Here is a 72,089-nt window from a genome sequence, read left to right on the forward strand (position 1 = left end):
TTAATTGTGTTTGTATTCTCAAGTGTTGCTACACTCGCTATTCCTCTTCACGGTCATTTTATTATTTTTTCTATCAGAAGTCTTTTTTCTGTTTACCTTTTAACTTCACACTCCCTTCACCCACCGTCACTTTTCATGATTAATAGCGGTTCACTTCCGGTTCACCACATTAACAACTACCGGTTTACGAGACGCTGATTGTAGCGTCTACGACACGAAGGATTTGAATCGTGTATGCTCATTCGCGAGCTTTTTTCACAAGTACCAATTTCCTTGTTGTTTACTGCATATTTTCTCCGGTTCATTTTAGCGCGTTTGACGTTCCGCATTAATTTTTTCCGGTACTAAAGCACATTTGAAATTTGTTATTCATTTCTTTTCCTTACAATTTTCTCTTCTATTCAGCCACTTTTGATCAACAGCACTTATCCACTGTATTCACTTCCTTTTTTATATTTCATTCCGATTACATGAACCTTTTTTCGCAGTCACCCATTTGTGATTAATAACACTCGGGTACTTCACATTAGACTTGTTATTTATTCTATTTACCTCTGAATTTCTCGAGAGAACCAAGACTCTTTTCTACTACCGGGCGATATTCATAGTGAACGTGTAGTGTGTGTTTTTTTCTTAGTGGCGGTTTTTTGAGCATGTCACGTAAACACCCAAAACTTTTACTAATCTTAGGCGCGCATTCCACTCGAGGTATACTCAGTACCTTATTTTTCTTTTTAGGGATTTCCACCTGAAGAAGGGTTGTACCCGAAATGCATCGGGGTTTTGATAATATTCCTTTGGAAAGGAAATGACATTTGAGTTCATACGTCTTTGCAATGAAGAATTGAATTACAACGATGTGTTACCACTTATTGTTTAATCTGAATACAATGGACCAATAAACCATTTTTCTAATTAATTACCAGCCGCATTTATTTGGTTAAGCGATAGGCTTATCGCATACAGGAGTGCTTATTTGAGGTGTCTCCCCAGTGGTGGGAGCCGTATGTTCTATTTGGAGTTTCACCCACACCTCTTGGTTGGGAGGTGGTTCTCTACAGCACCCTTACAATTTTAAATGGACAGTTGAAGATAATAATTTTCGAAATACATTTGGAGTGTGACCCGTGTGTTTTTCTTCAGACTAATAGCGAGTTACCCTCCATTTCACTGTTACTATTGTGAAGCTATACATTCTCATAGGCCAGATTGAGCAGGTTTAGGATTACCTTCTATAATCCTATCTGACCCCCAGAACCTGATAGGAACTTCGAGTTTGATATGTTTATGCTCATTGAGATACACTTTTAGTAAGAACCATTTATACATCCCATGTTCGAAAATGGCTCTTCTGGAAATGCAGTATTTTCTTGCCTGAGCTTTCCTGTAGGCTTTGCAAGTATGTGTATTGGCCGTCTGGTTTTGGAGCAGCAGGGCCAGCTGGGTCAGACCTGGCTGGAGAGAGAGATCGGTATTCAGAGCATGGGGAGGGGTGACTCTTTGATCTTAGCAAGGCCGTGCCTGTCAAGGTGAATGATGGGTCCACCCCTCCACTGGGCGTCTGATAGCAGACCCCCGCATTCTGAAAGGGCAGGATGTCGCCTCTTAAACCAAGTGCTTCCCGACCCCACCGAACTGGTTCTGACTGGATTTAGTGATTTGTGGCTTGAGAGAACAAAGACTTTTTAGGTATAAAACGCTGCACTGGAATAAGAGAGTGCTGCTGCCACTGAGTGCCTGCACTTTTGCCAACGTTGCCTCATCGTGATTTGTCCTGTGGGCTGTCGCAGCTTAGGGAGAGCTGTCGCCGCTGTGTGCCTGCATCTTGTTCACCATTGTTGAGGATTGTTGCTATTGTCTCGTGGTCTGCCGCAGCTAAGAGAGAGCTGCTGCTGCTGTGAGCCCACCATGGAGCTGCAAGAAGAGAGTCATCGCCACCACCAGCCCGGGCCACCGCAGCCGCGTGCTGCTGCCGCCGAGAGCCTGCCTGTCCCAGAATGCCTGAATCATTGTGGGTGCACACTGCGGACCCCTGCAGCCAAGACTTGTGGTCGCTGGGAGTCCGCCTGTCACCGTCTCCGCTTCTTCGAGAAGTTGCGTGCTGTGTCCCCTTTTAACGGCAGGTATCTGTTGCGCAACGGGTCACGTAGGCCCCGGCCTTGAACTCAGTCAGTGTCACGTTCTGGTGAATACGTTATTGCTTTTTTGAGTCCCTACTGGTTTACGTGCATTGTAACTTGTTAAAATGCTTTGAGAGTCTTGAGTTAAACCGTAGATAAAGATATTATTTTTCTATACCTACTTGAGTTGTGTCCTTTTGTGGTGTTGTTACTGCCTTATTGTGCATGGTCATAAATGCTTCACAGACTGCCTCTGAGATAGGCCTAACTGCTTGTGCTACGTTACCACAGGGTTGAGCAGGGGTTGTCAAAGGGGGTAGCTCACTTGCCCTGACTTAGGAAGAAGGGTCCCTATATGGACATTGGCGCCAGCCATTGCCAACTAGAGACCCCCATTTCTAACAGGGAGCAAGACAGCCGACTGGAAAAAGACCCTCTTAGGCAATCAGATTGCTCAATTTTTTAAAGTTGCGTGATCGTGGGACTCTTCCAAGCCTCTTAAGAACCAAAATGTCCAGATATGCGAATTGTGTGAGCCTTAATTTCTCAATACACTGCTAAACTGATTTACACCAATTCTAAAAATGCACGCTTTCCATACCAATATATAAAATATAAAATTAGATAATGCTCAGACTATTTCTATTTACAAATTCAATATGTCATGAAGTTTAATTTCACTCGTATGATAAATACAGTAAACCACTGTAAATAAAATTTGAGTCCCACAATAGGTATAGTAAACAGACTTGATAGAGTGATTTATTAATGTCACTGCACCCCCAATATGGCAATATAGAATCATATTTCACATATTACTTGTTATGTATTTTTACATTACCTGATTTATTAATTGATTTTAATACTCTTTAGAAAGATTTGAAGCATTTGAGGATCACACATTTAGTATTCATTGTTTGCTTGGACTGCGAAAATGGCTGCCAATGTTAATATATAGCATGCTATATATAACAAGGTTAATAGATATTTAATGTTTCAATATAACATTTTAATACATTCAAACTCTGATTATTGTACAGCAGATCATGTCCACCTGCGGCACTGCATTCTGCCAGGTGCAAAGTCTGTCATAAGGGCCCACAAGCTATGGCGAGTCAGATTTAATCAGGATGAGCTAGTTTTAGGGCCCACTCGCCCGGTCTGGCGAGCTGACAACAGGTGTTCTGCTTGCTCAAAAAGCGAATGAGCAATAAAAAATGCCTTTAAATCTTGTTATTTTGTCACATTTACTTAAGAAACAGAGGTCAAAACTCAGGGGTTCGATTACTATGGCGGTTGTAGGCACCTGCGCGGTGCTGGCAGAAAACGTCTATTTAGTTACTCCGGCGGCAGTACTTGCGACCGCCATATTACAATGGGCAAAGATAGCCCATTTCCCGTCCGTCACGGAGTTTCCGGATCCGCCAGATATTTGATTCCGCAACAGTGGCGGAGGAAGCCAATAGAGAAAGACCACCGTGCGAAATGATGTTCCGACCGCCGGACAATTCACTATGCCTCAACCAGCCCATCAGAACGCATCGGAGAAACCAGCCACACGGAGACGGCGGAAGCACAACTGCTGGGATAGAAACTTGAGTCCGAGACACCTCTCCATGTTCTTGGCCGCCATGGATCCTGCTCTACAAGCCCTTCCGCTGCTGTACCTCATCCACTACCAGCAGATAAGACGCTGTTGTGGGCAACACCGCAGGTAAGTCAATAACACATCCCCGCATACAACCCTAACACACAACTGTCGCGCTGAAATACGTGTCCTGTCTACATCTACCCTGGTGGAGACAGGAACATATGCCTCAATGTAGGTACACATGTCCTGCACGTCACAAATTGAAACCTCTTCATCGGGGTCACCCATCCCCACAGAAAAGATTGCAACTAGCCCAATCGCGCCGGTCATGTTACCGCAGCGATGAAGCTGCAGGAAATCCTGCCCACAATGTATTTGGAGTCCAGGACATTGTCCCAGACAAGCAAGACCAACATCACAACATCCACACCACATGTATCATAAAAGAAGCACCACTCAGCACAACATATCTGCAGCAAGAAGTCATGTGCAGCGACACTGTCTATAGTGGCATCTCATTAGGGTCATCAACAATTGTAGAGCAACATGAGTGTGGGGTGAGGCAAGAGTCCCTCCAAAATGACAATAGTCGTTATTGCACACAAATAAGGGTCAGTCCATATACAATGTGGAACAGGGGAGGGCAGACCAAGCAGGGTGTGTATGTGTATTTCACAGTAGTCCAACAAGGTGTTGGAATGAGTCAGTGATCCCAGGTAGATGACACATCATATTAGACACCACTGCCACACAATCACAGATCACCACAGCCCCCAAGCAGACATTCATAGGCCCATTACATACAATGGCAGACCATATCACACAATGACAGCCCATACCATGCAACAGAGTAATAAATTCCTGACTCAAACAGCAAATTCAAAGTAAGCACCACTGTGCATTTGACTCACAAGTGTACAGCTGCAATAAATGACACCATGTGAGTATGTCCAGTACATCAACAACAGTGACTACACTGCCAGCTCAGAGAACACCTACACACCATTACTCCACCTCAACAAAGGGAGCACCAACTACAAAGTAGTGAATGAATGCCAAAGTGTCAGGAAGTGTCCATCTAGACAGCAGGAAACGCAGACCTGAAACTCATGTCAACCCTCCTCCTCCTCACACCTGCCTTCCACTCACGTGAATCAAAGTGAGTAATTGAAGAAATGTAGACTCACTGTGCAGATTAACAACCTTTGAACTGTTCACACTGCATGTCAAGTCATTCAGACAGCTCGCACACATAATGTTAGCCACATACACATACCATAAGTCAGCAGCAATGTATGACAATAACTAAACTAGCCTAAAGAGGAGTGCACAGTGCAGGAAAAACATGGAGATATGTCAGATACCATTTGTACATGACATGCAAGAGGTGCCACATATCACACTACACCTAGGCCATCAAATCATACATGCGTGGCACAGTGATTGAAATTGAACAAAAGTAATACCCCTGTGATACAGCAATGCAAGCAATGCATTGGCCCAGGAATGATAGAAACTGTCATAAGCCTTACAGTGACTAGCCCCTCATCTGTGTCAACTATTTTGACATGTTTATGCCACCAGCACAACACTCATGGCTCATTCTGACACTCCCTCACTGTCAAACCCATGTATGACCTTCAGACATACCCCTCATCTACCCATCTCACACCTTCACTACTCCACACCTGTATGAAGCACAGATAAAGGTGAAAATAAGATCATGTGACTTTCCTGATAACCAATGCCACACCCTGGTGTGTATCTACAAATGTCAGAATCCCACTCAGGGATGTCTTAACCAATGCTGATTAGAAACCAATTGACAAACACACATATCACAAACAACATCAAAAGAAGTCCAACAAGCTCAGCCATGTGCAGGCAAACAGTGACAATGATGGTGTCTGCTCAGACACCATCATCCAAACCAATCAAAAAATACATGATCAAATGCCAATTATAAACACTAACTGTGTGCAATAGGACAAATCTGATAACACAGACATTCTCAGTTTAGTAGTAGTATAGTTAGGACTCCTAACTTTAGGACTCCTAAATGCCTTCTGTGAATACCGAAAGTCTTAAAATTAGGATGTTTCTCAGTTTAGTAGTAGTAAAGTTAGGAGTCCTAACTTTAGGACTCCTAAACTGAGAAAAATCCTAATTTTAAGACTTTCGGTATTCACAGAAGGCATTTAGGAGTCCTAAAGTTAGGACTCCTAACTTCTGTGAATACCGAAGTGAGTAAGTGTCTTCTGTGAATACCAAAATGAGTAAGTGCCTTCTGTGAATGTGAAAATGGTAGTAAGTTTAGGATTTTGTCTTAAGTTAGTTCTGTGAATCGGGCCCTTTACCAGTTACAACGTGAGCATGGTGTCAATGTGTACCTCAAGCATGCACATGCACACTCCTGACAAGTGACTGTTCAAATATAGGAGGTCATACCACAATTGTGCACTCAAAACAAGCTAATGAACAATACTCCGCATTGCTGTATGTGACATTCACTCAAGAAATGCACACTACAAATTCAACACACATCTGAATGTATTCTAATACATAAACTCCTCACACACAATGTCATGCAAAAATAACATTACACACACATGGACCTGTCAGTAAAAAAAGCCAACACAGGCCAAAGACTGCATCCCTCAACAACAAATACACAACATATGCACATACAAAATCATTACATAGCAAACTCAGCTGGACATCAGGGGGACTCACACCAGGCAATGACAAGGCAACATACACTGACAGCAGTGCATGCACAGAAAGCAGTGTGCGAACACCAACAAAACCGGTATCACACATATCTGAGTGCTCCACCATGAACTTCAACATCATAAATCATTTCAGGGCACAGATCACATCACACTCAGGATGCGTAGCATTACCTCAGTAAACAGACATACACTTAAGCTTCCGCCTACTGCTGCACAACTCTGGAAAACACAGATGCATGGAACAAGACTAGAGGACTGTGCTGGAAAAACATCTGCACTGTACATGAGCAACCATGACTGCAATCAAGTAGAAGAAAATAGCACATAACAAATAGTGAAACAGTCCTGAGTGGAACATTGGTATTGGACACAGATCATCTTCCCACAGTATAGTGTCACACTATGAAGTGGTGGGGAGGTTCACACACTGGCAAGGAATGGGGTGGAAGATATTAGACTGAAGTGGTGTGTACATTAGTATTGGACAGGTGAGGAGTGTACAGAGCAAAAACACATAGAGGAGTAACTCACAATGTGTAGGCATCAAAGGCCCCTCGTTGGGGATGGTATGACTCTTAATACCACATGGTTGTCCAAAAAAAGTGTAAAATGATGTTAATGTATGAGAAAAGTTACTTATAATGTCAGTTTGCCTGAGCAGGTCAGTACCGTGAACACAAACGTAAGCAAGAGCCATGGCTGATCATCAAACCACAAAACAGATATTGCAGTGACACTCTGCATACTCACGAATGACAGTGACAACAAGTAGGTATACCCCCGAACTGCAAGGTCTTACCGACACACTGCACAGTGCTCAACCAAAAACTCCTACATGTGCCCAAAATCTCAAGCAGGTGTCTGATAATGTAAACAAACAGACACTCATTACCTGGATCATACATGTGTGTAGGTGTCATGTTCAGGGGCACATACACATCAATACTTCATCAAATGACAGGCCAATCACACTGTATGACTACTCAAGTGCACACATTCAAATATACCCATGTGACTATGAAGACAGGCCTACACAAGATGACTACACATCTACACTGCTGTTCACACATAAAGATAGATCCCACAGATATGACGGACCCTGTCCACCCCGCAAGTTATCCAGTGAATAGGATTCCCTTCTTTTGTGGTACAGCATCCAAATATGACATGTGTACAAAATTGGAGACTTGACAATAGAATGATTAGGATAAGAGTAGATCATCACAGACAACCATCATTGCACCCTCAAGCCTCTGAGTAAAGAAGCACAAAAGTAGCTGTAACATCCGACAACCTCTGCAAAAGAAAATCAAGTATATGCCAATGTGAATGTGGCATACAGAGCATGTGTCACATGAACATATATACATACATTGAACTGCATCATAAGCAAGGGCAGTGACAAAGCTCACAACATGATTAACAGTCTTTATTACATACACTTTGTATAGGCATCAAAGTGCAAAACATCAAGGCCATTGACCAGCCCAAATTTCAAGTCTGCACATGTGTGCATAAAAACTAAGACAGTCCAATGCCATGGGAATCACCACAAGTCAAGGGCTTCGAATGGGCAGTCCAGGCACTGCTCAGGGAGAACTGGCATGGGAAGGGGGACTTGGCTTCAACGTTTGGTTGAAGTTGAACTGGGAAGGGGCTGATTGTCAGGCCAGTTGGAGGACTGGACCTGGGAGGGAGAGAACTGGCTGAGGTAGGGGGATCCATGGATGTGGGAGCCTGAGGGCCGCTTGGACCGGGTGGAGTGGTGGCACGGGGAGGTGGAGACATGCTGTATGGAGGACTCAGTTGCTGAGGGTGAATGTTGAGGGCTGGGTCTCAATTGTTTGGGGATCTGATATCCCACAAGTGTCTTGGCCGGAGTGAGAAGTAAGGTGGGAACAACAGTCTGACTCTTCCCCAAAGGTGTAGCAGGTGCTGGTGGCTCTCCCTGTGGAGATTTGGTGGACCTGGTCATATGCTGGGGGTGGGCTTGCCTTTTCCCCTGCATCCCCTGTTGTTGAGGTACACTCCCCACTTTGCTCTCTTTTCCATGCTTTACAGGGGTGTGGGTGGGAGTCGAAGTTTTGGGTGAAACTGCCTTCGGAATGTGTTTGGGCTTAGTTGTGACAGGCACTAGGTTCACTGCAGACAGGGCAAGTGTTTGTGTGTTTGTGATCAGGTGTGGGGATGGGAGTTCCCTGGGATGGTGATGATTTGGAGGAATGTAATGTGGATGCATGCTTTTTTGCCTTATGTCCCCGAGTGTCCTGTGATGGGCTTTTTATCTCGCGGTCCTGTGTGCTCTTTTTGTGCTGTGGTGATGATGTATGGTGTCAGGTACGCTTAGAGTGCTGATGTTTGCTGCGTGTGGATGACTGGGTGCCTGAGGGCTCTGGGGTTTGTGTACTCTGGTCAGGTGGTGGCACTGGCAGGGTGGTTGCCGAAGGGACAGGAGCTGGACTGGGAGCTTGGGACTGCTGAATGGCTGCTGTCACTGTGTAACACAAAGACTGGACAGTTCGGTGTAGGCCACCCACGCCCGAATAAATACCCTCCATGAACGCAACAACCTGTGACAACTTGTTGCCATGATCCTGGAGGGCATTAAGGAGAGCAGTCTGACACACACACAGCTGCCACAAAATGTCTATGGCCTCCACACTGAGGGCAGCAGGGGAGACAGGGGCAGAGGTTCCTGGGGGTAAGGAGACTCTACCCTTCTTAAGGCTGCGGGCACGGATAGCACTTGGGGGAGCATCCGGGAGGGTGGGCACTGGACAAGGTGTGGTAGAAGAAGATGCAGATCTTGAACTTCTGGTGCCTGCCAACATCGTGGAGTCACCACTGGACTGTGAAGATGTGGAGGTTGGTGTTTCTGGGTGGGAATCCTCCAGAGTACTCCTGTCCCCCTCCGAGGCGCTGGTCCCCTCAGTGTCACTGAACTCCTGTGTACCAGACATGCCAGTAGCTTCCCCAACGCTGTCGGGCCCCTGTCCTTCCCTGCCCTCGGTAGATGCTGCAAGAGACAGACATATAAGTTCAGTATAGTGCCATACTCACAAACATCATATGCAATACAAACTTGAATCCTTCGAATTAAACTCCCATGTTGAACTACTCCATGTACTTTCAGCATATGCCACATTTATGCAATTATCAGCTGATGCATGGAAACATGCTTAGTTGCTAGTCATGCTCTATGTTGCGTTGAGACAAATAGCTGGGCCTGTGCCTACCTGTAACCACACATACAATTGTCTGTAGGCACACCTATGTGCCTGTAGGTAAGATAGCTATACATCCAAACATGTTGTTTCAGTCACATATGAAGTATATTTCATGGAACACCACAGATACAAAGTCAAATATATCCTTTTGCCATGGAGATCACCTCCTGAAATCCATGTTGGGCTTTGCAGCACAACTACAGTTGTCCATTGGTGTCAGCTGTGTAGATGTTACAATTTATTTGATGTGCACAGCACACACATCTCTAAATGCACACTAAGATGATGCCCACTGCTGTTCACTGCCAGTTGATGTCTCTGACACTCACACTGCAGCATATGTCCCAAGGACACATCTTACTTGTTAATGAAGTGCTGTTGCAGGGATTCTGCTTATGCACATAACTATGCTCAGGAGACCAGGACCTCAGAGAATTGTGGTGTACCAGAAATTCCCCTCAGAACCAAGAACCCCTTATCCGACTAGCTTAGTATCCCATTCGTTAGCCTAGATCTAGCTAGGCGGTCCCAATGTATAGACAAACCAGAACAAGCGACTTAGATATTTCTCAGGAGTGGTGGGAATCCGAAATACCTGTTCGTATCTATTTGTTAGTCCACAACAGAATAATACAGACACGGTAAAGTTTAAAGAGTTTATTTTATAAACCTCGCGTCCTAAGATGCAGTACTTTGGCTAACACTAGCAGACTAACAGTACAGATCAAAACCATAAGCATTGTTACAATACCATATAAAATGAAAGGAGCAATCATACTAATAATGACAGTGGTATACAGCCACACTCCTTTCTCAGGAATCTAATACATTAATATTAGACTATCAGAAGGTCTCTTAGGTAAAAAGGGGGGACCCCATACCGTATAGATCAGCTTAGTAGAATCACATCAAAGGATCAGCTAGCTCTCTCATGCATCAGCTCTTCTGTTCGAATGTGTGCAAACCCAAACTGTTCTGCAATATTAAAGACGCTTGTCCTTCAGATATTGGCAGCTGCATGTATGATATGTCTAAAAAGTGGTACGATCAATCTAATCACAACACTCTGTACCTTCTAGTGACCCAGACTCGTTCTTTACATGATGTACAGACCAAGGGCACATTTCACTGTTAAGAATGTGAAACAACAGTTTGTTATCCTGTAAGGCAAAGTCGAGTCAGCATTTCTAAAATGAATAACATATAACAACAGTGTCGTGTGCAGCGCAGCAGAAACAACAAGCTGGTTTGCTAACAATTATCTCGGTTATGCTAACTTAGTGTTGTAAATAGGGCGTGGCTTAATCCATCCTACACCCCCCCATGATCGGAGCACGAACCAATAGGGATATACTTATCAAGAACGCAGAGTTCAAGTGATATAGAACGGAACCAAGGTCATGAACTATAAGTCCATACAAGGGAAGTGTAAAGTCCGAGAATTAAAAAAATAGTAAAAAAAAATTTTTTGCGATGAAAAATGAACAGCCCTGTATGCACCCTGGAGCGACAATGTCAATCAGTCAATCCATAAAGGTATATGCACCGCAAGTTGCAACAGCTTCCAAGAGGAAATCATTGGAGCGTTCCGCAAAAGTATCTGCCATCCAATTAAGCAAGGGAAAGGAACACACGTGTTCATCAATTATCGGAGCATCCAGCACCATAATAGGACAACTGTCAGCATCCTCGATATAACTCCTTTCAAGGAATTCAATTGCCGCCTCTCCGATATCCCAGTTACCAAGGACTCCTTGCGCAGCACCCAAAGCCATAAACCCAACACCAGAACAATCACAATCATGAGCCACTAAGGGACACATTAGTTCATCAAAATCCGGGTCAGGTGACGCCAAGTTTGACAGGCACAAGTCCAGAGCCCACTGGAAGGGACAATCTAGGCAATAAAAGACAGGTTGCACACAAGTAAAAAAGGGGAACCGGAAAGACAATCCATACTTGACGCTTAAGACAGCCAGAGGGAAAGTGCCGTAATAATCAAGCAAGATGGAGCAGGCGGAGCATGCTGTCTTGCAACTCCTGGTGTGCATTCATATCGAAGTGCGCAAATCAACAAGAGGATCCCGGCCACCAAAGCGAGGAGCAAGGGGAACCCTCCAAAGACACTCGAAAAAATAGAATGTAAAAATGCGGGGATTACACCAAAAACAGTCTGGAAAGATGTCACGAGGCCCGAGCCCACAATTTTACAAAAATGAACAAGGCCAGTCGAAGACGAGGCATTAAAGATAGTTTGAATCAAGGTTCCAAAATGGAGGGGGAGGTCAGTATTTAAAAGAGCTTGCACCTCAGTGCGTGTGTTTGCCACATTTAGAAGAAATGTTTCACGGGACGAAGTCAACGCAACTTCCTTCTTAGACAAAAGAGCCCTTATTCTGCTCATCCTATTGAACTCTGCGTTCAAGGTTGGAATCGCCGGCCAGATAGATATATCGAGTCGGCCTTGCGGGGGTGGGAAAAGGACGTTATTACAGCAAACCACTTTTTGCGAAACAGTGACTATGTAAGGAATACCCACTAGCATCCCACAGCAAGCTTCACTATTTAAAAGCAAATAACTACCGTTGGCAAGCAGCTTAAAAGAAGACGTTATAACTGGCATTGGAATCCCCTTTAGGACACAAGCCAATTTAGGAGCGTGTATATTGCAAGCGCCATGAAATTGTATATGTCTACAAACCACAGAATGATCAGGAGCGGAATTGCATTCTTCACCTTTTAAGTAAACCTCCTTGCCATCCCTTACGCATCTGTAAGTGAACGGAAGTGACCAAACTTCGTGCAGGAACGCATCACCAATTGTTCATATCTGCCAATGGCATAATGCTTCATGCACAAACTAAATTTAAACAGACTAAAAGGTAAAGTGACCAATCCGTGTATAAGCCACACGGCTGAATTCAACTCAGCAACAGAAAAAGGTAAAGGTTCTAATTTTTCAATGTGCACCAATGCGTAAGTTGCGTCTTTCATGGACACGAACTGCTGTTTTGCTGTCAAATTAAAAGGAAGGAACAACGATGAAATATTCATGTAGTCCCAAGGGACTTTCCCTGCCTTTAACGTTTGTAGTGTCCATGCAAACTGCATAATTGAACGCAACTGATTTTAACCATGATACAACAAAGATACATCATCTTGCACAATGTCTACGACAGAAGAAACAATATTATCTAATGTATAAATTCTAGAAGACAAAGTATTAATACTATTATCTATCACAGCCAATACTTTTTCCATATTGGCCTGGTCAATAGCACGGAGTCTAGAAGCAGCCTCAGTTTGCGACAATTTCCAAATTTCATTGTAAATAGCATAATCCCATCGTTTAGACCTGCCATTTGCAGGACCCTTAATAAAATCATTCAAATCTATTTTGTCATTTAATCGTGATAAATGAAGCTTAACTAAAGTTAACGTGGAATGTTGCAGCCATGACTGACATAACTTACCTACAGAGTAGGTAGTCACTGTGTGTGAAGATGTAAAACGAGGGTCAACCCTAAGTTGTGTATACCCTGGAGCCAAATTCAGAAACCGACATTGACAGGAACCTGAGCTTGTTTGCCAAACCAACCAACCCTCAGGATTCAATGTTGAAATATTGAAGGTGCCATTGGAAACAAGGGACTGCAACATAGTAAGGGACAGATCTGAGTGATTCTCCCAACCAGGATAAGCACCCAGATCCGGGATCGAGGGGGAAATTAATTTTTTAGATATAGCCAATCCAAAACAAGTGGTCTGAAAAATAGACGAATTAAAAAATAAGATATGGTTTGGGATAAGACAGGCACGATGCAAAGCCTCCGTTCCTTGTACCTGCTACGGTTTAGTTCCCCAAACCGATTTAAGATCGATAGTAGCTTTCCATACGTCATAACCTCCAACAGCCAATTCATCCATAAAGGATTTGGAATATAATAATTTTGTGTGTGTCAATCTAACCTTAGAAGTGGGGTCTACCGCCATCTTAAAATAAAAAGAAGCAGGGTCTGACACACTAAAATCCGAAAAGTATGTGAATTTTTTCAATAAAGTGGCAGAACTGCCAGGCATAGGGACAGGACAATGTTCCCACTGAGTGAAATTAACAAAATGTCAAAAAGTATTTGCTCTGTGTAGGAAATGTGTGCCATAATGTTGAAAACAAAATTGCTCAACGTAATTTGCAGTATTTAAATACAGATCTTCAGTATCAAATGCAGCATAATTTAAATCAGAAAACAGTGCTTCTATTGCTTGTACATCCCAATCATCTGAGCGGATGTTTTGTTTAACTACATCACCTATAGAAACACGAAAAACAGTTGGCACATTAATAACTTTGGTGGGACCATGAATTTGAAAGTTCACTGCATCCCAAGCAATCCCATCACGTACAGGCCAGGCGGTGATGTTCACAAACGTCTGGTCTCTTTTCATGATGTGTGATGAGGAATGGGGGGCCAAAGTTCCATCAATTAATTGAATTGTAGAACGCTCATTCAGGTAGTGTCCATTGATAAGTCTAAAAAACACTACCACAAAGCCAATTGTCATGAATAAAAAATACAAATCAGCACCAGCCAGATGTAAGTCCAAGGTGCAACCAAAAAATGTCTCTTGAACCAGGCAAAAAATATAGAAATTTTGGAAGGGGCAGTGGAAGTCAATGATTCAATTTCAAAGGAAGAATGGGACTGGGTAAGTGTTGTTGTATGTAATAGGGGCAAAGGGACTTCTGCAGGATAAGCATACTCAGGATCATCAGGCAAACCACCAGCAGTAGGTGGCACAGACGGATCAGTAACTGTAAGCATCTCAATGGACACCTCAGGCACGATGATAGAGGGTGGCATCACAACAGAGTTTCTCAGCATCGAAGGGCAGGAAACCGAAGGTGTCATACTATGGAGAATCGGCCACCCTGTGTAGCTTGACATTCTCAATTGAAATGTACATGTTACCCGTGCGACCAGGAAGTGGGGGTAAAACAACTGTATGTGTACCCAATACTCCAAGCACCGGGACTGGTGCACGATAAGAGGGGCCAAACTCCTTCTTGTTCTCCACCTTCTCACGGACCAGATCACCAACACGAGGTAGCCAGCCGACTACCGGAATCAAGTGCGCTTCTTCAGATGTAGAGGGCACATGTTCCTTTGCCAGAGTGTCTCTTCCTTCTTGTACATTCTGCAATACAGCACAGTGGTCATCTAGGTCAAAAGTCGTGGCAGCCGCCGCCATGTCTAGACCGTCAAGGTCCGGAACAAACATTCTCACTCCAAAGAGCATCATGTAAGGGGTCCTCCCACCCAGAGACCTTCTAGGGAGGTTATTAAGTGCACGCTGGACGTCATACAAGTGGGCAAGCCAGTTCCGGCCTGTACCTAATACCTTGGCTGTCAACGATTGCTTTAGGTCACGGTTCATTCGTTCCACAACACTATTGCCCTCAGGCCAGTATGGAGACGAAAATTTGACTTGGACCCCCAAACTTCTCATTGCTTCTTTGTACGCCTTAGAGGCGAACGCCGGGCCCTGATCAGAGTGAAGGGTACCACATGCAAAACTCCCTATAAAGACACGCAATACTTTGATGACAGTCCTGGCATCAGCACTCCTTTGTGGCCACACCCACAGAAAACGTGTGCACGAATCCACTGCAACCAAGATGTACTTGTACGCAGTATCAGAGGTAAAAGGACCGCAGTGATCTAAATAAACACACGCAAGTGGTTGATTAGATATATGCAGCTGCGTTGGAGGTGGACGCACAACAGAAGAAGGTTTAATCTGCTGGCAAATGTCACAACTAAGTACATAAGCCCGCGCTTGTTTATACAAACCGTACCACCATTAACGTTGCTGTAAAAGAGACACAGTTGCTGCCACTCCAGCATGCGCAGACGCAACACCTTCGTGGGCAGCCGTTATCAAATTTGGTCTGCAGTCCGCGTTGGGAATCAATCTATCACCAACGTCGCTAATCCTCACTAACGGGAAGTTATCAGGACTTAAGTGATAATGGTATCGAGAAGGGAAACCTCTAGGGAAGTTTGTCCCTGTCTCAGAAGCAGCAATAGCTGCCAAGATGTCAGCATCAATCTTAGATTTTGATCTTGTAACTGCTGCTACTAAATATGTCGCCACTGCGGTTTTAGCTGCCTCGTCAGCCAAACTGTTACCGACAGCATGGATACCAACTCGTTGGTGACCAAGAGTGTGAATTACAGTCACAAGTGGCAGACTCCCTTTAAGTTCTGCCACCCGAGCCCAAAGCGTTTTATGCTTCACTGTGCCACCTTTGGAATCACGAAAACCATTCACAATCCAAAAAAGCAAATTGTCGTTGTATGATTGAACACAATAGTAAGAATCACTCACTATAAGAGTAGTGACCCTGTGATCAGCAAACTCAAGTGCAAGCACTAGAGCACGAAGCTCCGCCAACTGCGCGGTACAATCACCCAATGACTGCGTATGCACTGCATCAGATTGGAACTCTCCCTTTACGAAAGTACCGACTACAATTGCGCAAGCCGCTGAATATGCGTGCCTTGATCCAGTTGCGGGTTGCGCCGACCCGTCAGTGTATATGACACAATGGTATTCCTCGATAGGGCGCAATGACAGAGGAGCAGGATGAACAAATTCATACTCCAAACTCTCCTGAGTCTGCAACGCCGCGTCAAAGATGTATTCGACGTCAGGCGAAGCTAAGGAGGTCGCCGATTGTATCCACCTTGGATGCAAAGCCTTAGAAATCGGTACACTAGCTTTAGTGACTGCTTCGAGAGCAGGAAACGGTGTTACCACCAGCATGCGCTTTCCTTGTGATAGCGCTCGTTCTTTCAGGATCGCCATCTGAACTGCTGTCAAAACTTTTTCAACAGTGGAAAATCGCAGCTCAGCCGAAGTGCACAGATGAGATTTGTAAGCAATGGGGACTGTGTCGCCCTCATTGAACGGTAAGTACGTGAAACCTTCCGCGCCTGGAACAATTCTAATAACCAGGTTGGTGTGATTATCACGAGTTTGTAAAAATGTAGCAGTAAGAAGATCAGTCTGCAAAGAATACAATGCAGATGAATGCTCTGGCAGCCAGCAAGATCTGGTAAAAGTTGGTTGTACCAAAGCATAAAGCGTCTTGATACGCTGGGCATAATCAGGAATGTAGGAACGACCGAAATTCAGAAAGCCCAGTAATGATTGTAGTTTTTTCAGTGTTGTAGGGATACGAAGGTGTGCGCATTTCTCAAGGAAGTGCGGTGCCAAGCCTCGACCCTCATTATTGAGTTCGTACCCCAAGAACAACACTGTGAACTCAGCAATGTGGGACTTCTTAAAGTTAAACTTGTAACCGAAGTCTGCAAACATAGTCACTATGTTATCCACACGAGCAAGGTGTGGAAGCAACTCGTCATCCGTCAGATAGATGTCATCAACATACGAGTATGCCTCCGGGTCTACCATCTCCAAGAGAGAGACCACGCGAGCGGAAAAAACTCCAGGGCTGTTTTTATAGCCCATCGGGAGCCTCTTAAACAATTTTTGTTTTCCACCCGAGGTAAATGCCGTCCACTCATAACTATAAGGGGCTATGTTATGGCAATAAAAGCCATTTGATAAGTCGAGCGTGGTTTTGAAACGTTTTCTCACAAGACTATTGACGAGAGCCGAACTATGAGTATTTTGTACCGCACAGGTCCGGCAATGCGAGTTTAAATGCCGGTAATCCAAAACTAGGCGGTACGACCCGTCAGGCTTCGTCACAGTGAATAAAGGATTATTCATGGGTGACACACATGTCTCAATCACTCCTTGATATTCCAATTGTTCAAGGATGGATGTGACGTGAGACCTTGCCTCGCGACGCATGGGGTATTGGGGTTGAGGCTGGGGATCGGACCGCAATGGAATCTCATGACCGGGAGAACATTTATCCCAGCCAACCTGATTACGATATAACGCAGGTGCAAGCACCTGTGCCCACTCCCCGGCCAACCTATTAGACTCATCCGTGGGCACTGCGTGCCCAAAGGAAGGAAGAATGACTTCCTCTCCCCTTGGAGCATCCAAAATGAAAGCCGGAGGCCAATCTTTCTCCGCCAAAAGAATATCATAGGTGGTCGTAAGATTGTCCCAAAAAACCACCTTACTTTTACGTTGTATGTCACCCTCAATATTAAGGACTATTTCAAATAATCTCTCTGGGGGAGCTACGCGAGTATCAGCAGTTTCAACTGTCACATAAATGTCAGTTGCTGTCGCCTCCAGAAATGGACGCAATGCTTCCTGCACTACTGTAACTTCCGCCGCGCTGTCTAGCAGCGTTAGTGCCCATGTCAGGTTCCGAAGCTGTGTCCGCACCATCTGAGGCATATCTCGCTGAGATAGCAGCAACTTTATTTTTCTGAAACGGTGGACGTTGTCTGGCAGTGTCTTCCTGCTTGCCTTTACCATCAGTCTGGCGGGGCTGGTCTCGACCTTGAGCACCCCGTCCTCTCCCACGCTCTCCACCACCAGTGTGCGAAGTCGATGTTTCCTGTGAAGAACGAGGAGAGCGTTGTTCAGAAACCTGAAACCTATCAGGTGACTTAATACGAGTACGATCGCGCAAATCATAAGTGCGTTCACTATACGACTGTATGGGTGAGGCAGAACGAGAAACCTGATTCTGTTGCTGCTTCTCTTGTTTTTTGGCTCGCCAACTTTGTTTAGGAAAGTTGGGCTTTTCGTCTTTTGTAGACGAACTCACCTTAGTTTGCTGTACTACATCAGGAATTTTGATGGTGGGTTTCACGCCTAAGGCACTACGTCCAACCATCCTGTAGGCTTTAGCAATAATTTTTGCAAACTCCCTCGGTTTATCGGCATCATCCACAAGTTCCAGCATATTACCAACTTGGAACTGCATTGCATCTCCTTTGAGGTTGCCCATTACCATGGAACAAACCACATCGAAACTGTCGACAAGCCGTAATCCTAACTCAATAGCTGCCTCCGCATCATGACTGTCCTGGACTTTCTTGATGACGGAGGGTAGTACAGACATAGACGGAGTGCTTCGAATAGGTCGCAGCAAAGACCTTACCCCAATTGTCACAATCAACAAGATCAGGGACCAGGTCCTTCGGCAAAGTAATGGTGAGTATCCTGTGTTTATCCACAGGAGTGGTGTTTGGAAACACGGCTTCCAATTGATCAAATTTTTCAGCAAGCAAGTAAGGAAATTCATTCTTACTGAGGGGGCGCTTGCCGACAACCGCATTAACCATAACAGGACTAATCACCACCGCGTGATGGTGATCCGACCCGTGCCCAGCAACCGCAGGTGTTCCCACCTGAACTGTGCGTGACACATACTGCACTAAAGCCCTATGGACCGCAATCAGGGCTGTGTGTAGCGTTCGTAAATCAATCACTCCCACCGTCAGGTAGCGTGGGTGCGGAGTATATCCGGCCAGTACCGGCCAAGTGGCCCCTGCAATTGACAACGGGCCCATTCTCGCCGATACGACCTCATGGGGGAGGGCGCCATTAAACCAAATTGTATGCTGCCAAGCAGAAATAGGTATTTCTAGCGTCCTATATGGGGCATAAACCGCAGGCACAGGCATGGCTGTATATTCGTGGAACAAATTATCGTCCGTATCCACCTCCGCAAAGGTCACCCAAGAGTAAAACAACTCATAAGGGTAGGTGGCATCAGCACTGACCACAAAGACCACGGCCATCCCGTCATCAGGAACCCCATAAGCCCTCAAATGAGCGAGCAGAGGAACCCTACTATGAGCGGGAATATTAACCGCCATAAGGACACCCTAAAGAGTAACAACGATATCTACAGTAGCACTTGGGCTCAAAAGTTATAACCTTTATAATTATCAAGCTTGAATGAACCTTTAGTCAAAACCTAGGTAGGTTAAACCGTCACTCCAGTTATCCAGAAACGAGAGTGAGGGTGGTTGTGGACTAACACAAGTACTACTAAAGCATCTCAGATCATAAGACCAAACGTTAGGTGCGCCATGTTGCAGGGATTCTGCTTATGCACAGAACTATGCTCAGGAGACCAGGACCTCAGAGAATTGTGGTGTACCAGAGATTCCCCTCAGAACTAAGAACCCCTTATCCGACTAGCTTAGTATCCCATTCGTTAGCCTAGATCTAGCTAGGCGGTCCCAATGTATAGACAAACCAGAACAAGCGACTTAGATATTTCTCAGGAGTGGTGGGAATCCGAAATACCTGTTCGTATCTATTTGTTAGTCCACAACAGAATAATACAGACACGGTAAAGTTTAAAGAGTTTATTTTATAAACCTCGCGTCCTAAGATGCAGTACTTTGGCTAACACTAGCAGACTAACAGTACAGATCAAAACCATAAGCATTGTTACAATACCATATAAAATGAAAGGAGCAATCATACTAATAATGACAGTGGTATACAGCCACACTCCTTTCTCTAGAATCTAATACATTATTATTAGACTATTAGAAGGTCTCTTAGGTTAAAAGGGGGGACCCCATACCGTATAGATCAGCTTAGTAGAATCACATCAAAGGATCAGCTAGCTCTCTCATGCATCAGCTCTTCTGTTCGAATGTGTGCAAACCCAAACTGTTCTGCAATATTAAAGACGCTTGTCCTTCAGATATTGGCAGCTGCATGTATGATATGTCTAAAAAGTGGTACGATCAATCTAATCACAACACTCTGTACCTTCTAGTGACCCAGACTCGTTCTTTACATGATGTACAGACCAAGGGCACATTTCACTGTTAAGAATGTGAAACAACAGTTTGTTATCCTGTAAGGCAAAGTCGAGTCAGCATTTCTAAAATGAATAACACATAACAACAGTGTCGTGTGCAGCGCAGCAGAAACAACAAGCTGGTTTGCTAACAATTATCTCGGTTATGCTAACTTAGTGTTGTAAATAGGGCGTGGCTTAATCCATCCTACAGTGCAAATAAGCCTCATGTCACATAGGCAATGCAACATAGCATGGGAATGGGAAATGAATGCAAGGCCTTCATAGGTTGTAACATGTCACATACCAACATCTCCACAAGTGCCTGACAGGCCCTCATTGATCCAAGGCATGATAGTGTCTTCTGTAGATGAGGAAGTCAGTGATCTCCATTAGGACGGCTAAAGTGTGAGAATACCTAGGGTCTGGCATATGACATCCCTAAGTTGTGCTGACTGATGACATTGAGGACACATCAATGTGCCAAAAATTCACTCACTGATCAAAGCATTAGCCACAACTTCAATATGCACTGATGCACATGGACACCCCTCCACAATGCACACATACTGAGGACTGACACTCTGAGTAACCGTTACTCCTTAGTATCTTTCAAATTACTGTACAACACCTCAGTCACATCACAATGTGCCATACCCACTGATCACATCCAGCCATAGTGCCAAAACATTTTCACAATAGCCAGGCTCAGCTACATAGGATTTAAATCCCAGAGTCTAACCATCCCAGTCATGTTGCCATGTGCACAAATGGCAAATGCAAATCAGCCAATGCAACACTGCAATCATCACCATCTACCCCATCACCACCTGTGTGCACTTGCTGTGACTGTGGCAGGAAATTACATCATGTTATGCCATGCTGCTGATATTAGGCTATTATGTTTTGCAATGGTGCTGTCATCTCTATCATTGTGAAAAAAGGACCCATGGGACAGATGTGACCTCTACCAACTCACTGCTTCTTGAGTCCACATCAATGCATGTCTCTATCCACTTACACATCATCACATGAGCACACTATTGTGTTAGACACACAGCACACACAGCGTGACAAGTGTACTGGGCTACACACTTCACACAATGAATTTTCATGTGTAGGAAGGTCTCAGTTCAGACAACATTCACAAAATGTTAGATGAAAACATGGCAAGATGATTTGCTATGACAACGTTCATGGATTTTACACATGAGAAACAAAATGTTGTACGAATGCAGAACCTCTGCACTCAACACAGAGGCAACTTAGAAGCCATTGTATCACACTAGAGACATCACAGAGGTCCACACTTGCTCAGGGCTGGGATTCATGCAGTCACTCATGCGCAAAGTCACACTTTGCACAATACTCACCCCTAACTTGCTGCTGATGGGCCCTCAAGCATCCATACAGCGCTGGCTGTGTCACTGCCATGATGCGGACCATTAGTGGTGTCATGCTCCTGCGTGCCAACCTGCCACTTCGAGGGACCAGCCCTAGCGCCATCTCAGCGACGTTTTTGCTCAGGCGGCAGATGTCATCCCACCTCTTGTGGCAGTGTGTGTGTCATCGGTTTGAGACAACCAGAGACCTCACCTTGCAGGCAATGGCCCTCCATATGGCCTTACGCTGATGGACCTTGAGCTGCAGGCATGGGAGACATGAAGAGGATGTTTTTGTAACCCTGTGTTGTGTACCACTGTGTGACAGTACAGGAGCCTGAAAATACATAGCACACTAATACATCAATGGAGAAAAGAGCCCATACAGCATGTCACATAGTACACTTGGATCAACCCATAGCATAGCAATGTATACATTTATGGTGATGGACACACTACATACCAATCTCAGACACATGCAGAGTGCCAGCACAGAAACCAATGTGAAAATGGGCCTCATCTGAGATGCACTATGTGAGTGAGAATGACATATGAGACACTGGAAATGATGTGTAGCGGTCAGACTCACTGTGTCCTACACTACACACCCCTTAATGTCCTTGACCATTGCATAGCTACATGTGTCATGATGGTCACAATGTAACATTGGGCAGTTACTGTGCAGGCCAGAGGGCCTTACACTGAGGATAAACGTGGCTCATCACAGAAATCACATGCATGTACAATGAGAATGGAGTAACAGAGTAACAGTGCATACACATGCAGGACTCAACACATCATGGAATCAATAGAAGGATGACATGTTCACCTTACATTTAGCAGATGTGTCATAGGTGAATTACCGCCAATAGTGATAGACGCAGGCATTGTACTCCTGTGGAGAATGGACACATCTCATAAGGTTAATTTGAAAAGCAGTACACACATCATTCAGTACCCTCTGGCCAATCTACATTTGAAATGTCACAAATGAGCATATGAACACTTAATGAACTATGACATTACATGGCACAGGGAATGTGTGTTCAGAGTTCGAGTGTCTCAAATCAGCAGTGTAACTATATAACTGCTGAACCACAGTATGTCATTTCCATCATTTAATGCAGTCAGGGATCTGTGGAAATAAGGCTACATACCCCATTGACATGAAGTCAGCATGCTAGGCAGTGTCTCACACATTTACATTACCCATTCTCAGAACAACATGTGTGTTTTTTGGCTTAAAATGAGCTGCACCAGTGTCTATGTTGCCATCCTCCCACACACTCAAGTGCAAAAAGTACTAGGTGATGTATGGACCATGCTGTTGGCAAAATGTTGATGCATGAACATTGGCTTGCACTCACAGGCACAAACTACTGTACAATAACATCATGTGAGCATTCTGAGCACTCTCAAACTTTTACTCCTACACTTATCAGTGCCTCTGGAGCACCATATAGCCTACCATACTGGGCAAGGACCTCGACCACTAGGACCTCCAGCTCCTCTGCAGTGAAGGGGCGGGCCCTGGTTTTCTCTATTCAAGCCATGACTGGGTCCAGAGTAGAGGTACAGCCGCAAGTGGTGGTGATGAATGGCAGGCAGCAGTGTCTGAATGCAAGTGACATGTGGCTCTCTCACAGACATTTATAGGCCCCAAGGGTTGTTTCAGTGGTACTCTGCTGATGCCATTGGTCTGCCTGGTTTGCATCTTTCAATCATATCCAATGCCTGTGACCACAGTGGCGGAGCATGTCTAATGTCAGTTTCAAAACTGTATTGCACTACCGCAATGACAGTTCCCATTGGCTGCAATGGCATTTACAAAGGCGGTGTTACACCGCGGGGGCCAAGTGTTCTCTACCGCAATCTGTCATCTTTCAATTGTATCCAATGACCATGACTGCAGTGGCGAAGCATGCCTATCGCGAGTTTCAAATCTGTATTGCACTACCGCAATGGCGGGTTCCCATTGGCTGCAATGGCATTGTCATAGGCGGTGTCACACTACGGGGGCCAGGTGGTCTTTACCACAATCTGGCATCTTTCAATTGTATCCAATGTCCATGACAGCAGTGGCGAAGCACGCCTACCACGAGTTTCGAAACTGTATTGCACTACCGCAATGGCAGTTCCATTGGCTGCAATGGCATTGGCATAGGCAGTGTCACACTGAGGGGGCCAGGTGGTCTTTACCACAATCCGGCATCTTTCAATTGTATCCAATGACCGTGACCGCAAAGGCAGAGCACACCGACTGCGAGTTTCAAAACTGTATTGCACTACCGCGATGGCGGTTCCCATTGGCTGCAATGGCATTGTCATAGGCGGTGTCACACCGCAGGGGCCATGTGGTCTCTACCGCAATCTGGCATCTTTCAATTGTGGCCTATGACCATGACCGTAGTGGAGCACGCCTACGGCACCTATGAACACATTGTGCTATTGCATTGCCACTTGGCAATTTTCATCACTGATCACTATACATTTACACTATATTGTTGCACCTGGTTGTAAAGTGAAATGAGAGTGTGACATTTAACTCAATAATGCCCACACATGTCATGTCAGTACACATGAGTACATGCATTGGTATGTACTTGCTCACATGTCAAATATGATATTTGTGTGCATGTATACAGATTTGAGGTGTAATAGAGTCTCATATTTGTGAACATACCAATGTATAAAATGGCAAATCATCCCACAATCATGATGGACTGACCACATAATATGACTATATCACTGGGTACAGTACTGTATTTATCTTGATAGTTGTCTAGCTCACACTCACTGTGCTCATTGTGTAATAATGTTGTACTTAGTGAGACTAAAGCAATAAGGTTGTGCAGGGACAGCAGCTACGTATAACTCAGCAGTGTTGCTGTTTGCCACATGTGTTGTGTCAGCGACACCCAGGACTGGTGACACAAGATGTAGGAGTGTACCATTTACCATTCACATAGTCTGATTCTGATTTTGAAGTAGTTAGTATGTACATACTGACCACATGAATGACTACATGAGATCAAGGTGTCTGTGCATGTGACTTGTGCATTAAGCTGTTGTCTCAGTCCTGTCAATGTTGGTGATGTGTTAGTCATTAAGTAAGATGTTGACCACATCTCATCTGTGAATTACATTTACATGTGTCCTCTTTCAGAATACATAGGAGATGACCAAATGTGCATCAGCCTTTACCAGTGCTGGGGAACATGGAGGATGAGGACATCATAAGGAAATTCCGTCTGAATCACCTTACTATGCAAGACCTATGTGTTAAGTTGGAGCCCAATTTGAGGCCTCACAGAACCTATCCGACGGCTTTGACGCCAACAATTAAGGTGATGCATTTCTTTGCCACTGGTTCGTTTCAGTACACGGTGGCTATCGCCGGTGGGATGTCTCAAGCTATGTTAAGCATGGTATTGCGTGATGTCCTGTCCTCATTGTTGACCTTTTGCAATGGCCAAGGAACAACAACAAATATCCTGGCTCTCAACTTGTTAATGGATGCAGCCAAGGAACTAAAAATGCCTCTCTTCCTTTGTTTTATTGACTACACAGCCGCCTTCTGCCATGTTGACCGTGCCAAACTCTGGGTAAAACTGGAAAGTTGGGGTATATCAAACACACTTTTGGATCGGGTAAAACAGCTGAACACAGATACATGGATCAGGCGCCAGGACACATATCTCAAAAGGAATCATGACCTCGAAAGGCCTCAAGCAGGGGTGTGTCCTTGCCCCACTTCTTTTCAATCTCTTTTTAGCTAATCTGCCTGGGGAGCTGGACAGCTGTGTATCCAACGCTCCAAAACTCAGAAACAGTCTATTGTCTAACTTGCTATATGCTGATGACCTGGTTTTAATCAGTCGGACGCCAATTTTTTTTGCAGAGTTTTATAAAGCGCCAACTTGACCCAAATCCAGTCAGGTATCAGAGCGCCTTACATAGCACCAGTTACGTTACATTAGGACACACATTCATTCTTTGTTAGGTACGGGGAGATTAAGTGATTTGCCCAGAATCACAGGATGTTCAGCATCATTACCGAGACTCAAACCCAGTTCCGCAGGTCCGAGGCCGAGCGCCCTAGCCGTTAGGCCAACTCCTCTCCCCAGCACCTATTAAATACGACAAGCAGGTTCTCTAACCGGAATGCCCTCAAAATAAATCTCAAGAGAACCAAAATTATGTCGGCTAACTACCACAAAAAGAAGAACAATAGCTGGTTCCTAGATGGCCATCGTCAGGATATAAGATGCACCTTGTTACATCCCTTTTTCAGGTACTACGGCATCCGGTCCTGTAGGCAGGGAGGGAAGCTTTGCTTCAACCCCATTGACGTCCAGTGTAACTGTCGGCTAACAAAATTCTTCGAGACGGTAACGAAGAGATTTAAAACCCTGTTGTTATCTGAAACACGTTAAAAGCTTCTCCTGTGTAAAATTAACTTTATATCTTATTTTACTTGCACCCGCACTTCAATTACCAAGCCTCTATTTGAACAATGGACCTGGTTAAGCTATGTTATCCGGCTTGGGAATTAATGGTTGTCATTGTCAGTTTAGTACTACCTGAGATATAAGAACCAATAAGAACTGCTTTTAAATCAGCTAGTTGTATAAATTGAGAATACTTTACTAATGATCCTTAATGTTGCTTTTAAATGTAATAATTTGTGTACAATGGGAATTTTTATTGTTACTTATTTTCAAAGATTTTAATTAATCAAGCAAAATAAACATTATCTTATCTTATCATTGTTGACCTACAAGGACCCCTACATCCACTTTCCAAGGAGACATGAATTGGCAGATGTGAAGGGTGATTTTTATGACCTTGGACACATACCTAATGTTGTTGGAGCTATTGACTGCACACACATTGGCCTAGTTCCACCACAGGCACGTGAGCACATCTACCGTAAAAGGAAGCATTACCATTTCATTAATGTGCAAGTGGTATGCCAAGCGGATATGACTATCTCCCATGTATGTGCCGAATTTCCGGGTTCTGCACATGAATCCTACATACTGCATAACAGTATCATCCCACAATTGATGGAAAATCTGCATCTGGAGCATGCGTGGCTTGACGGTGAGTACGCTGAGTCAAGCAGTGTGCTGTATGTGTGACATGCTGTTCTCTTTAACTGTGTACAAAATTGGTCTGTGTATCTCACACCTAGGTGACTCTGTGTATCCCAACCGGCCTTGGTTGCTGAGCCCACTGAGGAATCCAAGGACCCCGGGGAAAGTCCGCTAAAATGATGCATATGGGAGGACACTTTGTGTAGTGGAGCGTACTTTTGGGCTTCTGAAGTCTAGATTCTGGTGTCTGGACAAGAGTGGAGGTGCACTACTCTACTCTCCCCAAAAGGTGTGTCAGATCATAGTTGCATGCTGCATGCTCCACACCCTGGCCTTGCGCAAAGAGATCCCCCTGATCCTGGACGATGATGAGCAGCAGATGCCCCCCCGCTGCAAATCCACACATGCCCAGTGATGATGATAGTGGAGAAGAAGAAGGTGTTGACCTGCGTCAACAGCTTATCGACAACTACTTCCCTTGAGTATAAGTAACATTGTATAACAGTGATATTGTCTGTTGGCTTTGCTGTTAGTGGCAAAGCATAGATGAGGTGTTTGGCTGCTGGCTGTTGTTGGCTCACTGTTAATGGCTGATGTGTGTGGCACAGTGTATTGTTTTTCACTTACCTCATGTCTATGTTGATGTTGCTGTTCATTGTTATGTGTGACGGGTCTTGTACGGTGTTGACTAGTGGTGTGTTTTAGCTGTAATGGCATCACCTGACAACTAAATGTCATCCTCTTGTGTCTCTCTAGGTTCCTTCACCCAATTAATGCCTCATCACAATCAGAGCTTGTGATACATTGGAATCAGAGTTGACATTATACAAACTGTGATAAACATGGAACTGACACAAAAATATAGCTGTGTTAATAGTGTTTCTTTTCAATTAGATTGGGTTAAAATGAAAGTGGATGTAAGGAAATTTGTGCATAGTGAGTGTATGAGTTGTCAGTGATGGTAAAGGAGACCAATAGAGTAGTCCCCACATTAATGTAATCACACAGTCCAACAAACTCCTGCCATCAACATGGCAAGTGGGATTGGATAATCAACAAAGTCAATGTCCAGGGCAACACAAGTGCCATCATGGCTGGCTCAGCGATTTGGCTTTGGTTGGTGCTTTGCCATGTGATCCTCCTGCAGTGTTTCTCGGACGTCCCTTCTTGCGTTTGGCAGGGGGGGCCTCTGCTGCAGGCTCAGAGGTGTCTTAGGAGTCATTGTCTTGCAACTCACCCCCCTCTGTGGCCGCAGCTCAGGTGGTGTGTGTGTTTTAGCAGGCTGGCCACTGGAGGGGGGTTAAGCCGTCATTTAAACAGCATGTATGTCCCTCAGAACACCCACAAGCTGGCCCATGAGATCTACAAGTTGGCCCATTCGTGTGTCCATGGACCCCTGCAGCAGGTGGAGCTCATGCAGCTCTTCAACAACCTGGCCTATCTGTCCCTGGTTCTGTTGGTATGCACCAAGGACTCTTGGTGCATAACAACAGGGCTGCTGTCTCGGAAGTCGACGCACCCGCACACTCTCTCTGGCATCCTCGGCTTGTGTGGTGGTGTTGCTAACAACTGAGGCAGGGAGATTGTTGCAGGCAGCAGTGGTGATGGTGGAGGTGGCTGCAGCACTGGTCGTTGTAGCAGGGGTCAGCCCTGTGGTTGTCGCTGGTGTGTTGATGGTGGTGATGGGGACAATAAGTCCTGAGACGGAGTGCACCCTGGCAGTCCTGGGGAACCAGGTTGTTGCTCCTCATCCAAGAAACTTAGAGAATCAGCATCAGAGAGTTTACGTTCGGGGGGGGGGGGAGACTGGCTCTGCTGGTTGGTGGTGTTTTTAGCAGCTGTTGCTTGGGAATCTCCTGTTGAAAAGAGGTTAGATTGTCAGTTAAGTGCACCGCACAAGCTCGGTGTCAGACATTTGGATGTTACATTTGATACACCAAACATTTTACATTGCAATCACTTGGTATGGCTGAAAGATAATGAGCATCATGACACGATGTTGAGGTACATACAGTACTTGTCATTAGTGTGTCATGTAAATTGCAACCATGGGACAAGTACAGATAGTGTGTTTGCAATGACATGTCATCATCTACCAACATGGTGCACATCAACTTTTGTTTATGCATGGTTTTTGGTTACTCTTCATAGAATCTGTTTCAGCTAGAAAACTAGACAATTTAATAATTTAAATGTTCTTTCATATCATGTACTTTTGTTTGTTTGACAGATTAACCGTGCATGTTTTGGGTTCATATGGGCCTTCATGCTCTGACACCATGACACTTACACATTTCATTCTGTGCTGTGCATGATTGGGCCCTGAATTTGCTTCACATGTGACTTGGTGAGTCAAAGTTTAATTTCAGTGACAGTTACATGCGCTTTGCTGTCTGCACACTAGATGTAACATTTGGAACTACACAGAGTTGGCTGACATGTGAGGGATGTTGTGGTCATATGGCTCTATGCATTTTGAGAAGGATGACAGGGTGCATGCACTGACTACCTACCTGTTAGGTAAAACAGCAGAGGCAAATGGCTGCCACATGGTTCTGGGGTGGGGGAGTGGTCCATCTTGCTTAGCTGTGGGACAAGGGTGCCTGGTGAGAGTTGTATTGCTGGCTGCCTATCCACAAACCCCCCTCCCTGTTGAGAAGGCTACCTACCTGTATGTTTGAGGAGAGCAATTAAATGGCTGCCACATGGTTCTGGATAGGGGTAGTGTTCCATCTTGCTCAGCTGTGGGACAAGGGTGCCTGGTGGGAGATGTAGTGCTGACTGCCTAGCCACAACCCCCTCTCCCTGTTAAGATGGCTACCTACCTATAGGTTTGAGGAGAGCAATGAAATGGCTGCCACATGATTCTGGGTGGGGGAGTGTACCATCTTGCTCAGCTGTGGAACAGGGGTGCATGGTGGGAGTTGTAATGATGGCTGCCTGTACACTTGCCCACATGGAAATATTGCTAGCTACCTTTGAGGTGATTCAGAGAAAGGAAATGGTAGATATGTGAGACATGTGTTGGGAAGAGTGTGTTTTATGTGAGTGCATTTAGGTCTAGGAAGTGTAGCTTTCTAGTTGTGCAAGACTGTACATGGCAGTGTAATGGGAGACATTTGTTGGTACTTACCAGCCTCCACTCCCCCGTCTATTCCAGTGAGACTCTCTGGTTGCAGTATGGCAAGCACCTTCTCCTCCCATTCAGTGAATGTTAGTGGTGGAATGGGAGGGCCACCACCAGTCCTCTGAGCCGCCTCATGGTTCCTGTTGGCACAGTATTTCACCCTGGTCTTGAGGTCATGCCACCTCCTCTGGATGTCACGCAGTGTGCGCAGGGTGGTCCCTACTGCATTGAATTTGTTGACTATCCTTTCCCACATTTGATTTTTTCTGACTACTGGTGTCTGTTGGGCCATGCTTCCAAACAAATGTGGTTCTACTCTGATTATCTCATCTACCATCACTGACAACTCATTGTCTGTGAATTTTGGAATTGTTTTCTGTGCCATGGTGTTTGATGTCAGGTGGGAAGGTGGTGGTGGAGATGTGTGAGGTGTGTGTTGGTAATGTTGGGATTTGTATTTTTTCAATTTTTTCTATTAATTTTTCAAATGTTTTTTGAGGCAGCGGAAAACAATCAGCCACACTTGGTAACCTTGTTGTGTGGTTGCATTCGACCACCATTCTTATTTTCGTGCGACCGCAGCTGTCTGAACGCAGTGATCCTTCCGCCAGCTCTGCCATTCATCTTTTCACACGACCGCGGCGGTCGGAAACGACTGATCGTTCTGCTTGCTCCATCTTATCATAATTTCACTTGCGGTCATTCCGCGTGAAGATCTGCCTTTTTCGTTCTTTCTGCTGCATTTCCGTCTGCCGCGGTTGGATTTTCTGGTTTTCCGAACATGGCGTACAGAATATTGTGAAATCCGACTGCCACGGTTGGAGTTTTTTAATCATTGCATCGTAACATGACCGCCGGTTTTGCTGCGGTACATGAGGGCATTTTTTTTTTACAACCACGGCTGTCAGAGTTCTTTTCTGTCCGGCATCGTAATGACCTCCTAAGTTTGTCTTTCTACATTTACTTTTCTTTCTGTGACCGAAGTTAGAGGATTTTGAAAAATGAGCTGTGTGATAATCACTGTGAGCAAAGTCTGTGAAATGAAAGGCTGCAATATTTCAGGCTTTTTTTCTGACACTGAAATAACTAATAAGTGAACTCTTCAAACATTTTAACTATATTTCACTATTAATTAAGACACATTTTTGCAATTCTGTGATGAAAAAAAGATTTTTATAGGATCAAAACAAATCAGAACACTTTAGTTTGTGATGTGTAAATATTTGATATTTTTGCTGAAACCAATTTTCCAAACATTGTTTATGCGCTATATAGTTTTACCAGTAAAACTACATGTTAGTGGGAAGGTTTTATGGCCATTTCAATGGAAATGTGCTGTCTGTAGATGACAGTGCATCACTCGATCATGCTTTAGTAAAAAGTGAGTTTTTAAACATGAACTGTGAAATATTCCTGATCCTGCCCAGATGAAAATGTGATTAGTGAACTAACAGTCAAGCCAGAGATTGTGTCTACCCTGTATTTGGGATCGATTCTTATTATACATGGAACAAACATTTAGTCTAATAAATAAAAAGAGTTTTTTGTACAGCAGAACTAATGACATTGCATATTTGAAGGTGCTCTCTTGTGTAATTATGAAGAAAAAGGCACCTCCATAAGACAAATCTGTGTCAATTTGAGACCAGTTCACAGGTCAAGTACATTACAGTTAGGTCGAGTAGATTATTTAAGTTGCTAGACCTGGAAGTCTTCTAACATTTTTATGGTTTTCCGAGCCCTGTTCATCCAATGAGATACTCAGTTCCTCCATGATAGGAAAAGAGCCAGTATTCCCACAACTACAAATATGTTCCTTTATTGGCTGTAAGTGTGTTTCAGCCCTATGACTTACTCAAAACAAACAACGTGCTACATCCATCTTAAAAAAAACATTGAGTTCATTAACATAGTGGATAGACTGTGTAATCAGATAAATATCTGACCTCTATGAACACAAATATAAAATAATATAAAATTACATCATGTTCACACTGCTTCTTTTTAAAAATTCAATATATCATATTGTATAATTTTACTCATGTATGATAAATACAGTAAAACGCCGTAAATAACATTTGAGTCCGCCAATAGGTATAGTAGAGTTTTGTAGGTCATATTGCACAAATTTAAAGTATATCAGAGTTATGATATCATCTCAGTTTTTATAACACTTTATATGCATTAGCAATGTCTTACAATCTCACATCATTACCTTATAGGAATATTTCATATATATTCTTTTTAAATACAATAATCATCCAAGCATGGAGACTGTAAGTAAACTTCATGAAAAAGAGTTTAAGTATGTAACAATGTCAACCTCAATTGATAAATATACTTCTAGAGGCTTTCCTAATCTCTGTGCTCATACAGTAAATGAGAATGATATCTGAATCATATCGGCCCATGATGCAGTAAAAGTGCCTTATGCATGTATAATATGATGCAGCTAAAGCTTTGGATATGAACAAATCAATGCAGTTGATAAAAAAATTAATCTTTGGTGGAAGTCAGAAACAAAATTGTAAAGTGCACCCCTCATCTTAAAAGTGCCAAAGTGTGCAATACATGGTGGTTTCCTGGTTAAGTAAAAAACACAAGGGAGGCATGTTTGGTTTGTACTGTTAATGCAGACTGTTTTGGTTATGTCTATGATATCAAATTCATTAATACTAGTAGAACTTATTGATTGGGTCAAATTTGCATGTACTGAACTTCAATCAATAGGATAAATTCTGCTTCAGTGGGTATATAATGACGACATCTGATCAAGTCATCTGCTACAAAATAGAGACTTATACTCTAGTGGGTCGCAAAATCAATGTTATCAACTGAAATAATTTTACTGAGATTAACTGAGTGGAGTTAGGAATAATATGTCCTTTGTTCAAATATATCAATGTATACAATCCCAATACACAATCGGCCTGATTCACAAAGGCAAACTTACACGTAAAAACAGGACTAACTTTTTATGAGCGGAATTCTCCATCCACGCTGCGGAGTCTGCGCACTAGTAAGCTTGCTATTAAAATACAGTTTTGTGAATACTGAAAAATCGTAAACCTTTACAAATGTGTATGTTTACATTTATGAATCAGACCAGAGTAATTAACCTATGACACAAAGGTGGATATTTTCTATGATAGTTCAAAGTATGTATTCATTGTCCGTGAATATTTCCAAATCTTATAATCTCTACATCTATAGGAAGCATTGATGTGGTAGATACTATAATAATGTGTAGTTGGCGGTTCCAACCTTGTTCCCGTTTACTGTACACCTACCTTGTCTGTAATGATGTCTGCATGTGTTGAAGAAACGTGGATCTAAGGTATGATGGAGCTGCATCAGATTCAATTTAGATCCAACCCCGCAAAGATATTAAGGTCTCTGCTTGCAGAAAAAAACAGACAAAATTAGAAAAAGTCAACATAAACACTTATAAAAAGCTACACTAATAACTGACACAATGTATTAGGACAGGATTTGTCAACCAGTATGTACTGTCCATTCATCTTTCATATTCAATCCATGGGGGTGTTTGATCTTGTCAATTCTGGAAACCATGCAATAGTTTAGTATTCAGATCATGGCATTCCTTAACATGAATTGCTGCAAGGTGGATAGAGTGACTATTTTTCAAACCTCGCATATGCTCTAGGATTCTTTTTTATACTGCAACAATGCTGCTTCTAACATGAATTACAACGACATGTCAAAAAATAATACACAATATTATTATGCCCAAGTGATATATTTTTGACTAACATCTCCTTCTATGTTGTCATCGAAGCCTAAGGTGTAATCTCCTTGCCTATTATCTGCCTTGCCTTAATGGCATGCCAATGTTGAAAACAAATATATATATATATATGTACACACACACACACACACACACACATATATATATAGTTTGTTTTGTTTAATTAACAAAACCACTGAAATTGACTTGTTATAGTTATTTCAAGTAACTATAACTCATGCCCTATAGTAACTATAACTGTTATAAATTGGGTTGTTTGTTGACTGTGGTGTGAGCTCTAGCCAAGCAGCAGCCACAATCCAAGTCAGGGTAAGGCACCAGCAAACCCAATATTAAACTGTGGTCTGTACCCTAGTAGCTTGGCATAGGGTAGTCAGACTTAACTTAGAGGTGATGTGTAAAGTATTTGTGCAACACGTCATACAAAAAAACCAGAATAAACTCCATACAAAAAGATACCACTCCTGGTTGGAAAAATAGTGCAATATATTATAAATAAAGCAAGAACAAAACAACAAAAATCCAATCAGTAGATCCGGAGTTATGATTTTTAAAGAATAAACTGAAAAATAGCGCTTAGAAACAGAAAGTAAAAGACACACAGATGATGGATGGAATGGAGAGTAAATCAAACATTCACCCCAGTCAATAGATCGGGGTTAAATCCATCATTCTTTTGTTCACCATGCCACCCCAGTTTAGACCCAGCCATATGCAAATCAGTCTTGACCCTGTGCCTCATGGGAACAGTCCAGCCCGAACTGCCAAGCCAGGTCCTCCCTGTTGGACCTGGCCTTTTTGGCAGGTTCACCCCTAAACTTTTTGCATTTATCCTGGCCTTTTTCCCAATGTAGTGTTAGTAGTTTTAGGCCTCTAGGCACTTTAGCACTGTGTCCCAGTGTAAAGTGAGTGCGCTCTGTGTTACATTTAGTAAGACTGGCCTGCCCTTCCATAGGAATGCATGGGGGATATGTGTGTCCATGGTAGTTCCTGATGTGAGAGGAGTGCAGGGGCGAGTTTGGTATGTGCGAACTCGGTAGAATAAATGCTGCGCAATGTTGTGCACAGATTTATTGTGACTGGTGGAGAAGTGCCACTTCTAGAAGTTGGCCTGTCTGTATGCTGTGTGATGTGAATTGCCTGTCTGGCTTGTGATTGACAGGAGTTGGGAGGGCTGGGGGATTCAAGGAGCCAGGGTGAGTCTGCCCGGTGGTGAATGGAGAGATTTGCATGTAGATGGGAGTGAGGAGTTGCACCTGGGACATGAATAGGGCTGTGCCTTCCCTCCACAATGCTGGCTCCGCCCCCTGTGGTGCGTCTGATGTCCCTGGCCTGTCCTGTGAATAGAAGAGAGCAGCTGAGCAAAACAAAGTGCTCAAGTGCTCCTGAACCAGTTGTATCTGGTTCTACCCTTGCCCTACAGTTGTAGACAAAGGGAAATAGTGTATAAAAGAAGGGGCTGTGACCCCAGAAAATTGGTCTGCTTTGGATCCTGACTGGGGGGGGCTTGCTGCTGGTGGGGCCCAGGAGGGACCGCCATGGGGGCTGCCTCCCTGCTGGACGGCCCTCTGTGCTGGCCCCTGGGCCCTGCATTGCCCCTAGATGCCTAAAGGACTATTGGGACCTTGTACTTATTTTCTTTATCCCTGAGGACTTTGTGTTTTACCTCAAGTGCCTGTGAGCGTTTTACTTTTGTTTCCTAGGAGCGCTTTTCATAGCGCAGTGCTCCCTGCAGCTGAGGAGGAGCACTTCTGTCCCTTATAGCGGGAATCCCCGGCGTAGGGATTCCCCCTCATTGTTGGGTTCTTGCGGGTACCCACCCCACAGTGGCCGCCGCATCGATGCTGTTTTGCAAAGCCGGAGCCCACCCGGCATCGCCGCATTTGGTTAATGTGTGGGTGCCCACCCCGCGCCTTTGCTTTTATTGAGAGAGCGGGTGTCCACCCCGCTCTCCTGTTAATATTTCCGCTGGTTGCTTTATCTAAAAGGCGGGTGCCCACCCAGCCTTCCTTTGGAGCTTTGCGGGTGCCCACCCCGCATTTCATCACCGTGGCCCGAGCTGTTGAAGGAATTCATCTCCGGGCCGCTCTTGGCACGACCCGGAAGTCAGGCAAAGCTGCGTGATGCAGGGCGGAACTTCCGAAGCCTTGCGGGCTCCATTTCCACCTTCCCCCGGTAGCTGAAGGAAGGGGGAAGGCGGCCCAGAAGAGAGGAACTATGCCGCGGGGCTCCCATGAGTAGAGGGAAGCCCCGCACATGATGAGGAGTCTCGGGTCCCAGGAGGGGGCCTGGGTGAAGGGGCGGCCGGAGCGAGCAGCAACTCCACAGACCACTGCAAGAAGAGTCCGGTAAGGAGAGCTGGCGCGGATGGGCACGAGGCACATTGTCGGTGTCTTCCCCTCCGCGCTGGGTATGAAAAGTCTCCAATCAGCCCGGTGAGTGGGCCTGAGTCTTACAGTGCTTGGGAGCATAGTTGATGTTCAGAGCCTACATGGCTCCAACGACGGGGCATAATTGTTCTGAGAGCCTACGTGGCTCCAACGAAGGGGGCATAGTTGTTTACAGAGCTCCGTGAGGCTCCAACACTTTGCATATTTGTTTTCAGAGCCCGGTGTAGCTCCACAGGGCCAGGGGGCCAGTTCTTTTTCTTTATTATGGGCTGAGTACTTCGGGAGCTAGTGTGCTCCATGGAACCTGATTATTCCTAGAGCCGTGTGTGTCTCCAACGTTTTGCATATTGCTTCTACGGGCCATTGAGAGCCCCTACCTCATTGTTCACTCTCACAGCTGCCCAGCAAGTAGTGGGCAGCTGCAACATTTAGGTCCTTCTTTTCTTCAGGGGCATGTTGGTAGTTCAGAGTGAGATGCACTCCTTTGCCCCATCCTTTCACAGCTGCGCAGCACATAGTGCCAGCTGCAACGTTTAGACCTGCGCAAATTGCGCACCCTTGACTTTCGCTGCATAGACAGCGCGCCCTGACTCTTTGGACATAGGACATTTGAGACCCTTTTTGCGATGGCCAGTTGGCCAGGGGGATGGTTAGGTTTGTAGGGCGCCAGGCCCTACTGTGATTTTGGGAGCTAGGAAATGTGATTCCTGTAGAATGATTTACGCACCTGTGTTGATACCTCTAAATGTGTTTTATGATTATGAGGTTGGTTTGCATAGTATGGTTTATGCTAGTGAGAGTTATTCCCTAATGTAGTTATGCTTAGGAGGTTAGGGTCTAATGTGTTTAGACTTGTGAGAGAATTGCATAGTGTGTTTATGCTGATGAGGTTGGCGTACAATGCGTTTGGCGCCTTATGTGATACTGTGCATAATGTGGTTTATGTTACAGGCTGATGCTAAGTACAGTGGTTACCAGTAGTTACTGGTTGTGTCTCTGTTTATAATAAGTTCTACATTTACTAAGTTCACTTTGTGATGGTACTGACAGTGGTCCAGTTGGCCCTGTCAGGTGTAAATAATCCCTTGTAAATATGACCTAGTGACAGGTGGCACCCTGTATAATATGTGCTTACTATTTTAATGTGTTAATACAAAGGCTATTTTTATATATTACCTTGTGTGGAGTTTCTTTTGTGGTAGGCCTGGGATGTTGTTGCTGGGTGCGCGCGCAAATGCTTTACACATTGCCTCCGGGATAAGCCTGACTGCTCGTGCCAAGCTACCAAGGGGGTGAGCAGGGGTTATCTTTGGCGTGTAACTTCCTTGCCCTGACTAGAGTGGTGGTTTCTGCCTGGCTTTGGCACACGCCTCAGCCAACCAGAAATCCCATTTCTAACACTCCCTGTACCGGAAATAAGCATCCTGAGATGGGTTTCGGGGCATCATCCCTCATCAGCAAGGTTAGCTTGAATCCAGTGGCACAGTGAGCCCGGGACCCCCGTCTGGGCATACCTGGCGCACTTAGAGCGAGAAAGCAAAAGACACACAGATGATGGACAGAATAAAGTGCAAAGTAAACATTCACCCCGACACAATAGATCTGGGTTAAATGCATTGTCCTTTTGCTCACCATGCCACCCCAGTTTAGACCCAGCCATATGCAAATCAGTCTTGACCCTGTGCCTCATGAACACAGTCCAGCCTGAACTGCCAAGCCAGGTCTTCCCTGGGATGGAAACAGGCATCCTGGGACCGGTTTCGGGGAATCACACCTCATCAGCCAGGCTAGCTTGAATCTAGTGGACGGTGAACCCAGAACCTACGTCTGGGCATATCCGCACACTTAGGGCGAGAAAGCAAAAGACAAACAGATGATGGACAGAATGCAGAACGAATCATTCACCCCCAGTAAATAGATCTGGGTTAAATCCATCGTACTTTTGCTCACCATGCCACCCCAGTTTAGACCCAGCCATATGCAAATCAGCCTTGATCCTGTGCCTCATGGGGACCCAGTTCTGTTTCCAGTCCAGGGAGGACCTGACCTGGCAGTTCGGGCTCGACTGTTCCCATTGGGCACAGGGTCAAGACTGATTTGCACATCGCTGGATTCGAATTGGAATGGCATGGGGAGCACAAAAACGAAGGATTTAGGCCCAGATCTCTGTGCTGGGGTGAATGTCTGACATTGTTCTGCATTATGTCGATCAATTCTTCTTTTTGTATAGAAACAGAAAGTGCCAACCCGAAGATATCTGGTTGCACTGGACCAGATCAATGTCAAAAGTTCATGCTGTCCGCTATGGCGCACATGTTGGATACAGTACGAGATTAGGCCTGCTGAAGGTTTACTTTCTCAAGTTTTGTAGCAAGAGTCCTGTTCACGTTGAAAAAGCTCACCGGAGCAAAGAGATCGATGTGTGGCGATGAGCAGGAGGTGCCTGCTGGAGCTTCTCATTGGCAATCTGCTGCAGGTTGATGATACTGCTGTGTGAAGAGACTGCCTTGTAGCAGCTTGCACTGATTTACTATGCCAGCTGTGCTGTTCTGGTGTGATCTAGCCCATTCACTGTCGTGAATAACCCAAAAGCTTGAATTCAATAAATCAAGAACCACCCCAGTGATCCAGGACCTGAGGGGCATCTCTTGGGGGTCAAGAACTCACTGAAGACAGGTCCAAGAGCTGTGGGGAGCCTGTTTTGTCCCTCGGATCAGGAGGGCAGAAGACTAGCCCTTTGGGCCCTCTTGGGTCCTGGGTTCAAGATGGACTTGCCGGTCCAGTTCTTCTTCTCCAGGCAAGAGGGCAGCAGGCAAGAGGTTGGCAGGACAGCAGTCCCTTTGAGAGCAGCAGTCCAGCAGAGTGGCAGTCCTTGTAGAAGTAAATAAACAAAATGGACAAGTTATATTAGGTATCTATTAGGTATCTGCGGTCAAACACTCTTTGCCGCTACCATCAATAGAAAGGAGTGCAAACAACTGTAGATAGTTTTTAGGAAACCCCTCACCCACCTACCTGGCAGGTGGCATGCTTCATCATCGGGGCCCAGCTGGATCACCTAGTGCAATCCAGCTGTGCTACAACGCCTGAATTACAGTGGAGCCGGTTGTTCGGTGAAGTCAGTTTATATATAGTCCTTGTAGAAGCACAGCAGTCCTTTTTCCTGAGAGTATCTGCAAGTCCAGAAGTGTACTGAAATGCTGGTGTCTAAGGTACTTGTTTTAAACACTGGTGCCCTGGTTCTGGAAGATGGGAGAAGATTCTAGACAGTGGTTTAGAAGTGCAGGGAATTCCCTGCCTCCTCTTGCCCTGGCTCCAAGCTGGCTGAAGTAACAATGCAGGGTTGTTTAGCCATTTGTGTGGAGACAGGTCAAAGCCTATTCAGGTGTAAGTGAGGATGTCCCAGCTCCTTCCTCCCATCCTGCCAGTGATTTGCCATCCAATCACACATAAGCTCTCATTGTGTGTGGCTGTTTAGGAGGGATACACAAAGCCCAACTGCCAACTACACCCAGTCAAGTGACCAGAGGCAGGCTGCAGGCACCAAGTGACTAAGGTAAGAAAAGGCCATCTTTCTAAATGTGGCAGTTTCAGAATTGTAATTTAAAATTCAGCATCACCATACTTTAGGATTTGAAATTGGGATGTGTGGAAAAGTAGGTCTGTTAGCTTGCCATTCACTCTGCCATTTTGTGCTATACCCTTCATGACTGACCTTCTCTCTCTTTCACGATCACTCTGGAGCTCCACTTTTGACCTCCCACATTCCGGCACAGACGCTCACACCCTGTTCGTGCTTTGACCTGCCACAAACTGACCAGCCCATGCTAAACCAGTCAGACAGGGAGTTTCCCAGATGTTTATCGTCCTCACCCTGCAACCTATGCCCTGCAGGCGTCCAACAGCTACCATCTGCAGGCCTATCAGATTGACCTCTGCTTGCTGTGTAATCATTCCTGTCGCCTGTGCCCTGCAGGGGTCCAACAACTAACATCTGCAGACTTATCCGATCGAACTTTACTTTTCGTATAAACATGCTTTTTGCCTACACCCTGCAGGGGCCTCACCGCTACCATCTGTGGACTTATCAGATTAACCTTTGTTTGACATATAATCATGCCTTTTTCACCTATTCCCTGCAGGGCCAAACAGCCACCACCTACTGATTGTATCATAACTGGCCATTGCTTGTCTGCAAATTATTGGTGTTTGTTATTGTTCACCTAGCACGCACAGGGTGGGGATAAAGGGTACATAAGGTGCAGAAGCAAAGCACTCACCAGATTGCCTCCTCAGACAAGCTGCGGGTGTCTGTTGCCAATGCTCTCTCTCCATCTCATAAGATTGTAATAAATATCCTTTCTCTCGGCGCTCCAGTGTTGGTCTCAGTTTGTATCCTGGACCCGTGGACGAAGGGTGGATCCTGAACCTTTGGGTGGTCCCCCAAAAGACCCCCAAATCCACAATTGGTGCCAAAACGTAAGGCCCGATCAGCGACGCGGCTGCCTGGTCGAGGGGTCCCTGCGAGGAAGTTGAACGGATGGTGGTGGGGCATGCCTACGTGAAAAAGACCCTCGTCCTCGTAGCCACCACCGGCCTTCACTACATCCAAAAAGACCCATGCAAGTGGCTCCGGTCCTGACTCGGGCCCCCGATAGACTTGGACTATCTTTGCAGTAAAGAGACAGCCTGGAGAACGAGACAAAGGATTCTGGTAGGGTCGCTGGTTTGCGACACCTTTTTATTATTTGTTTGGTTAGCTGGTTTTCTTCGGTAAGAAGTCACTCTGTGCAAAGAGTGATACTGGGCGGGTAATGTGGACTTTTTGTCCGAACTAGAAATTTGTAGAGACGTTTTTTAACATAGAAAAACATGCCCGCGTTTAGTAAATTTGCACGATGGTTGTATTGTTGTATATCTCGATCTAGGGTGTTGGTAGATAGTCAACCGGCTCCCCCGGAAGGTACCTCAAGTAAGGATATGTACATAAAATACGGTATTTCTCCAATAATGTATAATTCATTATGGCATAAATACACGTCCAAGGATAAAGAGACTCAGTGGCCCATATATGGTTCTTTTGAATCTCACAAAATTGAGGCTGTAGAAATACAGCTCTTTAGACGAAGGTAGCAGCAAGCTATGTTTGACGCCCTAGGCCAATGGAAAAAGGAGGGAGGTGAAAGAGAGAGAAGGGCTCAGGCGAGGCTACAGAAAGAGGCTCGAAAGAGCGATAAACAGACATTAATAGAATTACAGCAGGAAAAAGTTGCATCCAACCTTGCGCGCACAGACAGAGAACACAGGTTGAATGTGTCTGGTCAGTATCCTGTGCGTCATACACCACTAGCGCGAGCAGACCCCCATGAAGAGGAGCTTCTCCATCCATTGCCACCACCATACCATGTCCCTCCCCATCCTATCACATGGCCGGCCGATGGAAATGTACCTTCCGAAAATGCCCAACCCCTGCCTCCTGATCCCACTGCCCCTCCCTCTCAATCTGACCCCGAGACCACATCTTTTGCTCGATCCCACGCACCCCGCATTACATCCGCACAGAAACAGGCCTTGGATGGTCTACTTCGCACCTACCTGGAGGCTCTTTTCACCTCTAGCCAGATCCGTGCTATCTATGAGGCCTATGCACCACATCACAAGGGCTACTTCCTACAACAATTTGCTTATGAATTATTCTCTCTTTATGAGAAACACCACAAAGTGACACCAGCAGACCATGTTAGAGGGCCGTAAGTTGACAGAGGGTGGAGGAAGTGCTGAGGAAAGCAACAGTTTGTTAGCACTCACGGTACAAATTATGGAGGGTCTAAGGAGAGACCAGGAGGAAGAGAAAAATCCACTAGTAATGGAGGGTGCGACTGGAGGTCATATGGCACCAATAAGGGCAGCAGGTCCAGTCTTTGTCCCCGCTCATGGGGCAGGTACTGCTGAGGGACTGGATAGTCCAGATGCCAAAAGTAGGACAATATATAATTGGGTGTACACTCCGTGGCTTTGAGCTGACATTCCTTTCAAAAAGGACTTGCCTGACCGCCGGAAGAATCCTACGGGATTCTACGAAGGGCTGACTGACATAGATCAGTTCTTTGGGTTAATTCTGCCCCCAGATATTTGGACACCCATAAGGAAGGTTGACGATGAGGCCTTGTTCAAACATAAGTGGGAGGATTTGACGACAATGGATATGGACAGAAAACCAGGAGAAAGGCCTGCAGAAGCTATTTTAGAGCTGCCAGGTAACATAGTAAAAACATTGAAGGCCACAATTCCAGCTAGGAAAGTAGATTGGACAGCCATCATTGCTTGTAAACAAAAATCGGAGGAAACTACATCTAACTACTTTTCCCACCTCAGCCAGGTGTTTATTGACTATAGTGGACAGGACTCGACGACTGAGACAGGTCGACACTTACTAGTTCAGACTTTTGTTAAAGGATTGTCGCCACCCATCTCCACAAAGTTACAGAGTAGCGAAAGCACGTGGCCTGCTGCAACACCCACACAGATCTTGACTATGGCCCAATATTATGAACATCTGCAGAATAAGATAGAGGAGGAAAAAGATAAGAAAATAACTCAAAGAAAAAGTAATGCTTTCCCAAATAAGCATCAGAGGGGGAGGAAACAGTAGAGGTCCACAGTATAATTATATGCCCGCAACTGCTGGAACACACCCACCCCCACGTCAACTGTCCCAGGACAAATGCACATATTGTAAGGAAACAGGCCACTGGCGCGCAGATTGTCCTCTTTTACAGCGAAATACAATGGGTCAGGGAAGGGGACTGAGTAGAGATAGAGGAAGAGTCCCACCCTCCAACAGACAGCGCCCCAATGTCTTCGATAACAATAGACAGGCTTTTGCACACGATTTTTCTGGTGACCACTTCCCCGACAATGAATTTGCATGAGACAGCCAGGGACAGGGAAAGGAACCAGTGGAACTTCCAGTTGATCAATCAGGGCCCTATGTCACAGCTTAAGTGGTTGGAACTCAGGGCAAATTCTTGGTCGACACAGGGGCCTCTAGAAATGCCCTCTCACATAAGCTGATTTCTAGGGCGCCCCTGTCTGGCTTATCAGTCACATCTGTAGGATTTGACGGCACGCCCTCCACCAACCCCCTTTCTACTGAGGTGCCCCTGGACATACAGGGGAACGCAGTGATGGCCTCTTTTCTGCTCTCCCCGAACTGCCCAGACAATTTGATGGGCATTGATCTCTTAAAGCATTTCAGAGCCACCATTTGCTGTTCTCCTCAGAATGTCAGAGTCATACTGTTTGATAATGATTGCCCCCTTGGTTATGAATCCGCCTTTATTGTCTCACTGATTCCGAACAGCAGGATTTGTCCCAGTTACCGGACACCCTGTGGGCCATCACGGACACTTACGTGGGGGAGATTGTGATGGATCCTGTCCACATAACAGTAAAACAGAATGCACCTCTTCCTCGCCTCCCTCAGTATACAAATTTCTGCAGACGGCGAAAAGGCTCTCATGACTATAGTACAGGATATGATTGCAGCTGGGGTAGTTGAGGAAGTTCAGTCTAACATTTGCAATAGCCCCATCCTTCCAGTTTTGAAACGTACATCCACTTCTGAGAAAATATACAGTTTTGTAATTGACCTCCGCGCAATTAACAAAATAGTGGTCCCACAATATCCTGTGGTCTCTGACATAACAACTATATTGACAATGATCCCCTCAACTGCTACCACCTTCACAGTAATAGATCTCAAAAATGCCTTTTTCTCCATACCAATACATCCTGTGTCACGCTATCTTTTTGGTTTCACCATAAAAAACGGATCGTACAGATTCTGTCGGGCTTCTCAAGGGTATACCGAAAGCCCTAGCATCTACAGCCAGGCCCTTAAACAACAGCTCGACCAGATACAGTTACCACCCGGCGCTGTTCTCATCCAATATGTGGATGACATTCTGTTGGCTGCAGACACTCCGGCCCTGGTTCGCACTGCCTCTCTTACTACACTGCGCTTTTTGGCATCACAGGGCCATAAGGTATCCAAGAATAAGCTACAGTATTGTAGACAGCAGGTGACCTACCTCGGCCATCTGCTGTCTAAGGAGGGATGTACTCTCACACCAGACCGCATCCAAACAATACTACACCTTTCCTCTCCCACCACCCAAAGAGATGTTCGTGCACTAATTAGTCTCACTTCCTTTTGTCGCCAATGGATACCAAATTTTTCCCTCATAGTTAAGCCACTCCTTGTTTTGCTTACAAAAGACACACCCACACCTCTTCCTTGGACACATGAACACGACCAAGCCTTTCAAGACTTACGCCATGCTCTTTGCTCTGCACCAGTATTGGGCACACCTGATTACTCTAAACCCTTCTGCCTCTACACCCATGAACGCTCAGGATGTGCTCTCTCAGTCCTGACCCAAATTCACGGCACCAAACAACGCCCATGCGTTTACTTTTCGGCCACCCTAGACCCTGTGGCCCGAGGTCTGCCCTCTTGCCTTAGAACAGTTGCAGCAGCGGCCGTCTCTATCCGACAAAGTGAAGGGATTGTGTTGGGATCTAGATTGACGGTATTAGTTCCACACGCAGTCAACATATTACTGAATCAGACAAAGACACAACACCTCACTAGTGCACGACTAACAGGATATGAACTTACGCTGCTAGCACCCCATATCACGCTAAAGAGATGTGCGACCTTGAATCCTGCCACACTCCTGCCCACATCAGATCCTGACATCCCAGACATTCCACATGACTGCCTCTTTCGAACAGAAGAACATACTAAGGGACGGGTAGACTTAAAAGACACCACTCTCACGGAACAGGATGGGCAATTGTGGGTGGACGGGTCTTGTATTAAACTATCAAACGGTACCACAGCTGCTGCCTATGCCGTCACCACTACCAATACCATTGTTGAGACTGCACGCATACCTCAGAAATCGGCCCAGGACGCAGAACTTATAGCTCTCACCCGCACTTGTATCCTTAGCCAGGATCTCGCTGTCACCATCTATACCGACAGCCAGTACGCCTTTGGAGTAGCCCACAGTTTTGGTATCCTTTGGAAGGAGAGAGGGTTCTTAACGTCACATGGTACGCCCATTCAGCATGGTGATTTAGTCACTGCATTGCTCCAAGCCTTGACACTACCCAGAACATTAGCTATTGTTAAATGCAACGCACACAAGAAGGTCACAGACGAAATAAGATTAGGAAATGCCTTTGCTGATGAGACAGCCCGGGCTACTGCACAGGAAAGAATACATACCCCTATGTACATAGTAAAATCCCAAGCAGAGAAGTGACATGATGTTAGACAACTGATCCGGGACATCCAGTCCACTGCCACCTCTGAAGAACTTCAAAATTGGTTGATGAAGAAAATTGTTGGCGATCAAAGATGCAAAACTTTGGAAATGACCAAATGCTTATCTCCTCCCATTGTTGAACATGACTCATTTGCCAGCACACACCAATGCTGCCACCATGACCAAAATATTACAGGAAGTGTGGAATAACAACCAACTCCGGTCTACCGCCTCCAGGCTGGTCCAATAGTGTTTGGTTTGTCTCCACTACAATGTAGGTAAAGGGACTCGGGTACCTCGGGCAGAATATGCCATCCCCACATCACCTTTTGAAGTGCTGCAAATGGATTATATCCAAATGGAACGATGCAACAACCTTAAATATGTTTTGGTGGTTGTTTGCGCGTTCAGAAAATGGGTGGAGGCTTACCCGGTTAGAGACAACACTGCCCTAACCACCGCCAAGATATTGCTGAAGGAAATCTTTCCCCGCTACGGCCTTTGCCGAGTCCTATGGAGTGACAGTGGGAGTCACTTAATTGGAGAAATAGTCAAGCATATACTATCAGGATTAGTGGTTCAACAAAAATGTCATGCCGTCTTCCACCCCCAATCAGCAGGCCTAGTGGAAAGATACAATGCCACGATCAAATCCAAACTAGCCAAAATATGAGAAACTACGGGGCTAAAATGGGCAGATGCGCTACCACTGGCCCTTCTATCAATAAGATCTGTCCCGCATGCCCGCACCTCATTGACTCCATATGAGGTGGTCTATGGACGCCCAATGAACATCTAGGGCGCACCCCCGCTAACGCATTGTCTGATTTCCCTTGTGAATTGTTGAGTGATTATTTGTCTGTACTTACACAATCTTTATTTTCCATTCATCAGCAGGTCCAGGAAGCATTGCCTGATCGATCCACCGGGCCGGGACATGCCATCCTACCGGGGCATTTTGTTATGGTGAAAAGTTTTGCTCAAAAGAAGACACTGGAACCCCGGTGGAAAGGGCCCCTGCTAGTCCTTCTGACCACTAGAACGGCCCAGCGAGTAGAAGGCAAGAAATCCTGGATCCATGCTGTGCACTGCCGGAAGATCCCCAGCATCACTCTAACTGATCCTACCTTGTCCACCTACAAGGAAGTTTTAACGTGCGACCCCCCTGTGTGTGGTCTCCCAGAACCAGAACTGGAATTATTCAAAGATAACACCGTGCCAACTAAAGAAAGATACAACCTCCGCCCACGCACGTCCTCTGGAGCTCCAGCGACTGGACAGGGGAGGTGAGCCAAAAGTTGCAGGGCGGTAGTATTATCTGGAAGGGTGGAATGGTACTCCAGGTAGCGGGGTACTGAGAAGCCTAGCCAGGAGAAGCAACCACCAGCTACCGGCGACGCATAGGGCTCACCTTTTCTCTCCAACAGCTGTACAGCCGAAAAGAAGACTGATTATGACAAACAATGAAACCATGGAACTTTCCAACAAGAAGATAGCACTATGTAACAAACTGCATAATAACAGGTCAATAGTTTTGAAAACAGTTCTCCTCCTCACTATTATCTTTGGCATCCTCTTCTGGATCCTAGAGGAAGGGGCACCAGCCAAGGATACCATATTGCCCACTGATGCCATGCCTCCTGAACACTCCCATGTCTCCTTGTCCCCTTATCTCCAAAATAGGCGACAAGACAACACCTTCATCCAAATGTTGAATCAACATAATGAGGTATTGAATAAAACGAACTGTTGGGTCTGTGGTCTCCTGCCTCACTCCACGGAGAATAACATACCCTTCCTCCCTTACTCTTACTCTATACACACCTCTTGCGCTGCCTGGATGTCGCTCATCATGAGCGCCCATCGGTCCAGCAGCCTTACCGACATCACTCTCCAACAATTGCAAGATGAGTTGTGGCAGAACAAAATGGGCAATGCTGTTTGTCCAAAGAAATATTCTAAACGCGTGTCTGAGGATGAGAAGGAGGAAATGCTGGTATGCGACTCTACCAGTAGAATACGCTTCTCCAGCTTCAAAGCAAGGACACCCGCCAAGCGGACCCCACCGCTAGCTGTTGTTCGCATTCCTGGACTAATGTGTATCAGAGGCTTAGGTATTGAGTATGTTGGGGACAGCTCTTGTGCCGTGACAATCACTCTGAAAACGACATCTCCACCGCCCCTTGTTGCCTCCCCAAATACCTACTTCGTGTGTGGAACAAAGGCATACACTTGGCTTCACGAGAACTGGGGAGGCACATGTTACATAGCTTTCCTCCTTCCCCCTGTCTACATTGCTTCTCCTCTTCATCATCGCTCCCGCCGCAGCAATGATGTGGGTGAACAAACAGACACAACCTCTCAACAATCCCTGGATGCCATGAAGGGCATCCTTCCCTTCTGGGGACCAATGGCAAACAGCGGAGCCATTTGCCACCTCACCAGAGTCATGGAAGCCACCATCAACATCACAGCTGGTATTTTGGCCAACAACACTGCGGAGCTCCAAGCGGTACGCCTCGTCACTCTACAAAATCGCATGGTCCTTGATGTCATCCTAGCTGACCGCGGAGGAGCATGTCGCATCCTCTGCACCAGCTGATGCGTGTATGTTCTGGATCATTCATCATCTGTCTATGAGGCTATTTCCGCACTCCATCGACTAGCCTCTGACCTCCATCAAGATACAGACTCATGGTCCCTTGGTTCTTGGATATGGCAACTTCTGCTGACATGGGGATGGAAGGTTCTAATGATCATCCTGATACCTCATGCCCTGGATCTATTTTGTTGTCTTTGTCTTCAATGTGGTCCCCCACTCTGTGGCTTCTGCGCAAATGCTATCAAGTCAGTCCCTGTAAATGCACAGGTCAAGAACGATAAAATAAGGACTGAACGTGAGACACAGCTATTGATGAACATTGTAATTGACTAAATAAATAAATGGTTTCACTTATGGCAAAAGGAGGGACTGTGGAAAAGTAGGTCTGTTATCTTGCCATTCACTCCAAAATTTTGTGCTATACCCTTCATGACTGACCTTCTCTCTCTTTCACGATCACTCTGGAGCTCCACTTTTAACCTCCCACATTCCTGCACGGATGCTCACACCCTGGTGTGCTTTGACCTGCTACAAACTGACCAGCCCATGCTCAACCAGTCGGACAGGGAGTTTCCCAGATGTTTATCATCCTCACCCTGCACACTATGCCCTGCAGGCGTCCAACAGCTACGATCTGCAGGCCTATCAGATTGACCTCTGCTTGCTGTGTAATCATTCCTCTCGCCTGTGCCCTGCAGGGGTCCAACAACTACGCGACAAGACAACACCTTCATCCAAATATTGAATCAACATAATGAGGTATTGAATAAAACGAACTGTTGGGTCTGTGGTCTCCTGCCTCACTCCACGGAGAATAACATACCCTTCCTCCCTTACTCTTACTCTATACACGCCTCTTGCGCTGCCTGGATGTCGCTCATCATGGGCGCCCATCGGTCCAGCAGCCTTGCCGACATCACTCTCCAACAATTGCAAGGTGAGTTGTGGCAGAACAAAACGGGCAATGCTGTTTGTCCAAAGAAGAATTCTAAATGCATGTCTGAGGATGAGAAGGAGGAAATGCTGGTATTCGACTCTACCAGTAGAATACGCTTCTCCAGCTTCAAAGCAAGGTCACCGGCCAAGCAGACCCCACCGCTAGCTGTTGTTCGTATTCCTGAACTAATATGTATCAGAGGCTTAGGTATTGAGTACATTAGGGACAGCTCTTGTGCCGTGACAACAACTCTGAATACGACATCTCCACTGCCCCTTGTTGCCTCCCCAAATACCTACTTCGTGTGTGGAACAAAGGCATACACTTGGCTTCACGAGAACTGGGGAGGCACATGTTACATAGCTTTCCTACTTCCCCCTGTCTACATTGCTTCTCCTCTTCATCATCGCGCCCGCCGCAGCAATGATGTGGGTGAACAAACAGACACAACCTCTCAACAATCCCTGGATGCCATGAAGGGCATCCTTCCCTTCTGGGGACCAATGGCAAACAGCGGAACCATTTGCCACCTCACCAGAGTCATGGAAGCCACCGTCAATATCACAGCTGGTATTTTGGCCAACAACACTGCAGAGCTCCAAGCGGTACACCTCGTCAGAGTCGTCACTCTACAAAATCGCATGGTCCTTGATGTCATCCTAGCTGACCGCGGAGGAGCATGTCGCATCATCTGCACCAGCTGATGCTTGTATGTTCCAGATCATTCATCATCTGTCTACGAGGCTATTTCCGCACTCCATCGAATAGCCTCCGACCTCCATCAAGATACAGACTCATGGTCCCTTGGTTCTTGGATATGGCAACTTCTGCTGACATGGGGATGGAAGGTTCTAATGATCATCCTGATACCTCGTGCCCTGTTCTCTTTTGTTGTCTTTGTCTTCAATGTGGTCCCCCACTCTGTGGCTTCTGCACAAATGCTATCAAGTCAGTCCCTGTAAATGCACAGGTCAAGAACGATAAATAAGGACTGAACGTGAGACACAGCTATTGATGAACATTGTAATTGACTAAAAAAATAAATGGTTTCGCTTATGGCAAAAGGAGGGACTGTGGAAAAGTAGGTCTGTTATCTTGCCATTCACTCCAACATTTTGTGCTATACCCTTCATGACTGACCTTTCACGATCACTCTGGAGCTCCACTTTTGACCTCCCACATTCCTGCACGGACGCTCACACCCTGGTCGTGCTTTGACCTGCTACAAACTGACCAGCCCATGCTCAACCAGTCGGACAGGGAGTTTCCCAGATGTTTATCGTCCTCACCCTGCACACTATGCCCTGCAGGCGTCCAACAGCTACCATCTGCAGGCCTATCAGATTGACCTCTGCTTGCTGTGTAATCATTCCTCTCACCTGTGCCCTGCAGGGGTCCAACAACTACCATCTGCGGACTTATCCGATCGATCTTTACTTGTCGTATAAACATGCTTTTCGCCTACACCCTGCAGGGGCCTCACCGCTACCATCTGTGGACTTATCAGATTAACCTTTGTTTGACATATAATCATGCCTTTTTCACCTATGCGCTGCAGGGGCCAAACAGCCACCAGCTGCTGATTGTATAATAACTGATCATTGCTTGTCTGTAAATTATTGGTGTTTGTTATTGTTCACCTAGCACGCGCAGGGTGGGGATGAAGGGTATATAAGGTGCAGAAGCAAAGCACTCACCAGATTGCCTCCTCAGACAAGCTGCGGGTGTCTGTTGCCAATGCTCTCTCTCCAACTCATGAGACTGTAATAAATATCCTTTCTCTCGGCGCTCCAGTGTTGGTCTCAGTTTGTATCCTGGACCCGTGAACGAAGGGTGGACCCTGCACCTTTGTGTGGTCCCCCAAATCCACAGATGGATTTCAGAGACACCAAACATGAACTAGTTATCTCTTCCCATTTGTAAATTACACCTACAAAATGTAATAAGGCAACTCCAATGTTATCCTAAGGGAGAAATTGGCCTTGTAGGAGTGTAAAAAGAATTTAAGAGTTTTTAAGAACTAGGACATCTAAAACTTAAAATACGTCCCACTTTTTAAATACACTGCTCCCTGCCCTTGGAGCTGTGCATGGACTACTGTAGGAGTGACTTTTATGTATTGAAAAGAAAGGTCGGTCCTGGCATAAAGTATATTTTGCCAGCTTAATATGGCAGATTAAAACTGCGCACACAGGCTTGGCACTGGCAGGCCTGAGACATGTGGTTACTTGTTATGTTATGTTATGTTATGTTATGTTAAAATGGCTTTTATAGAGCGCACGGCTACTCAAAAAGAGTGTCCCGGCGCTTTTATTTAGGGTAGGCTGCAGTATACTAACATAACACATTAAAAGAGAAAGTGTCACAGACAGAAAGAAAACAACGAGCAAAAAAAGACCTACTGGGTGAACAACCAGGTTTTGAGGTCCTTTCTAAAAGCTAGTAAGCTGGTGGCTCCCCGAAGTGTAAGAGGCAGAGAGTTCCACAGCTGTGGCGCCAGTAGTCCAAAGGAGCGACCTCCCAAGCGCACTCTCTTCACTCGCGGGACGATCGCCAAAAACAGGGATTCTGATCTCAGAGAGCGAGCCGGTCGGTAGAAGGCAAGTCTCCTTTGGAGGTACTTTGCTCCCGTCGCATGGAGGGCCTTGTATGTCAGGGTCAAAGCCTGAAAGGTGATCCGCTTGCGGATTGGGAGCCAGTGCAGGGTCTGGAGCAAGCCCGCAGCACTAACGCGTCTATTCAATCCAAAAATCGCTCTCGCCGCAGCATTCTGCACAATTTGGAGCCGCTGTAGCAGGTACTCTGGCAGGCCCAGGTACAGAACGTTTGAATAATCTAGCCTAGAGCCTATCAGGGCCTGCACAGTCAGCTTCCTGTGCTCCTCCGATAAGAGGGGAAGAAACCTCCGTAACATCCTAAGGAGGCCGAAGCAAGTGCCCGACACCCCCAGGATCTGGGACTTCATAGTCAACCCCTTGTCCATCTTGACCCCCAAGTTCTTAGCCATTTGGGATGAACAAGTTGGGGGGAACATATTGGTAGGCCACCAAGCCTGCCAGTCTAGCTCCGTGTCACACCCAAAGAAAAGTACCTCGGACTTATCGGAATTGCACTTGAGGCTGTTCAGTTGAAACCATTGAAACACAGCCCCAAGGCAATCCCGGATACTCTCCCCATCAAAGTCTCCTCCTCTCTTGCACGAGAAGAGGAGCTGGGTGTCGTCTGCATAAGATACGATCCGGGCCCCAAACGACTCCGCCAACGCCGCCAAAGGGGTCATGAAGATATTAAAGAGGGTCGGGCTCAAAATAGAGCCCTGAGGGACCCCGACTCCCAGAGGCGGCATCACGGCGGAATCTGGCGAGGCCCAGACCGTTTGCCGGCGGCCCGCTAGAAAGGAGGAAAACCAGCTGAACACCGTCCCCCGTAGTCCAATCTCATAGAGTCTTGTGAGAAGACCGTCATGGGGGACGGTGTCGAAAGCCGCCGACAAGTCCAGCATCACCAGCATGGCTTTGCCCCCAGTATCCAGAACCCCTTTAATAGTTTCTGAGACCTCGAGGAGCGCAGTCTCTGTGCTGAGATTTGGGCGAAAACCCGACTGGGTGGCATGCAGAATCTCATTCGACTCTAGAGAATCGGACAGCACCGTCTGCACGTGCTTTTCAACAACTTTCGTGAGAGCCGGCAGCAGAGAGATAGGCCGGTAGTTGACTGGGGCCTTTGGATCCAGACCAGGCTTCTTGAGCAGCGGGATGACCATTGCCTGCTTCCAAGCCTGCGGAACCACTCCCTGGCTCAGCGAGAGATTCAGTAGCGGGTTGGCCAATGGATTAACCACCTCGGCCAATTTCGCCAGAATTTTAGCAGGGCATGGGTCCAGGGGCGAGCCCGATTTCAAGTTGCCCAAAAGTGCTAAAGAGGCGGGCGCAGATATAGGTGGAAATACGCCCAGCGTCAAGCCTGGCGAAGCCGGGGGCGATCGGTTGGCCTCAGAATTAATTCGCTCCACGGGTACAGCCGATGGAAAAGAATCCTGTATAAGTTGGACCTTGCTGGTAAAAAAACTAGCAAGATCAGAGGCCCAAGAGTCAGAGGGTCTCTCCTCAAAGATGTTAGTCCGTGGAGAAATAAATTCTCTAACTATAGAGAAAATCTCCTTACAGGAGTTGGAGGCAGCTTCTATCCTCCCTGCCAAGTAGGCTTTCTTACCCAGGCGAATGTCCCGGTGATACTCCTTAACCGCGCTCTTGTAGGTCAACTTAGCATCCGAGTCATATACTTAAGTAGATTTGATAATCAGTATTGCAGGCCCACTAGTAGCATTTGATTTTACAGGCCCTGGGCACATATAGTGCACTTTACTAGGGAATATTAAATATGCCAATTGGGGATAAGCCAATACTACCATGTTTTAAGGGGTGAACTCATGCACTTTAGCATTGGTAAACTGCGCAGAGTCCTAATGCCACTAAAAACGAGATCAGAAAAAAAATGGAGGAGGAAGGCTAAAGGTTACGGGAAGACCACCCTATGGGTGAAAGGTCTAACAGCGACCCTGCCATGTACAGTATTTTCATCAATGATGTAATTTCAGATGTTGCAGTCCTGTTATCAATAATACCATAGAACATGTCACGAGGGATGTAATACGGAAGCCAATTAGCAGAATGGCAAGGGTGCTAAACCTCCCGCATGCATGCGCGGGTTGTTTGATGTCTACCCCTCCCACTGTGCACAGCTGACTATGTAACAATATACAGGGTGTCATTTTAAGTAAGGCAGAAATATTGGCTTTCTCAAAGGGTTATTATGCTTATTGGCTTTATCAAGGGATCAGAAAATCACCATATATAAAACAGACATATAAAGTTTGCCAAAATGTCTCCAACAACAAAATATATAAATATATATTTCATAGATTGACACTTTGCAATGTTTATTAATAGTAATTAAATAATCAATACAGAATTAATTAAAATAAAACATTAAAAATGTCTTTGAGTATTTTTGTTTTAATTGTTCAGGCCATAGAACAAACTGCAAGAGATCCCTGCATTCCAGCTGAAGTCCAATTATTAGTGATAACAAGTGCTGATATAACCACACCACACACCGAAAAACTGGTTGGAGGATTTTCTGGAAATTAATTTCTAGATTGTTCACATTTCAACCAACAGAGAAGTAGAGTGGCTTAGTATTTGTTCAGGTTGCCTCTTATGGATTCCCCTGAAAAGCAAGTACAAAATGCTGAGTTTCCTGTGCTTTATGATGCAGGTTGAGCAGGAATGAGAGAATGACATCAAATTAAAGTAGGTTGAAAAGGTATTTGTTAGATCTGGGGGTCTCTAGTTGGCAGAGGTAAGCACCTTAGACCAAATAGGGACCCTTGCTGCTAGTCAGGGTATAGGGACACACACAGTAGATAACCCCTGCTCACCCTCTAGGTAGCTTGGCTCGAGCAGGCAGGCTTATCCCCAAGGCAATGTGTAAGGTATTCGCACTTAACAACCACAATGACCCCCCTAGTACACCACAAACGTAGACCACACAGGTAAGTATATTAAAAATATAACTTTATCTAGTTTCAGCAGTGGTAATCCAGTATCAAAAGGGTTTGCACATTACTCGCTTTCTTGCGTTGTCAAGATCGTAAGAAGATAGTCTCTAGTCTCTTTGTGTGATTCAGTACTCACGAAAAAGAATCAGTTCGTAGGCTCTTGGTGTTTAGATAGCCACGCTCCTCTCAGGCTGTGCGGTGCGGTGCTTCCCCCAGCTCCCGAGCGATGGACCAATCCGGTCGCGGCTCCCTCGACGAGCCTCCGGTGACGACAGCGGACGTCACTGGGTGTCAGCCAATCGCAGTGCGGCTCAACCGGCCAAGCCTCCGCCGCCAATCAATCAGGTCGCGGCCTTCTCGCTCCTTTCTCCGCGGCTTTGCGGAACGGGGAAACACAGCTTCGAAGCGATTTCGGGCCCCGGGCCGTGGCGGTGAATTGCGGGCAGGATGTCTCGAGGCACCCCGAGTCAGCTGGTCGATCGAGACACCGCCAAGCTTCGCAGCAGCTCAGGGGACGCCCACGATCTCTTGGCCACCGCAATACCCGTGCCGATAAGCACGTCGATCTTTTCCTCATGGCAGTCGATTCCAGGCAAGGGTCAGCGCGGCGCTCTCAAGCAACACAGAGAGCAGCTAGCGCACTCCCCGGGGCAGATGTTTAGGAACTTTGCAGAAACAGCCCACGGTCCTTGCAGCACACAGCAGCACAGAGGGGACGCAGTAGAGTCTTAAAGTCTTGGCAACCTTTCTGTCCCTGGGTTGCAAAACAGGAGGCCAGCTCTTCTCAGGCCCTTGGAGATTCAGTGTTGAAGACACAGCACACAGCAAAGTCTTGTCAGGTCAAGTAGGCAGGGCCACAGCACACAGCAAGGCCCCTTCTCCTCCTCAGCTTCAGTTGCACAGCAGAACAGGTCAGCCCTTAGAGCACACAGCAAGGCAATCTTGCTTTAGTCCTTCAGCAGTCCGTCTTTCAGCAGAGGTTCCTCTTGATTGTAGAATCTAAAAATCTGTTGTCAGGGGTCTTGTACTTATACTCCTAAAAGTCTTTGAAGTCTTTGTGCAAGTGGGTCCTGAGCCCGGTCTGATCCAGTTCTGGGTGTTGCTGGAGCACTTTGTTTTCCTGGCTTCTGCTTTCTTTTCAGAGTGAGGGGCAGAGTCGTCAGCCGCCCAGCAGGAGGTGGAGCCAGCAGTGTGACAGGCAGGCACAGCCCTATTCACTCCCAGGTGCTATCTCCTCCCTCCACTCTACTTGCAAATGTCGCCATTCAGCAAAGGGCTGACTCAGCCAACCTCCTGGGGGATCCCCAGCCCCTGTCACTCTCAAGCCAGACAGTCAATCCACAAGCATGCCCAGGCACACAGAAGGGTCAGACAGGAGAACAGCTACTCTCTAAAAAGTACTATTCTCCAACTCAGGATTTAAAAACAACCTCTCCTAAAAGATGTGTTATTAAATGCTGAGCTCAGGGATATCAAACACTCATGTCTTATCTTGTTCCTATGGGAAGATAGGCGGATAGCCATTGGCACCAGCCTCCCCCATGTTAGCCTATGGAGCAAGATAACCTTGCAGCAGTGAACACACAAAATGGCCGCTGTTCACTACCAGAGCATGATACCTGCACTAGTACCTGCTCTACCTTTTACATACACCGCACCCTGCCCAGGGGGTACCTTGGGCCTTCCATAGGGATGACTGACGTGTATAAAAAGGGAAGGGTTAGGCCCGGTCAGTGTGGACACTGGCCAGGAGGACATGGCAGTCCGGGGACTGCAGGCAGGCCTGCGGTTGCAGGCCTGAGACACCATTTTAGGGCTACATAGGTGGGTGGCGCAATCAGCGCTGCAGACCCACTAGTAGCATCTGTCATCACCAGCCCTGGCACACACAGTGCACTTTACTAGGGACTTCGTGGTGATACAGATATGCCAATCAGGTATATCCAATCAATATGATATTTTACACAGGGAGCACTTACACTCTGGCACTGATTAGCAGTGGCAGAGTGTCCAAAGCATCTAAACCAGCAAAAACGAAATCCAGCACAGCATCAAAACTCCAGGTAGCAGAGGCAAAAGATAGGGGAAAAACCCACGCCAAGGATGTCAGGTCTAACACGTGTCCCCTCCAGCTGAAAGTGGGGAGAACTACCCACCCTCTTGGGAGTTCTCATCACTAAGGCGGAAAAACCTGGACAGACCATCAGCATTGGCGTGTTCTGTACCGGGACGGTGTTCCACCGTGAAGTCATTCCCTGTAGGGAGATGGACCACCTCAACAGTTTTGGATTCTCACCCCTCATCTGCATTAACCATCTGAGGGGCCTGTGGTCGGTCTGAACACGGAAGTGAGTCCCAAACAGGTAGGGCCTCAGCTTCTTCAGGGCCCAGACCACAGCAAATTCTTCCCTTTCAATAGCGCTCCACCTCTGTTCCCTGGGGAGTAGCCTCCTACTAATGAAAGCTACAGGTTGGTCCCCGCCCTCGTCGTCCATCTGTGAGAGTACTGCTCCCACACCTTGCTCTGAAGCGTCTGTTTGCACAATGAACTCACTCGAAAAGTCAGGTGCCTTCAGCACTGGCGCTGTGCACATTGCAGTTTTTAGGGCATCAAAAGCAGGTTGACAGGCCTCGGTCCAATTCACTTTCCTGGGCAGATTTCTAGAGGTTAGTTCTGTCAAGGGGGCAACAATGGTGCCGTATCCCTTGATGAACCGTCTGTAATACCCGGTGAGTCCTAGAAAGTCTCTCACATCTGTCTGGGTCTTGGGGGGCTCCCAAGCCAGAATGGTATCAATCTTCGCCTGTAGGGGCGCCACCTGGCCGCTCCCTACCTGGTGTCCCAAATACACCACTGATCCCTGCCCTATCTGGCACTTACTGGCCTTGATAGTGAGGCCTGCCTTTTGCAGAGCCCTCAACACTTCACAGAGGTGTTGCAAGTGTTCCTCCCAAGTGGAGCTGAACACAGCAATGTCATCCAAGTATGCGGCGCTGAATTGCTCCAGCCCGGTCAGTACCCGGTTGACCAGTCTCTGGAAGGTGGCAGGGGCATTTTTCAATCCAAAGGGCATGACGCGAAACTGGAAGTGCCCCTCTGGTGTTGAAAATGCCGACCTCTCCTTAGCCCCCACAGTTAAGGCAATCTGCCAGTACCCTGAAGTCAAATCAAAGGTGCTGAGATATCTGGCAGCTCCCAACCGATCCACAAGCTCATCAGCTCTGGGGATGGGGTGCGCGTCAGTCTTGGTGACCGCATTGAGCCCACGGTAGTCCACGCAAAACCGAAGTCCTGGCGGGTCACCGGGTGTAGCAGCTTTCTTGGGAACTAGGACCACTGGGCTAGCCCAGGGACTGCTGGAGGGCTCAATCACCCCTAGCGCCAACATCTTGGAAACTTCTTCCTTGATGCTGGCCCTGACCTTGTCAGCTACTCTGTAAAACTTCTGTTTCACAGGTAGACTATCTCCAGTGTCCACATCATGGACGCACCAATTGGTGACACCTGGGGTCAGGGAGAACAGGGAGGCGAACTGACCCAACACCTGGCGACAGTCTCTCTGCTGTTCTGGGGTCAGGGTGGGCGAGAGGACCACACCATCCACTGACCCGTCTTGCTCCTTGGTTGCCAGGAGGTCAGGGAGAGGATCACTATCCTCTTCCCCACCATCATCTGTAGCCATGAGCATTGTCACTTCAGACCTCTCGAAGTGGGGTTTGAGGCGGTTCACATGCAAGACTCTAAGGGGCTGCCTAGGAGTCTTCATGTTGATCAGGTAGGTCACCTCACTCTTGCGCTCTACCACTTCATATGGCCCGGTCCACTTGTCACGGAGCGCACAAGGCTCCACCGGCGCCATCACCCACACTTTCTGCCCAGGAGTGGTATTCTGGTCGTACCATTTTTTCATCTCCTCCTGGCTGGCTTCTAGGTTCTCTTGACCGAGCTTCCTGAAGCGTTGTGTCTGGTTGCGGATGGCCAGCACATAGCTGAACACATCCTGGGGGGTTTTCCCATGGGATTTCTCCCACCCCTCCTTCACCAGTGTGAGAGGTCCTCTCACAGGGTGGCCATACAGCAGTTCAAAGGGGCTGAACCCTAAGGACTTCTGAGGCACCTCCCTGTAGGCAAACAACAGGCATGGTAACAAGATGTCCCACTTCCGTCTCATGGGCTCCGCTAGGCCCATAATCATACCTTTCAGGGTGCGGTTGAACCTTTCAACCAACCCATTTCCTTGAGGGTGGTAAGGAGTGGTGAACTTATAAGTTACCCCACACTCCTCCCACAGAGACTTCATATACCTAGAGATGAAGTTGGTACCCCGGTCGGAGACCACCTCTCGGGGGAACCCCACACGGGAAAAGATCCCCATCAATGCACGGCCCACCACGGGTGCTGTGATTGTCCTGAGAGGGACTGCTTCCGGGTACCGAGTGGCGTGATCCACCAAGACCAGGATAAACCTGTTGTCTAAGGCGGTCTTGGGATCCAGGGGCCCTACGATATCAATGCCCACCCGCTCGAAAGGGGTGCTCACTACAGGAAACGGCTGGAGGGGCGCCACGCACTTCCCTCCGCTCTTACCACTGGCCTGACAGGTTTGGCAAGACTTACAAAAGGTACCGACGTGCTTCTTCATCTGGGGCCAGTAGAAGTGGGTGACAAGCCTGTGATAGGTCTTGTCTTGCCCCAGATGTCCTGCGAGAGGGACGTCATGAGCCAGACCCAGTAAGAAGTTCCTGAAGCGCTCGGGTACCACCAGCACACGGGCTGCACCGGGCTCAGCAAACTTAGGCTCACTATAAAGTAAGTCATCCTCCCAGTAAATCAAATGTTCCTTGGACCCTAGGCCCACTGCCTGGTCTGCAGCCTGCTGCCGCACACCAATGAGAGAAGGACACTCCTTCTGAGCCTGGCAGAATTCCTCCCTGGAGGGACCACCTTCTTGCTGCCAATGGGTCAGCTCAGGCAATTCCCCTAGTTCGGCCACCTGTTCCCCTGTAGGTTCCAGAGCATCCCCCTCAGGTTCTGATTCCTCCTGGACCGTGGGAACAGTGGGGGCCAGTTTCCCGCGCCCTCTGCCCCTTCCTCTCCTGACAGGTCCCTGGGCCATTGTTCCAGGCTCCAGTTCTACTAATCCACCCTTACTGGCTGTCATGGCACGTGTGGATACACAGATCCACGCTGGCAGTCCTAACATCTCCAAGTGAGTTCTGTGCTCTACGTCTTTCCATGGAGAACTCTCCAGGTCGTTACCCAACAGACAATCTACCGGCAAGGCATCACTGACACAGACTTCCAAGGTACCAGAGACTCCCCCCCATGTAAAGGGAACACGCGCCATCTTGCAGAGGCGCACTGAAGTGTCAGCTGCCACTACTGGGCGGAGCACATTGGGAATGACTTGCTCTTCAGACACCCACTGACACCTGACAGATGTCACACTAGCCCTGGTGTCTCTCAGAGCCTCTATCTCCCTCCCATTGATGGTCACCTTTTGCCCGTATTTCTTAGTGTTAGCGGGTATCAAGGTATCCTGGACCATCTCTTGGTCTCCTAAAGAGACAAGGGTCATCATAGCTAATCCCTCTTCCCCACTGGAAATCAAATCCCCTCCCAAAGCTGCACTAGCTAACCCTGGGACTGGAGCAGCAGTTGGTGCTGGGGGTTTCTTGGGACATTTAGGGGCGATGTGCCCCACTTCCCTACAAGCATAGCAAGTAGGCGGTGTTCTGTTATCCTGTCTGCCCTTATGGGGCCAAGACTTCTTAGGCTTGGGGGCTTGGGACTCCTTTTCCTGGGAACTGTTTTGGGTCCCTTTAGAGAACTCCTTATTGTTACCCTTGTCCTCCCCACCTTTCTGCTGGGGACCCTGTCCACCCTTGGCTGGGATACTTACCACCCCTTTGTTGACCCTGGTGCTAGTCCAGCGGTCTGCCTCTTTAGCAAGCTCACTGGGATCAGTTAACTTGCTGTCTAAAAGATGCTGGCGCAGCTCTGGAACACATAGACTACTCAAGTGCTCCCAACTAATCAAGTGACACAACCCCACATAATCAGTAACTTTGCTGCCCTTTATCCAACCTTCCAGTGCACGCGTGTACATACTCACACACTCCACCCAAGTACTCGAATCAAGTTTCTTGAAGTTCCTAAACTTCTGGCGGTACTGTTCTGGTGTAAGCCCATACCTGAGGCATAAGGCCTCCTTCATAGTGGGGTAGGTTAAGGTACCTGCTGCTTCTAAGGGTGCCAAGACATCCCTCCCAGAGGCCTCAAAATGCTTCCACAAACCTGCTCCCCAACTCTTCTCAGGCACTTCATTCATCTTCAAGGCAAGCTCATAGGATCTAAACCATGCATAGATATCCTCACCCCTCTGATAATTCTGCACAAAATCTTTCGGTATGTATACTTTACCCGCCTGTACTGGTTGTGCGCTGCCACCATTCAGACTAGACTCCACCTGTTTAGCTTTAATGTCCAGCTCCCTCATGCTCAACTCATGAGCCAACTGGAGTTTTCTCTCTTCCAAAGCAAGAGCATTCCTCCTCTCCTCCGCCTTCTTTTCACTGTCAAGGAGCAGTTTCCTCTCTTCTGCTTGAGCTTTGAGCTTAAAAAGTTCAATCTCATGGGCCCTAATCCTCTGATTTTCCTCCAGTTCCTCTGGAGAAAGGCCCCTACTGGAATGGGTGCTGCCAGCCCTAGACGCTGGCCTATTCACTGGCAAATCATCGGATCCAAATCCGTGCACCGGTGTACCATCCTCTCCAGTAGCTTCTTCGGTTGCGCCATTCTTGGCCTCCCACCAGGCCCTTAGAGCTTTCTGTAGCTCCGTCTTGTTGGCGCCGCCCTTCACTGGGCATCCAAGCTGTTTGCAGAATTGCATTAGTTGATCCTTCTTATATGTGAGCAACTTTTCTACTTCAAATTGCAATTCCACCTCCTCGCCTACTCCATTCAGAGACATGATGCTTCCTAGGTCTTTCAAAAACTTTGTGCAATATGTAACTGCTAACTAGACTAGTGATGTACAAAGAATCACTGCAGGTCAAGCGCAAATACTGGTTCTAATCCGCACCGCTGACCACCAATGTTAGATCTGGGGGTCTCTAGTTGGCAGAGGTAAGCACCTTAGACCAAATAGGGACCCTTGCTTCTAGTCAGGGTATAGGGACACACACGGTAGATAACCCCTGCTCACCCTCTAGGTAGCTTGGCTCGAGCAGGCAGGCTTATCCCCAAGGCAATGTGTAAGGTATTCGCACTTAACAACCACAATGACCCCCCTAGTACACCACAAACGTAGACCACACAGGTAAGTATATGAAAAATATAACTTTATCTAGTTTCAGCAGTGGTAATCAAGTATCAAAATGGTTTGTACATTACTCGCTTTCTTGCGTTGTCAAGATCGTAAGAAGATAGTCTCTAGTCTCTTTGTGTGATTCAGTACTCACGAAAAAGAATCAGTTCGTAGGCTCTTGGTGTTTAGATAGCCACGCTCCTCTCAGGCTGTGCGGTGCGGGGCTTCCCCCAGCTCCCGAGCGATGGACCAATCCGGTCGCGGCTCCCTCGACGAGCCTCCGGTGACGACGGCGGACATCACTGGGTGTCAGCCAATCGCAGTGCGGCTCAACTGGCCAAGCCTCCGCCGCCAACCAATCAGGTCGCGGCCTTCTCGCTCCTTTCTCCGCGGCTTTGCGGAATGGGGAAACACAGCTTTGAAGCGATTTCGGGCCCCGGGCCGTGGCGGTGAATTGCGGGCAGGATGTCTCGAGGCACCCCGAGTCAGCGGGTCGATCGAGACACCGCCAAGCTTCGCAGCAGCTCAGGAACGCCCACGATCTCTTGGCCACCGAATACCCGTGCCGATAAGCACGTCGATCTTTTCCTCACGGCAGTCGATTCCAGGCAAGGGTCAGCGCGGCGCTCTCAAGCAACACAGAGAGCAGCTAGCGCACTCCCCGGGGCAGATGTTTAGGAACTTTGCAGAAACAGCCCACGGTCCTTGCAGCACACAGCAGCACAGAGGGGACGCAGTAGAGTCTTAAAGTCTTGGCAACCTTTCTGTCCCTGGGTTGCAAAACAGGAGGCCAGCTCTTCTCAGGCCCTTGGAGATTCAGTGTTGCAGACACAGCGCACAGCAAAGTCTTGTCAGGTCAAGTAGGCAGGGCCACAGCACACAGCAAGGCCCCTTCTCCTCCTCAGCTTCAGTTGCACAGCAGAACAGGTCAGCCTTTAGAGCACACAGCAAGGCAATCTTCCTTTAGTCCTTCAGCAGTCCATCTTTCAGCAGAGGTTCCTCTTGATTGTAGAATCTAAAAATCTGTTGTCAGGGGTCTTGTACTTATACCCCTAAAAGTCTTTGTGCAAGTGGGTCCTGAGCCCGGTCTGATCCAGTTCTGGGTGTTGCTGGAGCACTTTGTTTTCCTGGCTTCTGCTTTCTTTTCAGAGTGAGGGGCAGAGTCGTCAGCCGCCCAGCAGGAGGTGGGGCCAGCAGTGTGACAGGCAGGCACAGCCCTATTCACTCCCAGGTGCTATCTCCTCCCTCCACTCTACTTGCAAATGTCGCCATTCAGCAAAGGGCTGACTCAGCCAACCTCCTGGGGGATCCCCAGCCCCTGTCACTCTCAAGCCAGACAGTCAATCCACAAGCATGCCCAGGCACACAGAAGGGTCAGACAGGAGAACAGCTACTCTCTAAAAAGTACTATTCTCCAACTCAGGATTTAAAAACAACCTCTCCTAAAAGATGTGTTATTAAATGCTGAGCTCAGGGATATCAAACACTCATGTCTTATCTTGTTCCTATGGGAAGATAGGCGGATAGCCATTGGCACCAGCCTCCCCCATGTTAGCCTATGGAGCAAGATAACCTTGCAGCAGTGAACACACAAAATGGCCGCTGTTCACTACCAGAGCATGATACCTGCACTAGTACCTGCTCTACCTTTTACATACACCACACCCTGCCCAGGGGGTACCTTGGGTCTTCCATAGGGATGACTGACGTGTATAAAAAGGGAAGGGTTAGGCCCGGTCAGTGTGGACACTGGCCAGGAGGACATGGCAGTCCGGGGACTGCAGGCAGGCCTGCGGTGGCAGGCCTGAGACACCATTTTAGGGCTACATAGGTGGGTGGCGCAATCAGCGCTGCAGACCCACTAGTAGCATCTGTCATCACCAGCCCTGGCACACACAGTGCACTTTACTAGGGACTTCGTGGTGATACTGATATGCCAATCAGGTATATCCAATCAATATGATATTTTACACAGGGAGCACTTACACTCTGGCACTGATTAGCAGTGGCAGAGTGTCCAAAGCATCTAAACCAGCAAAAATGAAATCCAGCACAGCATCACAAATCCAGGTAGCAGAGGCAAAAGATAGGGGAAAAACCCACGCCAAGGATGTCAGGTCTAACAGTGTTGATGAAAAGTGGAAGGTGTTCTGATGGTTTGAAAGGAGGCTCAGTGAAGTGTTTGGGTGAGTTGATTGTTGGCAAATGTGATCTGAAAAGAGCTGACCATTTGATCCCACCCATGTCTTTGATTGGAAAGATTGTTATACTGAAAAAAATAAAGAAATAATAAGAAAAAGACAGAGCTTATCAGGAGGTGCTATCACATCCACTCCTCTCTTTTCCTCGAATAAAGGACTACAATCTCCAGATTGAAGAGTAAAATACAGGTCTAAATGAGCAGCACAGATCACTTACCTATTGTCTTAGTGTATGAAAAAGGCTGCTTTATTGAAAACCGGTGACATCACAAATTTAACCCTAGGTCTTAACCTTACAAAGCTAAACCTCATTCTACAGCAAATAACCTAGGTCACTACCCCCTCCTCTAATAATCCCCGCCTCCTTACATCTTTTATCATGCAACTTTGTAACTCCTATCCTGCTATTGAACGTTTGAAATTTACTCCCTTAACACTTTAACCTACCTCTAATAACATCTAACTATCTAAATATCCTAAACCTTAACTTTTAATTACTTACTTACTTCCCCCATGTGTAACTTTATTGCCACCTCCCATTGTCTTGATTTACCTATGTTCACAGCAATAACCTTAATCTAGAGACATGGCAACTTAAAATGCCAACCACCTTCAACTTCATTGAGAGACAACCATATACAATCCATCCTCCCTCGCTCACTTGTGCTCAACAAAAACAGCCTTCATCCTTTGAAACTAACAGGACAAACCCTTACCAAAGTGAGGGTGGGGGGGAATTTTGCTAGCTAAGCACTGGCCACCGTGTTACTCAAAATGGTGGTTGGACATATAAAATTGCTGGTTAGATTGTGGGCAACCAGCACAACCTAAGAAGCCTAAAACTAGCCCAAATGCAGCCCGAGTAGTCCCATCCACCAATAACCCCGTCGGGCAAACCTTCCAAGGTTAGCTGCCCCCCAAAGCCCATTGGCATAAAGGGGAGCAGGACAGACCACATACTCGTTGTCTTAGTGTATGAAAAAAAAGCTGCTTTATTGAAAACAGGTGCACATCACAAATTTTACCGTAGGCCTTAGCTTTACAAAACAAAACTTACACTCAGAAAATCAACAACTTTCTGACCTCCCCCCAGGAATCCCTGTTTCTACGCCTTGCATTGAGTATCTTCTCCAGCACCTCTTTCACTTGCATCGGGTAGAGCTCCATCCCATAGCGAGAGAAGTGAACCCCGTCCACTCTAAAGAATTCTTCGGTCATATTTAAATTCCTGGCACTCCACTTAGCCAAAACCCACAACCCTACAGATAACATGGATAACCCAATTAATAGTGCGCCTGGAATTATCAATGGCTGCGGGCTTGTTCACTCCCCTCAATTGCCACCTTTGGATAAACTCCGTCCTCAGGATGAAACTGCTCGTTCACTGTCTCTTAATCTCTAAGAGATCCCTCTTCATCTCCTTGAACAAAGCCAGCCCCTTACTCAGCACCATGTTGTTTTCCCACAAGTGGAGCACCAAAATATCCAGACATATGTGCCTTCTCTACATCAACTTCAAACATTGCAACAGTTCATGTAACTGCAAACCACCTTTTCCATGGTATGTAACTTTAAACAACCGACAATCGAGCTCAAGATTGGTGCCGTGACCCTTCTGGACTTCGTACTGCTCCGCCCATTTAACAAAAGAACATCCTACTGTACAATTAGGTAGCTTGACTGACTCTGGACCAGCAGCGGCACCTGAAAAAACAACATATGTGAGATACAAATGAAAACGTAACACTATTAACATCCCCCCATTTCTAACCTCACATATCGACGAAAGCAGTCAGACAACCATCGGCCCAGTTGCATGATCCTACCCCAGCCCTGTTGTGCCGCTTCCGTGGCCACCCTGATCCTGAAAGAATAGGTCCCATACTCTCTTGATGGTTCCCCCAGTGTTGTCAATGCTTTCCTCAAAACCCATAAAAGTTTAAAAGACATCATCCTCATGCCATTCACATGCCTAAAAACCACCCCTTGCTAAGCCCCGCTAATTGCCCTAAGTTTCGTGGCCAACTTCACTGGGCATAGGCCCAGAACTGGCTGCAACACCACTGTCTTCCCTCTGGCCCTCTGATCGGTCTTAGAATGACAAATGTACAGCCCTAAGCTGTCATCCGTACCCCCAACATCCTTCCAGACCAACCCTGGAATCCCCCTACCCCAATAGTTCAGACACCCAGAAAGCCCTGAAAAACATCCATGACATTAGCGTTGAGAACAAAATCACTTCTTGCCTGCCGCTGCATATTGCCGAAAGGGCCCTCACCAATTTGGCATAAATTTGCCTTAACAATAGCTTCCTCACTCGGAATTGGCAATCCTATTCTCTCACCCACTCCTCGAGTATCCACCTCCACATTTCCCCGGCCAACGGCGCATAGCTCCACAGGAGTTTGCCCATAAATGTAATTCCCGCCAGCTTCCCAGTGATCGTGAATCTAGATAAACCCTTACCAATCAATGCTCGCATGCACTGTACCACATCCTCCTCCCTTTTCCAAACCTCCAACCTCAACTAGCCCCACTGGCTAGGAACTCCTGCCAAGCCTGCGCAGTGACGTCCTAATCGAGTCCGCCAGAGACCACCAACTGCAGCTCCCTTTCTCACTTTTGGTCCACATTTCTGCTGGCATGGGTGTCTTGATCCTGTCCGTGTCCATGGCCAGCCCATGGAACCTCTGCCACTGTGAATGAGACATAGCATTCGCAATGTCAGTGTACACCCCAGACACGTGTCTAGTCCTGAAAACAACATCATGTCTCCAACAACCCATCACAAAACCTCTCAACAGTTTGAGCCCCTACTCATCCCATGCAGACTGTCAGTTGACAAATAGAAGAGGGTAGTAGTGGTTTAGTTTTCGCATCTCGTTAAGAACAAGTATTTACTGTGGGTCCGGTATAAATGACAATGGCACCATAGTAGAATACTGTGCTATTTGGTTATCAACACCCTACTACCCAAGGTGTTGTTTGCATATTGGGCCCAAGCATCCTAACTGTGCACAATTCTTATGTGGAAGAAAACCAAAACACTCATATTGTATCAAACAATAGTATAAGGTCCAAGCAATTATGGTTTAGTTTAAATGATAGCAAGTTTTTTTAACAAATGAAGAAGTCTTGTGTTCTTCTGTACATTCCACTTTAACAAATCCTTTCGTCAGAAATAGCCGACATGTGTTTCAGCACTACGTGACTTTTCAAGGCTTCAAAAATTATGGAAAAGCAGTCAAAGAGTTCATGTGTCCAAATCTGAATGTCATCCATGATGGCCCGCCACAAACACCTTTGGGTATACGCTCCCACACGATGTGCAGTTGCATCCAGTAAAATCTGTAACAATCTGCCACAGACCCCCTGTAAGTGGCCCCTCCACACAATGTGTCGTAGTACAATGCACAGACATCCACAATAATAATACATGAGCAGTTGCCGCCTACTATAGTAAGGTGTAGTAGAGACTATTGATTCCAAGTCAGGACGTGTGTCAATTGACCATGACGTAGTAGAAACAATTCACACTGGAATGCAAGTCTTGTGCCAAACTAGATATCAAAGTTCTAAAGAAGACATCAAATTATATAAAGTAGAGAATGGAGTCCATAATAAGCTCCTTTCTGGCCATGTCTTCCTCAAGTCTCAGGAACAGACTGTCTCTTGGCCACATGCACCACAAATATATTGTCGATTCGGAACAAAAAATTCTTGTGCACCAGTTTGTGACCCCAGAGTGTCACCGCCCCTACCAGCGGGAAATATTCTCAGTTACGCTATGCTCCTTCCCCCTACTTCCATTCCACAGGCCACTCCTCTGCACAACAACTGCCCCTCCAGTACAAACCCAAACTCATACAGCCCGCGGTATTAGAGTATATCTGTACATCCAAATCACAGTCCTGCAGGGCCACAATCGGGATGCCATTGATATAATCCAAAAAACCTGCGCTACATACGTAAATCCTTTTTCAAGCCTGCTGACAATCTGATGTGGTGATACAGTAGCAATAGCCCCACTAGGGACAAGCCTAGGAACCTGCAAAAAGTCCTACCTGCCCTCACTACCCTGCACGCAAAGTTGGGATGGCAGAGCAGAACTTGCCCCTCCCTGACAGTCACTTTTTTGCTTTGTTAGCATGACATCTAACAATAGCTGCATATGCTCTTATTTGTCCACCAGGAGGCACGTCTCCATGAATACTGAATCTAGCTCAATGCCCAAAAAGGAAAGCCCTGTGCTGAGCCCTACTGTCTTTCCTGGTGCCAGCAGCACCCAATGTCACCTATGAGCTCTTGAAAATGTGCATGAAGTGCTGGAAAAGCATGCAGGAGATGGAACACCCCATGGGGAGGACTTTGTCCACATACCAGGACCCATCAAACTGTATCCCCATTAACTGAAAACCCTACAGGTGCACCGGCAGCTGCCTAAAAAACAATTTGATATGCATACTGTTTACTGTCTATTTCCTTATGTGACTTGACATTGCTAGTCACATTTCCCTACTAGACCCACTTGGGTTTTCATTGCCAGTGCCACCTGCTTCTTTACACGGAGAGTGCTGCACTGCGTCTGCCAGCGGAGAAGTGTCAGAGCTCCGCTGGCAGACGCAGGGAGACTCGTGTTCTTAAAAATTGTATAAAGTGATTTTAGCTGTGTAAAACTTACCAGAAGCCTGTTGCTTCACTTTCCCTCAGTTTCAAATCCAAACAGCGTCCTTGCGACGACTGCAACGACCCCCAGCTCGCCTCCCCGGCGACGCACAGGCCACGCCCACTTTCGAGGCCACGCCCACTTCGGGATCACTTATAAGAGCGCGCGCTTTGTGTTGACGCCGCCAGAAGTGTCAGAGCTCCGCTGGCAGACGCAGGGAGACTCGTGTTCTTAAAAATTGTATAAAGTGATTTTAGCTGTGTAAAACTTACCAGAAGCCTGTTGCTTCACTTTCCCTCAGTTTGAAATCCAAACAGCGTCCTTGCGACGACTGCAACGACCCCCAGCTCGCCTCCCCGGCGACGCACAGGCCACGCCCACTTTCGAGGCCACGCCCACTTCGGGATCACTTATAAGAGCGCGCGCTTTGTGTTGACGCCGCCAGAAGTGTCAGAGCTCCGCTGGCAGACGCAGGGAGACTCGTGTTCTTAAAAATTGTATAAAGTGATTTTAGCTGTGTAAAACTTACCAGAAGCCTGTTGCTTCACTTTCCCTCAGTTTGAAATCCAAACAGCGTCCTTGCGACGACTGCAACGACCCCCAGCTCGCCTCCCCGGCGACGCACAGGCCACGCCCACTTTCGAGGCCACGCCCACTTCGGGATCACTTATAAGAGCGCGCGCTTTGTGTTGACGCCGCCAGAAGTGTCAGAGCTCCGCTGGCAGACGCAGGGAGACTCGTGTTCTTAAAAATTGTATAAAGTGATTTTAGCTGTGTAAAACTTACCAGAAGCCTGTTGCTTCACTTTCCCTCAGTTTGAAATCCAAACAGCGTCCTTGCGACGACTGCAACGACCCCCAGCTCGCCTCCCCGGCGACGCACAGGCCACGCCCACTTTCGAGGCCACGCCCTCCCCCGCCCATATCATGTGTTGCCAGCGGAAGCGCAGCGGACGAGCGCAGCGGGAGCGCCGTCTGCGCGCCGAAGGCGCGCCTAAGGCAAGCCCGTCTGCGCCCGTCCGCGCCAGACCGGGGCACGGGGCCAGACCCCCTGGTCCTCACCTCCCAGATAACCGCTACGACAAAGAGGAACTCCTCACCCTTTGCACCAACTCCCTAAAGGTATGTGAGCACAGTATGGATCTCAGTAGACCTACTAATTCCTGCGATAACTGTGGCTTCACCCTCAATAAACATCCCAAAGCTAGCACGCCAAACGGCAATGTCCAACCAGAGCACAGTAGAAAAATCAGTGGCGCTCTACTTAACTGTCGCTCCCTCAAAAAGCATAAACTCGAAGTATTCGACCTTATAATCGACAACAAATGGGACTTACTATGCCTTACTGAAACTTGGCTGGACGAAGACTCAGACCCTGAAGTCAGAGAGGCCCTGCCCCCTGGATATGCAGTTTGCAGGCAGGATAGACCTAAGGGAAGGGGAGGTGGCATTGCCATAATCTATAGAATGAATATGACATGCTCCCTCGAACCTGTTACTATAACAGATAGCGAAACTGGAGCTTTCTCCATCGGGATCGACAAAAATACGGTCATCAAAGGTCTACTGATCTATAGACCCCCTGGAGGTAGTAGAAACTTTACGGAAAGTCTTATCCAGAACGTCACCCCATTGGCTATGAGATACAGGAAGTTCCTTGTATTAGGGGATCTTAATCTCCACATTGAAGACCCTAACAACTCAGCTGCTCAAGAATTGTGCCAAGAGCTGCTAACCTTACAATTAGTCACTGCCTCCCACCTCCCGACTCATCGTCAGGGGCACCTTCTTGACCCCATTTTTAATAACTTAGAGGATCTGACACAGGATACTCCCATTCCTTTGCTGTGGACAGATCACTTCCTAGTCCCTTTCCACTTCCTAGTCATGACTCATCACATAAAAACTCACCATTGCGCCAATAAACTACAAAGGAAATGGGCCCGGTTTTCCATGGACTCTTTCGAGCAGCACTTCCGACTAAACGGTTCCCCAGCAGACTTAGGAGTGGACGTGGACAGAGCTTGCATAGCCCTGGACGGACACATCACTAAGGCCCTGGACATCACTGCCCCTTGGGCCAATAAGGGCCCAGAGCGACTAACTAAAACTGCACCTTGGTTCAGCACAACTCTTAGAGAAACCAAGGCAGCCTGTAAGAGACTTGAACGAGCCTGGAGGAAGAACTATTCACTAGAGGCAAGAGATGTATACAGAGCTAGCATTAAAGAATACCACCTCCAAATTAGGAAAGCCAAAGCGACCTTCTATGCGGATCGAATAGATAGTGCTAACTGCTCATCCAAGGAACTCTTCAGGATTTATAAAGAGATTACTTCACCTCCCCCTGCTTTAGAGCAGGCCGACACATCAGCACAATCTTGTAACGCTATCGCGGAATTTTTCCACAAAAAAGTACGCGACATTTACAACAGTTTCCCGGATGATGCAAGAACTGGCTCTAACCTTCTTCCTCCTCATGAAGAAGCAACCTGGGAGGCAAAGATCGAAGACTGCCTCACAGTATATCAAGTTCCGTCAGAAGCACTCCTGATAGCCACTGCTAAAGGCATTAAATCAGGCTCCCCGCACGATCCTGCCCCTGCCAAATTCCTGGCCAGTGCCATGAGTCATCTGGCACCTTATGTTGGCCACATACTATCTACCTCTTTCAACACTGGCAAAGTACCTCACCGGTGGAAACAGGCAGTCGTACTGCCTCTGAAGAAAAAACCCAACATCAGTGCGTCCCAGCTTAGCAATCTCCGCCCCATTTCGCTTTTACCCTTCTTCTCTAAACTGGCGGAAAAGCTGGTGAACCAACAACTATCCGCGCACATAGAGTCCAGAGGCCTCCTGCATACCAACCAATCGGGATTCCGAGCACGCCACTCCACGGAATCAGCCCTCCTTTTTCGACTGAGGCACTGAGGAAGCACGTAGATGCAGGACATGTGGCAGCTCTAGTGCTCCTGGACCTCAGTGCAGCCTTCGACACTGTAGCACATCATACGCTGCTGCAGTGTCTGAAGAAAGGAGGGGTGACAGGCATGGCCTGGTCATGGTTGGAATCTTTTCTCACCAACCGTAGCTTCTCGGTAGAGCAAGGAGGAGCACGCTCCGATACCTTTGACCTTGGTCAAGGAGTGCCGCAGGGCTCAAGCCTCAGTCCAACCCTTTTTAATTTATATGTCACCCCCGTGGCTACCACTGCGGAACGATACGGGGTGGAAGTAGTGACATACGCAGACGACACACAGTTGGTGGTCGCTCT

The sequence above is a fragment of the Triturus cristatus genome, chromosome 9, assembly GCF_964204655.1.
Source record: "Triturus cristatus chromosome 9, aTriCri1.1, whole genome shotgun sequence".
Taxonomy (NCBI): domain Eukaryota; kingdom Metazoa; phylum Chordata; class Amphibia; order Caudata; family Salamandridae; genus Triturus; species Triturus cristatus.